This window comes from Neofelis nebulosa, chromosome 5 (assembly GCF_028018385.1).
Source record: "Neofelis nebulosa isolate mNeoNeb1 chromosome 5, mNeoNeb1.pri, whole genome shotgun sequence".
Lineage (NCBI taxonomy): Eukaryota > Metazoa > Chordata > Mammalia > Carnivora > Felidae > Neofelis > Neofelis nebulosa.
In genome coordinates, this window is record NC_080786.1 from 80,635,069 (window position 1) to 80,707,157 (window position 72,089).

At 37.8% G+C, this 72,089-nt stretch overlaps 1 long non-coding RNA gene across 1 annotated transcript; it reads right to left on the reverse strand.

The window, feature by feature from the left end:
• Positions 1 to 18,475: 18,475 nt before the first annotated feature.
• Positions 18,476 to 47,248, reverse strand: LOC131511396 (uncharacterized). Its single transcript, XR_009261503.1, has 4 exons — positions 47,104 to 47,248; positions 28,875 to 29,071; positions 19,717 to 19,944; positions 18,476 to 18,639 (listed from the first exon to the last, which is right to left on the reverse strand). It is a non-coding gene; the product is annotated as an uncharacterized LOC131511396 (long non-coding RNA).
• Positions 47,249 to 72,089: the final 24,841 nt, after the last annotated feature.

A 72,089-nucleotide genomic window follows, 5' to 3' on the forward strand; every position in this document is an offset into this window, starting at 1 on the left:
CAATAGAATAGGGGCTCAGATGGAAATATGAGTCCGAGTCTCATTATTTAATCATAGACTAAAGAGGGACATCCCTGGGTAGTTAGGTCGCATTGGTTTTGCCCAAGCACATTTATCTAATAACCTTGGAATTCATACATATGTGAGTGTGTGTTTTCAGGAAATACCCCATAGTTCATTATTCCCAGATGGCATTTGCTAATAATTTGATTTCCCAGGAGAGCATAAATATATGTAATTCCAAACCCCAATCACAACCAGCACCAAGAGGTATTCAGAAAAGTTATTATAGGTATCAATACACTTTATTTAGTGTGTAAGACCTGCTGGTGATGAGTACATATGGCATCTTGGAAGGAGCAAGATGAGATCTTTTTGCAAAAGAGAAAACTCTGAGACAAGAGAAAATTTCTTTAACAACATTCTGGGATCAGGATGTTGTCAGCTAAAGAAATGCAGATGTCAATTCCTAGTACAATCAGTGGTCCATACAATGCTTTTTTCATCCCAGGTCATGGTTCACAGTGGCTGGGTGAGGGCTGTAACTTTGATAGGAGCCCAAGTTATTTTTTTCTTTTCCAACCAAGAAATATTACCATTACATTCTTATTTCAGCAACCTGTAAAAAAGTAGTTCCTGCCTTTATCCAAATTCCTACGTACTACTCCGTGATTCATCAGACCTTTATTGAATATCTGGGAGAGCTGTCCTCCTGTGCAAGAATTGGGAGTTGGTGTTGTGAGATTCTGTGGTGAATAAGACTTAGTCTCTACGTTCTAATTTCTCCTTGGGCCAGACTCACTCTAGACAGGGAATCTGAATCCTCAGCTGCAGACTACTCAGCTCCAGCGTTGATTTTGTGAACTTGATCTTTTTCCTTTTAATATTAGCTAACTTTATTCAAAAAAATGTTTGTGGTGACCTACTAGGTACGAAAAAGGATGCTAAGTACTGGAGGCAAAATTAAACACAGTCGGGGCTTCTAATGAGCTGACAGTTGTGGCTAAGGAAATCACTAGTAATGTGGCATAGACTCGGTATAATGCCCAGAGGAATGCTAAGTAAGAGTGTAAGGGTATCCAATAAAAGTATTGTTATTGAACTATCTGCAAATTTCTAAGACTATTTTGAAGAGATGAAAATAAATCTACATATTTTTGGGTATGTGATCTCTGGTCTGGTTTGGGGAAAAAAAAGACAAAAACAGAATATGGAACATGGCACAAAAGACCATGGGATCCTGAGAGCTGCCTGCTAGTCCTACTGCTAGCCCTTTCTGTGTGATCTTGGGAACTCTTTTCCCACTCTGGGCCTTAGTTTTCCCTGCTGTAAAATTAAGAATTTTGACAGAGTGGTCTGTAACGTCTGGGCCAGTCCAATGACAAGTGTATAGAAATCACAAACTTGACTTCTTTAATTGCCTATCTGCAAGGTCAATTGTGAAAAGAACCTGGTTGTGTTGATCTAAAATGACAGGGCCAGCTGTATTAAAAGCTTGGTAAAATGAACTGAGAAATGGAACTTAGAAATCAGAGGGACTTCCCAATGAGCTGGTGAAAATCCCTTCTTCTCCAGAGTCCAATTCCTAGCTTCCATTTCAGATATAAGAGTTTTAATGAAAAGAAGTTTCCTGAAATGAACCTGTTTGTGATGGCAAACACTCTCTTTAGGGTCCAGGACGTTCTAATCCCTTGACCTGAAGCTGTACTGAATGGAGGGATTAGGGTATTTGATGTGAAAGGTGAGATGTTCTGAGGTTCAAGTTGCAAAGTGATATCACTGGTTTGGCCCCTTGCTTATGAGACCTCTAGCAAGTTCTATGCCAATGCAGGGGAGATTTTCTGCTTATTTTGTCTGTGATGAGAACTGGACAATCACAACAGTACTTGCCACAAACAGAATAAGGAGAAAATAAAGTAGCTATCTGTTTGCCTAATATTTTCCCTTGAACCCCAATGGAGTATTGCTGAAGGGGTGGTGCAGATGCAAGTGGTATCATTTCTACGAGCTTTCCTGGAGGTCATTATGATCCTAAAAGATGAAGTGCCTTCTCTCTGGCCTGTCTTACTTCTCCAACTATGGAGTTTGAGTTCATCTCGCCAATTATTATTATTAATTTATCTTACAAATATACATGATTGGATTGAAAATTTGTATTCCTGATATTCTTATTCCCTTAGTATAAAAAAGACAAATCCCATGGCTGTGTCAACCAGAACCAGTTTTGTGGTCAATTCTATATACAATGAGTAGAAGAAGGGTTATGTTCTTGTATATTTGTGTTGGAGATTATCCAATCTTATATTTATATGAGACTTTGGTTGATGGTCAGTCTGGTGCATTATATTAATGGGGAAGACTTCTGAGTATTTGATTCTCAGACACACCAAGAAAATGCATCCTGAGCATTAGTTCCCTCGGTACAAGGGGAAAGCATGATGAACTTTGCTCCTCCTGCAGAGAAACAGTGAGAGACTGCTCCTTGAATTATCAAAGGACTACTGTGTTATCTTTTTTATTTATATTTTTTCTAGCCAAATAGTTTTTTTTCGTGTGCCACAGGAGACTTTGCACTATGCCAAGGTTTTAGTCGCTAGAGGGAGATGTAATCACAAACTCCCTTTAGCAAGTTGGAGTCCAGGGGACAGATGGAAAGGCGAACTAGCCAGGAAATGACCTGGTCCTGTGTCCTGCCAGAAATCTCGGTGGTAAGAGAGCTCCAATGGGTATCTTATGTTAAGTTCACTCTCTGGTATTCTGATGGCTACTTACCAGAAAACAGCTCATCCATCCAAACCTGCAAGGACATCTCTACTGAAAAATTGGCAGTCTTAAGGGACCACGATTTCCATCTGTGTTTAAGTAAACACCTGTTAGTGTTAGATGTCATAGGTTGTTGAAAGACTGCGTTACTTAATAGGATCATGAAATATAAATATTTTAAAGAATATTTATGGGCTCCATACACATTTTTCTTTTTAAAGAATGAGAGAGTCTGATTGTCAGAGGAAGAAGGAAACCTATAGGTCATCTACTCCCCTCCTGTCAATTTGCACATGAAGAGACTGAGTCTTCGAAGAAATTTGTCCAAAGGCAGTACTTTGGTAGCTACTTATTGAACTAGAACTTGAATCTCCTTACTCATTAATTCAGTATTCACTTCACAATCTTCCTTTCTACATTTCTTGAGCACCTACTATTTGCTGGGGCAATTAGTGATATAAAGATGAGTGAGATCTGTCCCTGACATCAAGAAGCAAATGGTTTAGTGGAGGAGGAAGAAATATGAATAACAATTACTAGGAAGATTATGTACGTTTCGACAGTGAAGGGCACATAGAAGTTGTATAAAAACAAGAGAGTTAAGGGGCGCCTGGGTGGCGCAGTCGGTTAAGCGTCCGACTTCAGCCAGGTCACGATCTCGCGGTCCGTGAGTTCGAGCCCCGCGTCAGGCTCTGGGCTGATGGCTCCGAGCCTGGAGCCTGTTTCCGATTCTGTGTCTCCCTCTCTCTCTGCCCCTCCCCCGTTCATGCTCTGTCTCTCTCTGTCCAAAAATAAATAAAAAACGTTGAAAAAAAAATTTAAAAAAAAAAAAAAAAAAAAAAAAAAACAAGAGAGTTAATTGATATACTTGGTTTGGGTTGCATGTATCACAAATACATACCATAAGGGAAAATTTTCATGCAAGTTCCCTGTCCAAATCTTGCATGTCTGGATTCTCCAGCCTCAATCTCTCTGTGAATGACTATACATAATACACGTATACATACATATATATATATACACATATATATATACATCTTTGTATATGTATATATAAAATTAAGTGCTACTTAATAAAAAAAGTATAAAACAATATAAAAATAAAAATAATATATCATCTCACTTATATATACAAAAGGGTGCCATGTATATATATATATATATATATATATGCATGTATATATTTTGTATATATATACACACACACATATACATGTGTGTGTGTATATATATGTGTGTGTGTATATATATATATATATATATATATAAAATAAAAAGAAGTAAATTGAATAAATGTTAACAGTACTTGGTTTCTGAGCTCTAAAATCATGAATAATTTTATATTTCTATGTCTTTTTAAAATAATGACATTAAGTTTTAATTATCAATGTAACAAATAAATTTTTATTATACAAATTAAAATATAAAACTCAGAACTATAAAAGTTTAGAAGAAAACATAGAATATGTTAATGATATTGGAATTAGGAAGAATGTCCTGAACAAATCTCCAGAAGCACATACCATAAAAGGAAAATATTAATTTTGACTACATTAAAATTTAGAATTTCTTTATAACAGGATACTATGAATTCAAGAGCAAGTTAAAGACTAGAAGATTCTTACAACTCAAATAAATGATAATGATTGATAAAAATTGTGTCCAGAATTCATAAAGAACTCCCAATACCAATGAGAAAATGGCAAATAACCCAATACAAATAGGAACAGATATTTATAAATTTTTTTTTTCAACATTTTTTATTTATTTTTGGGACAGAGAGAGACAGAGCATGAACGGGGGAGGGGCAGAGAGAGAGGGAGACACAGAATCGGAAACAGGCTCCAGGCTCCGAGCCATCAGCCCAGAGCCTGACGCGGGGCTCGAACTCACGGACCGCGAGATCGTGACCTGGCTGAAGTCGGACGCTTAACCGACTGCGCCACCCAGGCGCCCCAGGAACAGATATTTAATAAAGGAATTTCAAAGAAAGGGAAATCTAAGAGGCCCATAAATATAAGAAACTTCTCTAGCAATCAGAGAAAAGTTCATCAAAATCACAATGAATTGCCATTTACACTCATCAGATTAGCACATTAAAAACTTGAAAAATACCAAGAATGATGAGAATGTGGTGAAAGGAAGCCCATATACTGCTAGTGATAGGGGAAACTGGGAGATCACCTAGGAGCACAACTGGAAAATTCAAGTAAGTTTGAAAATGACATATCTTAGGTTGGGAAATCCATTTCTAGGTATATTCCTTAGAAAACTCTCATATCTACAGAAAGATATAGGTTCAAGAATGATCATTATGATAGGACCACCTGGGTGGCTCAGTCAGTCGAGTGTCTGACTCTTAACTTCAGCACAAGTCATGATCCCAGGGTTGTGGGATCAAGCCCTGCATCATCAGTCTCTGTGCTGAGCTCAGAGACTGCTGAAGAGTCTCTCCTCTCTCTCTCTCTTCCTCTCCACCCCACCCTACTGGAGTGTGTGCACACTCTCTTTGGCTCTCTCTGTCTCTCTCTCTCAAAAAAAAAAAATCATTATGATAGAGTATATAAAACTAACATTGAGATCATTTAAATGTCCATCAATAGGAGAATGCCTATATAAACAGCAAAATTTGAGGCAGTAATTAAAATAAATGCACTTAATCTTCGTGCATCAAAATGGGTAAATATCAGAAACATAATGTTGAGGGTAAAAAAGATACATTTGGATACATACAACATAGTACCATTTAAAACTAAAAAAAAATAATACAAGGTACTATTTGTAATTGCTTATGTATATACTAAGCTCATAAAATATATGATGGGAAGGATACATATTAATGTCAGGACAGATATGATCTTTGGGGAGAAAAAAGGGAAATAAAATTTCAGAGAGATGTAGGACAAATTTGTATCATGAACTTTTTATTTCTTAGTATTTTTATGTTTTTAAAAATGTATTTCTTAAAGAATGATTATGGTTTTTCTCACAAAAATATATTTTTGTTTCTTTTAAATTCTAAGGCCAATAAAATGTTTACAAATGATGTATAAATCTGGTTGATGTTTATATGCATATGTTCATTATTTTCTGTATTTCTGTGTATTTTAAATATTTCATGACACAAATTAAAATATTAGAAAATCAAGATATATCATATAATGACTTAAACTAACAAATTGTAGAAAAAGCACATTCATGAATCTATTGGGATACTGAACACGGAGTGGATATTTGATGGCGTTAAATGAATATTTTCTTTAAGTCTAGATCACGATCTTGTATATACTAAGGTATTTACAGATAATATGACATCAGAGATTTTCTTCAAAATTCTCTGTCAAGGGTGGTAGTGTGTAGGGGGATCGATAGAATAAGGTTGGCTTTTATGTTGATAATTTTTGAAGCTGGGAGATGCATACATAGGGATTTATTGTACTTGTCACTCTGCTTTCCCAAAATAAATATTGAATTAAAAAAAACAAGTCAAGAAAAAATAAACAGTAGAAGACGGCTTAAGTTCCCCTTCACCATTCCAGTTAGCCCGTTACCAGTATTACCTGAAGTCCTCTATGCATTTGTGCCTATAGAAATGGAAACGTGTGCTTTGTATAGACGCTATCACACCGAACCTATTCTGCAGCTTCCCTTCCCTCACCAACAGCGTTTGTTCGAAATCCACCAATGTCAGAACAATTCCCTCCACATCATTATTGAAAGGCTACATTGAAAAGCCATGTGGGTGGCTTAGTTGATTGAGTAGCTGACTTGGGCTCAGAACATGATCTTCTAGTTTGCGAGTTCCAGTCCTGCATTGGGCTCACTGCTGTCAGTGCGGAGCCCTCTTGGGATCTTCCGTACCCCACTATCTCTGCACCCACCCTGCTCACGCTCTCTCTTTCAAAAAAAAAAATAAATAAAATAAACATTAATAAATAAAGGCTACATTAAACTCTACACAGGATCTATAATATTCGCTTCTTGATTGATGGATGTTTTTGAATCCAATTAAAAACTTTATGAAGAAAAGGAAAAGAAAGCTTTATGAACATACTGCAATTAACATCCTGGTGTAAAAGTTATGGGTATATGTCTAATGATTTTTAATTTTTAAAAATTTCTGCCATTAATATTATTTATATATATTTTTAAAGATTATATGCACATCATGAAAAATAAAACACAGAAAGTCCTCCAAGGAAATCATGTCTTCTGGCTTATTCTTTCACACTGTCCAGGACATTTAACCATTTATGGGTTTAGTTCATCTGCTGGGTTAATGTGTTCATATCTCTAGTACTCTTATTTGTAAATGTTACATGATACCTTATTGATTCTATTTTTATAAGATGAGAATTTAACATTATTACACTATTTCCCGTTTTTTCCTAATATTTAAATACTTTTATTATTACTTTTAGTTCTTCAATTGATCATATTGCATTTTAAATGTTAGTTATACTACTTAAGATTATATAACTTTAATGCTTCTATCTCTGTTTCTTGCTTTACCAACTTCAGACAGCACTGCTTGTCTCCTCACTATGTAAAGTGAGGATGTTAGGATCCTTATCCTTATTTTCACACCACTTCTCCCTTCCAACTCCAATTTCTGTCAGCCATTCCCCTTCACCAGCATGTTCACCAGCATGTTCAAGGTTGACATTTGTGTTATCTTCTGAAACTAATGATACTGATGTTTATACTTTGGGTAGAAGTTGACTCTACAAGTTGAATACCAATAAGCAGATGCCATTTATACGATTCTATAAATCTTGTTCAATTCAGGACTAAATATGCTAGTGTTTTAGGAGTAATTTCCTTTTCTAGAAATCTAATAAAATGACCCCTTTGGGTTACTTGGTGGATAATTTTCCCAGAATCTGTGTTAACTGGATTCACTTTTCTTATACTCCATCAAGTGCTCAATATTATGCTCCATTTTAGTTTACTTATATTTATACCATGATTCCGTATAATTTCTTTTTTTATGAACATTCTTTTATTTTTGAAAATCAAATAGCATAGCTTTACCATATCCCCACATTTGGGGGCTCCTGATCACACAGTCAGTTATAAGAAATTCCCATTTCTCTTCCTCCTCCTCCTCCCTCTTCTTCTTTTTTTCCCTTGAAATTCTTTCTCCCAAAGTTTCTGAAACCCAGCTACAATCATGATTTCTTGTTTTCTATGTCTTGCAAAGGCATCATTCTGGGGCTTCCCTGTACTCCTGGATCGAAACGTCTCTTTCTTGCGTTCCATATTTTCCTCTTCATTATTTTTCTGGTTTCTGACTCTTGATGTTGGCTCAGGCCATGATCTCATATTTCATGAGTTCGAGTCCCACATTGGGCTCCGCATGGTGCCCGTGGGTTAATGTGTTAACGGTGGTGCCGTTGTGGAGTCTGACGGTGTGGAGCCTGCTTGGGATTCTCTCTTTCCCTCCCTCTCTCTCTCAAAATAAATAAACTTAAAAAAAAATGTCTGATGTATAGTAGGTCTTTAAAGATGTTGAATGAGTTCATTTATTCAAGAAGTATGTAAAGCATGCTCACTATGTGCCAGGCAGAGCTTTTACATGTGAATAAAATACTTGAGTGTCTAAGAGGGGAGGTGATCTATCCAAGGTAAATGGGTGGCATCTGGACTCAGTAAAGGTACGTTTTGAAACTGGCTCTGTCACTTACTGTCTACACCTCAGACCTGTCTTGTATTGAATGGGATTTGTAATATTGACTTCACGATGTTTAAATAAAACAATGTGTCCTAAAGCATTTTGGAAATCAGAAAATGCTAATCCAAGTAGACATTTTAATACATATAGATTTAAAATACAATAAATCCGATTGCTCCCCATTTATTTATTCTCTTTAAACATTCTTTTTCAGAGACGCATTAGTAAACACCTTTAGAACATATTATAAAATATTTTTAACAAACTGGAAGTCAATTTTCAAGTTTTCTAACACTGTCTAGAATAGTAAGTCTAAAAAATTCCAATTTTATATTTTGAGGAAAGTGTTGACAAATACTGACTTCATTTCATGGTAAAAGCAGGTTCTGTTATATTAGCTGCTATCAGATCTGTCAGGCATCTGCTTCCTAGCAGCTCCTCTTTGTGTCTTAGAGCGCGTACTTTATAATTCTCCATGACCCCAAAGTACACTGGCCTTTGACAACTTCCCTCTCACAAAGGGTTGGGAAGCAAAGTGATCAATAGCCCCTTCTGGCTCAGAATGTGCAACGTTGACAAATTCTCATTCACTTCTTTTAGTGAACCCTTTATTCCTAGGCGGGTCATTCCTGGGTGACTCAGTGCCTTCCTTCACTTAAACAACTCACATCATCCTTCGTAAAGCACATTTCTTTCTCGCATATTTATTACCAGCCTGAAACGTAAGTTACACTGTATCAAAATTATTTAACAACTATTTGTTGAGAAACTACCGTGTACCAGGGCCCGAAAAGACATTCATATAATGCTTTAGTAAATAGTATCTCAATGAGCTCTTAGAAAAATCCTGAATTTATGATTCTGATAGGTGGAAGTTGTTGGCATTCCTTAGTGGAAGCTGATGCCAACATCTCATGAGTTGTAAGTCATAAAATCAAGATTTTAACTTGTCTTGAGGGCAATCCCAATATCTGTTTACTATACCATGATTGATTCCCAAGATAGTTGCTGTAGGTGAAGCAGAGATAGTGACACAGATCCCGAATTCAAGATGTTTGCAGTCTCCAGATGAAAAGATCTTGACTTAAACTATGCTCACATAAAGTAGAAATTAAAAGCTCTAGGAAGACAAGTGTAAGAAAAAATAGGAAAAGCAATCACAAGACAGAGGGAAAATAGCAACTGAGACCAGGAGAGACTCCATGTAGCAGAAAATGTTTGATTTGGGTTTTAAAGGCAAGATTGATTTTTTTTTTTTTTGGTTGTATATTTTGTCCCACTTGTTTTTACATTTTATTTTTTTATAAATTAAAAAAAATATTATTTATTTTTGAGAGAGAGAGAGAGAGCGCTCGAGCGGGGTAGGGGAAGAGAGGGAGAGAGGGAGACACAAAATCCAAAGCAGGCTCCAGGCTCTGAGCTGTCAGGACAGAGTCCGACGTGGGGCCCAAACCCATGAACTGTGAGATCATGACCTCAGCCGAAGTCGAACGCTCAACCGACTGAGCCACTCAGGCACCCCATATTTTATTTTATTTTATTTTTAATTGAAATGTTATACATACAAAGACTGTATACATTACATGTATATGGCGTAAAGAGTAATAATACAATTATTACTCATATATCCATTACATTCTCAATACCTTCGAAATTCTCCCAGTGCTCTTCATCTATTAAATAATCTTGTTCCCCGACTCCCAGAGGTAGCCACTCTCCTGAAAGTTGTTCTTCATTCTTGCAGTTTCCACAGACATCTGTGTCCCTAATTATATATTGTTTGGTATTGACTCTTTTGATCTGTTTATAAATGAAATGATATTACACTTGGTCTTCTGTGACTTGACATTATGTATTTGAAATTCATTAATATAGATCCTTGCATCTATAATTTGTGCACATGTACGTTTGTGTTGTTTCTGGTTTATTCATTTCTATTACACACAAGGCTGCTATGAACATGCTTGTTATTGGACCATAAGTTTACACATGCGATACTCACGTATATTCAAGAACTTTGTCTAGGTGTGGAAATTCTGGGTCCTAAAATAAGGAATTACATCTCTCATTGTAACAACTAATCAGACTGCTTTTCCAAAGTGGATGTGCCAGTTTCTTCTCCTACCAGCAGTGTGTGATAATTCCCATTATTTCACATCCTGGAAAGCAGAAGTAATTTCATTCATTTATGTATCCTGATTCCACAGCACACAATACTTGCCACGTGGAGGGGTACTTGTTGGTCAGATGAATGAATAAGGACATTTGATGCTTAGCATAGCTAGAGAAAGAGGATGCAGTTTCTTTTAGGGACTGTTCCAGAACACACACATTTTTCTTCCAATGGGAGGAGACACATGACCTTGTTGATAAAGAATGCATCTGTAGCAAGATTATATTTTTTGCACCTGACATAATAAATGCAGCAGGGCACCTGGGTGGCTCAGTTGGTTGAACATCTGACCCTTGGTTTCTGTTCAGGTCATGATCACATGGTTTTTTGAGTTCGAGCCCCGCATTGGGCCCTGACTGTCAGCACAGAGCCTGCTGCTTGGGATTCTCTTTGTCTCCCTCTCTGTGCCCTCCCCTGATTATGCTCTCTTTCTCTTTTTCTTTCAAAAAAAAAAAAAAAAAAAAAAAGAGTGCTGAGTCAATTTCCAGCTGACTCTTGCTAACATTAGTCTTTTCTTTCCTACTGGTTTGGACAACTCTCTCTTTTATCATTTTTAGTACTACATACAGAATGCCTCTTTATGAGAGATTAATAATAAATTACAGTCAAGGATAATTTTTAAAAATCATCATCTGAAATTGCACCATTATGAAATAACCACTATTACCATTGTATGGATGCACCATAATCTACTTAATGGTTACTGAGGTCATTTGATGTTAGTTACTTCAAGGCTGGAGGAAGTAGCTATTGAGAGTATGCTGATTCATACAAAATACATTTGGAATGGCACAATTTTTTGGTTTTAAAAGTAATCAGACATTCAGGGCCACCGCATAGATGTTCCCAACATTTGGGCAAGGAGAGAACTTACACTTAAATAACTCCCTCATTTTCCATAAGAGCAAACAAAGCCAGGAATATTAATCCTAGTGCTGAAGATTGTACTCCCTTTCTCTGAAATTTTGGTTCACTCCTAAGGAGTTAAAAGGTCAAAGTCCTCATTGGGCGTGCAAGAACTTCTTAGTACAGTGCTCTTTCCAGTATACCAGATTCAGAGTCAATAAAAAAATGCTTATCACCCGCTATGTGCCAAGCTCTGTCACAGACTTTTTTTATGTAAGTGTAATGACAACACTGATACAGCTGTTTATTGCTACCACCAAACACCACCTGCGTTTGCAAATAAGGAAACTGAGGCTGAACATTCACTGGTTTTTGCTGAGGTCTCAGAACAAATCACCACAATGCCTAGATAAGCCAAGTGCCCTGACCCCTGGGACACTACACTGAGATAATTCTATTCTAGAGAGTATCAATCACATAGCACATTCTACTTTCCTTGAACCAAGGACGAATGACACCTAGATCTTCCACCTGGCATCATTTTTACCCATTAGGCTGTCTCTCCCTTTCTGTTACTTATGGCTAGCTTTGATTTCTCACCTTGCGCTTATCTATTGCCTGACATGTGGCTGTAACACACGAGACAAAGAAGGATGGAGCAGAGGTGGGTAGGCAGTGTGGGGTGGGGTTGGGCGAATGAAAAATATATGACTGGGTGCTGCTTTTCTCTGATATTATTGTCTAATTAAGATCCAAGATGCTGTCCCTCTCTTGTTGCTGTGTACTCTCTGCTTTGTAACTCAGAAATATTTATCATGACAAGCTGTGAGCAGATGGACTGGAGAGAGGAGAGAAATTTGACCCAAGAAGATGTCACTTAAACAGCTGAGGCTAGTATTTCACCAGATGTCCAAGCATTTAACCCATTAAGGGCTTTATGAAGATCGGTAGCAATGCTTTTACTTGCTGAAATATTAATTACCTTTTTTAGTCTATTTATTTAAGGGTAGTAACTATTTGCCTGTTACAAAGCACATGTAGTATTTAAAGATATTTGTATTTAGCATCCTCTTTGATACCTCATCAATCCAGAGAGATAATCGTGATAAATATCATGACTCCCAGTTTACAGATGAGGCAACTGAGACTCAACATTTCCTAAGTTGCATAAAAAGCCAGAGGAAGGGCTCAGATGACGAGAGGAGTTGGAAAGTGGGGACGGACTTCAGCAATGACCTAGTTTGAAATCCATATTCAACAGATGGGAGATGGAGGTCTAAAGGGCAATGGATTGGCTGAGGCTCCACTGGTGGGTTGTGAGTTCATATGGGACTGGAACTCAGTCCCCTTCTTGCAGCCCCAGGGTTTTCTCTACCCATCTTTCAGTGCCTGCCTATGCACTGTCCCAACATGCTTGCCTCACTAGCTGGCAAAGATGCAATCCAATGCGTTGGCTGAAGATGAAGGGGGAAAGGGACTGCCATGTTCTACCCAGTCATCCTGTACGATTGTGTCAAGCTTCAAAAGCCTCCTGACTCTTAATAACTAAATGGGTTACCTGAAAAGATTGAAATCAAACATTCCTAGTAATTTTAAGAATTGCTTAACTTTCTGGGTTAAAGAAAAAAAATAACCTCTTTGATGTAATCACTCTCCTAATATTGAAGGGGATGGAAAGAAAGAAAAAAAATCTTATTTTCAATTCTCCCTAAGGGAAAATAGAGAATTGAGAAAGCCAGCGTGGAGTGAAGAAAAGAATTATGGATCAGTGGTCAAATAACCAGGATCTGAATTTCAGATATGTGTTCCTCTGAACATTACTTTGATTCTCTGAGTTTAAATTTCTTCTTATGGAAAATGAGACTCAGTAACAATCTTATCTGCTTCCTGGGACCATGGTGAGAATCTGTGGCTAATCACTGTGACTGCTTTATGCAAATTGAAAATTATGCTATACTAATATAAAGTAGTATTAAAAATAGCATTAATGGGCATCTTCTTTGGCATGGGGAGAGAAGCAAGAGAGGCGAGATCGGCGAGAGAGCTTAGCAGCTCAGAGAACAGACTGGGGAGTCATACTGTCTGGGCTCGAATTGTGGTTTTATCAATTACTATCTGCATAACCTTGGGCAAACTACTTAAGCTCATCAGTAAGATATGGGTAATAACTGAATATTCCTTGCTGGTTTGTTATGAGGATTAAATGAATTAATGGGTGTAGTTCTTAAATCAATGCTTTTTGCATACTAAGTGCTGTATAAGTGCTTGTTAAGTATATCAAGTTTTGAAGGATAATGGTTACTGCCAGGCAAATATATGCTCAAGGCAATAAAGGTGTTTTCTTGAGGATCTATTTTAGCTGTGTTTCTATCACAATTTCTAGCCACAGGCCTTTACTGATGTAAGTAACATCTCATCTTCATGGACATTAACTGGGTTCATACCCAAATTCTCTGGAAAGCTGCAACCAGATAACCCTTCTTTTGGTTCTCTGGAGGGATCAGGGTGATTGATGTTCCCAGATCTGCGGTGATGAGATGTCCCTGAGAGGGTCTGCTGAATCATAGAACAGGTTCCATGCCATTGTGAACACTGCCTAATGATCACAACACTGCTGTCCTGAATTTTCAGGAAAAAGGAGGGTACGTGCTAAGAAGTCTGAGTCTCCTTCGGTTTAATACCCATAACCGACCCTAGGGACCAAAGCAGACAATATCTGCTCTGGGATGAAACCTTATATTTCCATTCCTGGAGCCTCTGGCCTTGCTTATGCTTTACTGAATTACTGGTCTCCTGACATTGGTCTAAGAATTTATGAAGTGCTAATTCATTTTTAACTCTTAACTCTATGAAGTAGGCACTTCCATAGAGCTCATTGTACAGATGAAGAAACTGAGGCACAAAGTGCTAGATAACTTGTTTGAGGCTGTGCACCATTAACAGAAATTTAAGCTTTGAACCTGGAGAATCTGGCGAGTACTGGGAGTAGCTTAGATTAATTCTTCCACCATTCCATTCACTGGAACTTAGCCATATGGCTCCATCTAACTGCAAAAGGGGCTGGACAGTCACTTCCCAGTAATAACCACACCCTTCGGAAAGGGAACATGAATATTGGGTGCAAGGCTAAGTTTCTCTTCAAAAAATCCACATTTATTACAAAATTATTAAGGATAAATTCCCCCAAATGTTAAGCACTATGAATGAATATTTTTTATACATGATTGAAATTTACCTCCGAAGGAGTTTAAACAGTAATTGATGAGAGTGCCTATTGCCCTGCTCACTGGATGGCATTAGGTATTATCATTGTAATGTTTTTTTAATGTTTATTTATTTTTCAGAGAGAGAGAGAGAGAGAATGAGTGGGGAAGGACAAAGAAGGAGGGAGACAGAGGATCTCGAGTAGGCTCTTTGTTGACAGCAGAGAGCCCACTATGGGGCTCAAGCTCATGAACCATGAGATCATGACCTGGCTGAACTTGGCTTACCCAACTGAGCCACCCAGTTGCCCCCATTCAAATATTTTTTAATTGGGTAGTTGAAAGTTGTATCTCATCATTTTAATTTGTCTTTTCTGATTGCTAATGAGGTGAAAATATTTCCATCTTCGTGACCTTTTATTATAAGTTTATTATCCCCTTTATTTTAGAGCTTTATTATTTTCATATTAATTTTCATAGGTCCTTTCCAGCAAGTATTTGTTTTTATCAAATTTTCAGAATCTGTTTTTGCCAGATTATTTTATTCTTTTTGGCTGCTGTCAGTTTTTTTTTTTTTTAATTTTAACCACATAAAAATGGTCTATCAAGAAAGATCAGTAATGCTTTACCATCTATTATCTATCTCTGTGTATATTCATAAAAGCACATCTGTTATCACTGATAATTTTGGAACATGCTCTCCTGTCCATACACTTGACCATGATTTAATTTCTTGTAACGTTTTTAATGTTAATAGAAGTAAAGAATTTACAGGATGAGATAAGGATCTAAATTATTTTTATCCAAATTGTAACCATTAATTCCTAGTCTATGTATCCATTGACATCTCTACTTTTGATTTTCAGTGCCTCTCTGGCTATAATGGGATCTATATCTTGGCAACTTATTATATTTTGCTGAAATATTTATTATTATGCTAATATCACATGGTAGCTTTATAACCTATTCCAATAATTGACAGGGATTTTTCCTCATTGATCTGACTATTCATAATTTAAAAAAAATTTTTTTTTAACGTTTATTTTTGAGACAGAGAGAGACAGAGCATGAACGGGGGAGGGGCAGAGAGAGAGGGAGACACAAAATCTGAAACAAGCTCCAGGCTCTGAGCCGTCAGCCCAGAGCCCGACGCCGGGCTCGAACTCACGGACCGCGAGATCGTTACCTGAGTTGAAGTCGGACGCCCAACCGACTGAGCCACCCAGGCGCCCCTGACTATTCATAATTTTAAAAATTGTCTGATTTTTTTTTTTTCTTCTAAACAATCTTTAGGAAGAAAAAAATTGCCCAAATAAGATATAGGGTTTGGTTTACAATAGAACAAATATGCCGCTTGCTTCTTTGACAATTACCAGGAGTTTTCTAGGCACAACAGGACACAGTTGTAATGAAAGACTTAAAATAACATATAAGTCTATAGTACAGTAAGATATCAAAAATAATTACACAATGAAATTAATTAGGCAGCGTTATTAGATATATATCCAGCTTTGAATGCAAGAAGCAAAATGCTTTCTGAAGTCTCCAACAATAATTCGTAACAGTAATAATAATCAATTTTAAAGGAGAAACTGTATTATATTAAACAGATATAAAATAACAGCATATAGAAATGTTATAAACTCTCACCTAATTACATTTTGGTAAAAGAGAAAGAAGCGATTTATAAAATTAAAATCCTATATAACAGCATTTGTGAAAGAGCCAGAGGTATAGAGACAACCACGTGTTCTGTGCGTATGTTGTGGGGGGGGGGGTGCATGTAGGTGTGTATGTGTAAGTCTTCCAAGTCCTCAGAACAAGGGTCCTTTTTCTCTTTTGTGACAGAATACTTTCATAACTCCTAATTTATTTTTCTATTTGCACGTCATTAAAATGAAGAAAAATCTCTGTACTTAATACGTGGGCAAAAAGTATGATTTGGGGCGCCTAGATGGCTCAGTTGGTTGAGCGTCCGACTTCGGCTCAGGTGGTTCGTGAATTTGAGCCCCAGCTCAGAGCCTGGAGCCTGATTCAGATTCTGTGTCTCCCTCTCTCTCTGCCCCTCCCCTGCTCATGTTCTCTGTCTCTCTCTGCCTCCCAAAAAAAATGAATAAATATTAGGAAAAAAACACTTATTAAGCTCATGGTTTTGTATATGCTTAATTGTAAGTCCCTAATGTAACTCTGATGGGTGCTAATGTTTGAGAACTGCCTGGCCTGGTGGCCTAGAGGAGTCTGGCAGCTGAGAGATCTCAGTGTGTGGCAGAGGGAGTCTATCCTGCGGTCCTTAAGGGAGGTCATGTTTAACCTCCCAACCCTGTCAGGCCCACTGAGAGCTGGCAGACTGACACCCCTTTACAGACTGACACTGGGGGCCTGAATGCTGTGCATGTGCTTAGTACAATTCCAGACTCCTTGGAAATAATCACAAAATATTAATCCCTATGCTTAATACAAAATGTTTTTCCAGGCCTCCAAGCAAGAGAAAAAGCTTCCTACCAGGGGCTACTGTCTGCAAAAGGTCTGGGGGTGTTTACAAGGCAGCAATTCTGGGCCTTTTGTCTGTTCCACCACAGATGGAATAAAGTGATCAGGCCCCGTCCCTACTCTTTTTCTCATTTTTTTCTTCTCAGTGTAATAAAGTTTTGCTAGCCTGAAATTGATATTCTACCCCCAGCCCCACTGCTGGGACAATCTAAGGACACCAGCATGCAGAGGAAAGGGAGACTTTTTTTTTTTTTTTTAATGTTTACTTGTTTGAGAGAGACAGAGACAGCATGAGTGGGGGAAGGACAGAGAGGGGGGAGAGAAAGAGAGAGAGAGAGAGAGAGAGAGAGAGAGAGAGAGAGAGAATGAGAATGCCAAGCAGGGTGCACACTGTCAGCATGGAGCCTGATGTGGGGCTCGAGCTCACGAACCGTGAGATCATAACGAGCCGAAATCAAGTCAGATGCTTAACTGACTGAGCCACCCGGGCACTCCGGAAAGGGAGCCTCTAACCTACCTCTAATCTGTCCACTAGGTCAGTGTGAAGAGCAGTGCCCTGCAGCTTGATGCTCATCTTATTCTGTCCGTGTTTCCTAGCTGGGATGGCTTGGTTTCCAGTGGTGGTTGTCCACTCTGGCTGTACATTAGAATCATTTGAGGAGCTTTTGAAAAGTACTAATGCCCTAGTCCACTAAATTAGAATCTCCGCGTGTGAGATCCTGTCAAAGGTCTTTTTGAAAGCTTCTTCAAGTGATTGTAATGTCTGGTTGGTCTGAGAACCACTTATTAAAGGAACACAGTAATAACATGTCATGAGAGGTCTTCTGTCTCCAATTCATGGATTGGCAAACCAAGACCCAGAGAGATTCCGTTGCCTCAGCCACCAGCCGATGGCAAGGTTGGAAATCAGATTCCCTCTGACTAAAAATCCATGTCTCTTGCAATTCACCGAAAAGGCCTACCGACTCATGCATTCACAGTCCTGTGAGTTAAGACAGATACAGGGATGGGTTGCCAAAAAGTGCTGCATGAGCACGGAGAAAGGACAGATTAATGATAAATACCAAGAGTCCAAAGGGAAGCTGGCACATCAGAGAATATTCAGTGGAACAAGATTTCTAATGCATCTGGGCTTTAACTCTGAAATGTCAAAGGAAATGAGAAAGTGTTGCCCGTGTGCTAATATTCCTTAACGGCCCCCAAAATGGAGTCCCTTTTCACTGAGAGCCAATTAGCAAGTGTATGTTTGTGATCTTATTTATTTATTTATTTACTGGAAAGAATCTCTGGGCAAAGTTGTTGCCCTTGATTTCACTAATTTGTGATTCTTTGCAGAACTAAAACCCAGTATTCTACTTCAGGAGGATTTTGTAGCTTTCCTTTGTCCTCTTTTCTTAATGGAAATTCTGGTTCCTGAGACAACTCATTATTGAAATAATTATACCCTCTGCCTCTGTAATCAGCGCTTGGGTTTCCAAAAATCTTCCCCCCTCCAAAAAAGTAAAAAAACACTCTCACACTCTCAAAAGTAAATATTCTCTCTGTCTCTCTCTCTCTCTCTCTCTCTCTCTCTCTCTCTCTCCCTCTCAAGAACACTTGGTTCTGAACTCAGGAGTATTACACTGGAATTTCTCCAGAAGTCTATAAATCTTTTGAGGAAGACATGGGTTTGTTGTCAAAAGGAGGGTGTCTCTTTTCTGAATGGGGGGAGGATGAGGTATGCAAGAATGAGCCTTCTCAGTTCAATTTGCTATGTGCACAAGGAATCCCCTCATTCTACTGATTAGCATCCTTTGATGGCTTCCTATTGCCCCCAGGCATTCTTAACATTAAAGGCTTCTGCTTCGCCCTCCTTCTGCCTCTGCAGCCTAACCTTCTGGCACATTCCTTTCCCTCTCAAAGTCCATTTCACTTACTGAAATCTATACACCTTCTTTGTGTAAGTTTCTCTTTTGCCTGAATGCCTTTCACCTTCACATTTGCATGCTTAACTGCTCTCTTTCCTACAAAATCCAATTCAGTCATTATCTCTTCCTGGAAGTCTTTCCTGCCTTTTCTGATTCTCTTTTAATCCCTACCTTCCTTCCTCCTTCCTTCTCCCTCCCACACAAACCAACCGAACAAAATGACCAAAAACTCCAAAAAAAAAAAAAAAACCCAAAAACAAACAAATAAAACACCACATCTATTTGGCTTAGGAGACTCTTCTCTGTGCTTTCATAGTACCCTGTACTACTATTATTATTAATATTTAACTTTCCTGTTTCTCTCAATCATTGTAAAGTGTGAGAGACGATACCTTCTTCGTTTACCATTTCCTTCAAGTAGCATCTTGTCTGACACTAACTCTAGACTTACAAAGACTAACATTGCAGAAGCATGAAGCACATATTCCCTATGTGTATCAGTGGTATTGATGATAAGCCAGAACACTCTTACTTCCATTCCTTGGTTCCTATACTCCTATATTTTACCTACTGGGGACAGTGCCATAGAATGGACGTTCACTGAGGTATATACCATTTCCTCAAGGATGCCATTCCAATCTCACAGTTACCATTTCTAACCTGGTACATTAGCTTTGACTTCAAAAAACACTCCATTACTCTTTTATGCTAGCAGTATTTGGGGCGTGTAATATGTCAGAAGACCACAGATTATGTGCCATTGGTGCTTTTCATTTGCTGCAGATTTGGATCCTTGGTTCTTCAATGGTTCAGTGCTATGTGGGGTCCTGTATCTGTGCATCAAATGTTCTGTTAGTCCATGGTTAGTGATGTTGGTGAGCCCCCTGCCTGCAGAAAAGAAAAACATATACATAGAAAATGTGTCAGATCCAACCTGTACCAATTTTTGCCTTTTCCATGATGGAAGGGGTACAATGGAATCAACTAACCACCTCGTGATGACCTGATCTCAAGGTGATGCAGTTATATTTGGGATTAGCTTTGGTCTTCTTTTCTAGAATGTTAAGTCCTAGATGGTGGCAGTAGTTAGATCAGTCATGGTAAGGGAGAGCCCATGATATTGGGTCCATTCATTATCTCCAAGCCTACTTCACCCACTCAATGATCTATTATGCCATTGGGCAGAACTGGGAGGGTACAAGGAATGACACTGGCTGACATCAACTGGTCAGGTAATTGTATCTAGTTGGTTGTTGGGGACTCTTGTGGCAGGTGCTCTTTGGGGGGGCATTAACATACAATTCAGAGTTCTTAGGGAAAGAGCCCAAATGTCCATCAACTGATGAACGGATATAGAAGAAAGGGTATATATATATATATATATATATATATATAGATAATGTGTATATATATATTATGTATATATGTATATATTATATATATTATGTGTATATATATATATTATATATAGAACAGAATATTAATTGGCAATCAAAAAGAATGAAATCTTGCCATTTGCAACAACGTGGGTAGAACTAGAGTATACTATGCCAAGTGAAATAAGTCAGCCAGAGAAAGATAAATATCATATGATTTCATTCATATGTGGAATTAAAGAAATGAAACAGATGAACATAGGGCAGGGGAAAAATAAATAAAAACAGAGAAGGAAGCAAATCATAAGAGACTCTTAAATACAGAGAACAAACTGAGGGTTGCTGGAGGGGTGTTGGGCGAGGGGATGGGCTAAATGGGTGATGGGCATTGAGGAGGGCACTTGTTGGGATGAGCACTGGGTGTTATATGTAAGTGATGAATCACTAAATTCTAGTCCTGAAACCGTTATTACACTGTATGTTAAGTAACTTGGATTTAAATAAAATTTAAAAAAAAGAAAGAAAGAAAGAAAGAAAGAAAGAAAGAAAGAAAGAAAAGAAAAAGAAAGCCTACAATACAGAGTTCTTTATGCTTCTTCCCCCTTTCCATTAGTCCATCCATAAGCTTCTCTAAACCTCATTGATCTTCCATTCTGTCTCCTAAGCTTCGGAGCAACCAGTCAAACTTTTGCCACTAACCATTAATCTCTATACATTCTTACTTTGGACCACTTTCTTTCCACACGAAGTTGATAATTAGGTATACTAGCCCCAAGCTCTGTCCTTTAGAAAGATTCCTCCTTACAACTATCTTTCCTGGCTACTCTTGTCTGGAGCTTTAGTACAGCTGCTTTCTATTTTCAGCTTGTATCCACAGATGGAGCCAACCTATTCATAATGTAAGCTCAATATTTTCTATTTTCTATCAGATTGCCATAGAGGACTCCTGTGCAACCAGAGGTATGAGTGGAGACAGAAGTATTGGAGTAACAGTGGTGAATGGTATGAGCTTCTGAGATACTTGCTCATGTAGCTTACTCATGTCCTCTAGCACTGCTTGTGTCTAATTACAAGTATAAAATCCCCATGTGATAATTGACTGTTATTGAATCTAAAAGACCATATGATTTCGTGAGCCTTATAGAACCTAGTTCATGATGGGCAGCTCTGGCTACGTGAACACATGATGCCCTATGGTCAGACATCCCATCTTTGCCAAGGTCTAGAAATAGTACGAGAGTGAGGTCTAGGAAAATAAATGAGGAAGTTTTAAAAACACAATAGAACTCATAAAACAGCAGCACATACATCAAGGTTATGGTGAAAGCAAAATGTTAAGGTCCTAGATTATTCAGGAAGAGGGTAAGAGGGAGAGTATTAATGAAATGTAGACTTTGATATGTTAATGAGGTTGTATTTTTTTTTCAATAACCACTACAAGAACAAATAAATAATACATTACTTCCAAACAAGTAAATAGCAAAAGATAATTTTAAAAAATTCCAAGGAGGGTAAAAAAGGAGAGGCAAAGTATATTGAAAAGTATACAGAAAGTATATAGAGGTGTACAAATAGAAAGGATGAAGAAAGATATTAAAACAGATTAGTAAAAATATTAAAATATAAATGTTAAAAACAAAGGGTGCCATATTAATTAGACAACTAACTAATATTATCTCAAGAGTTTACCTGTAGTGTAAAAATACAGATAGATTGAAACAAAAAGAATGGAAAAAGATATACTGTAAAATTACAAACTGAAAGACAATGATATTAATATCAGACAAAGTATAAGGTAAAAACCATTACTAGAGCAAATGAGAGTCACTTTATAATGATAGGCATTTTAATTCACCAGGAAGTTACAATTTTTTATTCATATGCAGTGTAAGAGAAATTAAAAGTTACAGAATCACAGTAGGAGATTTTAACATACTTCTTTGAGTAATTGGTAGATCAAGCAGATTAAGACTTAGTAAGGAGAGAGTATAGTTAATCAATATTATTACAAACTAGACCTAATGGATGTATAGAACATTGCATCCAATAACTGCTCAATAGTCACCCTTTCTGAGTACATATGAATACAGTTATAAAAGTCGACCTGAATTTTGGTAGCAGGTGTTAACAATTGCTCAAGGATTAAATACAAACAAAGCATGTTATCTGAACATGATATACTTAAACTAGGAATAAATACCTTAAAGATAACTAGACAGTATCCATTAACAATACTATAAAATAATATGATAGACCTAGGAATAAAGCTAGCAAAATACGTATAATATCTCTAGGGAGAAAATTCCAAAATACGTATAATATCTCTAGGGAGAAAATCCCATAAGTTCCAAAATTTATGTTGAGGAACATAAATGAAGGTCTCAACAAAGGAAATAATACAGCACATCCTTGGATTAAAACATTCAGTACCACACAGAAGTAATTCTCTAAAATCGATCTGGAATTTTAATAGAATACAGACAAAATTACAAGTTTGTACATATATAGCTTAAAAAGCAATTTCTAAAATTCATACAGAAATAGAATAGACAAGAATACCTAAGACATGGCTTGAAAAACAAAGAGTAAAGTGGGAGAACTTGTTGTACCAGGTATTAAGACTCATCAGAAAGGTATAGTAATTAACACAGTGTGATATTGGTACCTGGTTAGACAAGTAGACCAATGGAACTGATGTGTTAGGGATTCCCACAAAGGAACTAGGAAAAGATTGGTTATTCTACAGCCATGGTAACAAATAGTCGTCTGAGCCAGTTTTAAGCTTGTTCAAATAATCAACAATAACTTGCCTTAGTAAACACAATTTTGCAAACCAACCAATCAGTATCATCCTTCTTTTCTGAGAGTTGACCAATCAGTGATGGACATATTTCAGTAAACCCACTTCTGAGTGCCAATCTGAATAACAGCAGTTTTATATGAATTAACCACATTTCCAGATATCATTTACATTTCTGAAAATTTATGCTTCCTAAAAACCTTAAAGAAAATCAGCTGTTCTTCTCAGAGACTAGTTTGATGAGATGACTTCTCTCTTACTGTAGTAAACGATAAATAACAGCTTTGTCTGTTTATTTTATGTTGAGTGGTGGTGTCATTATCCTTTGAACAAACAACATAAGGAATTTAGAGGCAGATCTCCACATAAATGGACACTTCCTTTGTAACAAGAAATGGTATGGGGGGGGGGGGTAAGCAAGGAATGAATGGTGCTAAGAGAGTTGGCTGACTTGTTACATAACATGAACAACGTGAATTTCATTTGGATTGAAACCTTAAATGTGGAAGTCAAAACCTTAAAGCTTTTCTAAGATAATGTAGAATTTCTTTGTGATCTCAGTTAAAGGAGGGATTTCTTAAACCAGTAAAACAGAAGAAACTGATTGCCCAGTTAAGATGGGATCCGGTTGGGGGATTTAGTAATTACAGGCACTATTAGGTGCGTCCAGAGTCATTGTATTCCCTGTTTCGGACAAATATTCTGAGACCAGTTTTCTCGGGATGTGTTAAGAATCCCAGATACACACCATAAAAGAATTCTGAGCAGTATGTCCAGAAGGTCAGTTTATCCCAGCAGGGACCCTACTCATCTGTATCATGTGTAACCCTGGACTTGATGACAGAAGTAACAAAGGCTTAATGGAGGATGTTAAAAGATGACAGTGAAGTCAGCCAGGTCCCCATGGGAATAAAATCTTTGGGGACTGGTTACAAGCCTCTTTTACCATAGCTTTCTGATTTCTACTAGAATGTGTTAGGGCTTTTAAATTCCCCACATGGAATCCATCCACTTACCCATCCTAACCCACCACACCTCCCCTTTGTTAGGGAGACACGGTAACTCAGAGGCCCCTGGGAGTCAAGAAGTACACAAGAACCCTAAGACCAGGATCCCATTCCAGCTCCACCCATAACCATGACCTTGGCAAGTCAGAGGACCACTCTGCTTTGCTTGTGAAGCAAAGACCTGACAGGTCTCCTGTGGGCCACTCTAAGGCTGGTACCCAGCAACCCCAGCAATGCTTTGTAAACTGAAGTGATGTATACCAAACTGAAGACCATATTGAGCAATAGAATAAATGTTTGCATTCTCTGTGTAACACAAAAATTATTTCTCACTACTTAAAAAAAAAAAATTCTCCAAAATAGGAACCACAAAGAAAAAGGTCATGGATTTGACTGTATTAAAATTTAGACCTTATATCATCCAGATACCATATCAAAAATAAAAGGAAGCCACATATTATGTGAGAGGATATTTGTACCACCATATCTGGAGCCAGTATTCAGAATATAGAAGTTCCTACGAATACATTTTAAAAAGCAGACCACTCAATAAAGAAATGGCAAAACATTTAAACAAGCAAATCACAACAAAACACAACCACATGGCTTACAAACATGTGAAAAGATCTTCCACTTGATTAGTAAGCAGAAAGATGCGAATTAAAAACACAATAAGATTACCTCAATTGTGTATCAACAGTTTAAAAGTTTTACAATATCAAGTGCTGCAGAGAATGCATTACAATGGGTAATCTCATATACTTTAGTGGGAGTATAAATTGATGTGCCACTTTGGAAAACACTTGACATTTGTAGTAATATGGAAAATATGTACATCCTGTGATCCAGAAATTCCACTCCTAGGTATATACCTAAAAAAATATTTGGGGAATAAGTACCCAGATATCTTTACAAGAATGTGGTAGTGGAAATTTTATAGTCTCAAGAGAAAAACAATCTAAATGCCCACCAAAGTAGTATAGTTAAATAAATGGTGGCATATTGATGCAATGGGATAATCTACATGAATGCAAACGCAAACACGAAAGCTTTACACAAAAATTATGATGCATGACACATAGAAATGGGCAAAGTAGCTGGACAAAATGCATAAAACATGACTACATTTAATGCATAAAACATGAATACATTTATATGTTTTCACTCCTATGTGGATCCTGAGAAATTTAACAGAAGACCATGGGGGAGGGGAAGGGAAAAAAAAGGTTAGAGAGGGAGGGAGTCAAACCATAAGAGACTCTTAAAAACTGAGAACAAACTGAGGGTTGATGGGGGATGGGAGGGAGGAGAGGGTGGGTGATGGGTATTGAGGAGGGCACCTGTTGGGATGAGCACTGGGTGTTGTATGGAAACCAATCTGACAATAAATTTCATATTAAAAAAAAAAAAAAGAACAAGAGTAGGCAAAGCTAAACTGTACTGTAGGGAGACATGCTTAGGGGCTAAAGCTATGAAAACTGCAGGAAAGTGTTTATGACAAAATTCTGAAGGCTAGTTATCTCTAGAAGGACAGGGAGGGATTGTGATTTTGGAAAGGTCTCTGTGGTGGGATTCTGTGAATATTTTATTTACTTAATATGAGTGGTGATTTTGGCTTGCTGTGGTTTTAATTTTTAAATTTTACTTACACATTTTATGCTCTCTTCTGTGTGTCTAGCATAACAAGAATTTAAATAAAATAATTGGCGACCTGGGTCAGTGTAGTGGTGGAGAAGTCTCATTTTGGTAGGTCCAAGAAGGAATGCGTGGTGAGTCAGTAAGAGACATTTCTCAGAGGCTACTGTATCAGTAGGGTGCTTTTGGGTAAAAGAACATAGAGGAGCCTGAAGCAAATTGCCATAAACAATAAGGAAATACATTCTCCAACACAGTGACAGTGGCTGCAGCTCCTTGAGTCAGGGATGGTTCTTTTTCTCTCTAGTTTTGTTCCTACGTTTTTCCATGTGGGGTTTTTTGTCACCCCCAGGGTTGAAGCAAGGTGACTAAAATGGTTACAAGCATCACATTTGGCTTTCCCTTCCTGGTTGATTTATAAAGATCTAGGAAACCTTCTCCCAAACTTCCTCTCACCTTGCTTTGGCAGTTTGGCATCACCTTGTGCATATTGTAAACCGATATTTATCAAATAGGCATGGGATTGAACTGATTCTCTTTGATGGAAGGTATTTTGGTAAGTAACCATAACCAGTGTTGAGGAATACAAAGGGTCTGAGATTTACTTGTAAGCTAGAAAATTAGCCTGCCACAGTTTATGGATATTGATAGTTTATGGATGTGGATATGAGATTATTTTTCAGAGAAGAAGGACAGTTTCTTATACTGAGAGAATAGCCTGTGTCAGCATTTTCACACTGGTTCCCAGAGGCCCAGGTCCTAAAAGGCAGTAGAAAGAGGGCCTGGTGACACCTACCCCCACAGTGAGTACATTACAGGAGAGGGACTCTGAATTTAGGGGATCTGATTATTTTGTATTGATCTACAGCATGCCCTCCCTTTGTTGAAATAGAGACACTGTCACCATCTTCCAAGGCTGTTCAAAACATGAACATCCTTGAAAAATATTCTGGAATAAAGGCTAGTTAGTGCCTCTGCTCAGCGGAAGAACAGAAATGTGGGAGACTCATGGATAATTTTTTTTCTAAAAACTTCTTGAATTCTCAAGAATTCTCTCTTGAAATTGTCTATGAATGAATAAAGTGAATGAAGGCAGGTTGGAAATGCCTGATTTGGTTTAGAGGCAGGTAGTTTCCCCAAATAGCACCAGGATATATTCGTCTTCCAAGTGTAAAAGCTTAATGGAAGTTATGGAAATCTACAGTTATTGGAATTCAGAAGACTGCGTATTTCTAAAATAAGTACTTATAGATATAAATTATATATATATAAATATATTTGTATATACATAATATATATAATGTTATGCCTTATTACCTTGAGAGATAGTTTGCCCTGAGACAGAATACTTCTGGAGCATAAAATTAAATCTGTAAAGAAATTGCCCAGTGAATCAGTAGTGTGTGTAAGTACTGTAGCAATAACAAAACATAAAATGAAAGAAAAATTATTGAAACGGTCACTGTCCTAAACATTTCTGAACTCATGAAATATCTGTATGAGTACTTGTTACTTCTAATTCTTACTACTTGGCTAGAATATGTGCAAGTATGATATGGTACAAGTATTAATTAGGCCTTCCTCTAATGGGCTTTGTTCTTCATGGTTAGAGTGAGGATATGGGACTAAATGATCTCAGAGGGCCCTGTAGGTCTGAACTACTGGGGCCATGTTATTTATTGAAACCTCCCATTCCCAACACTTACTGCTCTTTTCTCATTTGACCTTTCCAGACATATACCCCAGTCTAACATGTCTGAAACTCTTTAAAGCCTGCAAGCATTTTGAATTTCCCAATCTTCCCAGGTGGTAGACAAAAGTGATCACCATTTTTCAATTGCAAAAAAACAAAAACAAAAACACAAAAACAACAAACTTCTTGCCCAGAGGGATCAAGTGACTTGCCTAGGGTCAGGTTTTTTTGTTTGTTTGTTTGTTTTTAGATAAGACATATATTCAGTAAGTAACAGACACAGTACTCAGAGCCTCTAAGTCTGAATCCTGGGACTTGAGTCTGGAATGTGATTGTGCTTAGAGAATCCTCAAAATTTCTTCCTGCATACAAGGAACAGAGTCATCAAGGAAAGTCATTCCCTGGGTTGCTGTGATGACAGAAGACATCCCAGAGCAGACCTGAGAATTCAGTTAGCTTCAGAACTGACCGAGTAATTATGAAAATAAGTGGAAACAGTTTTTCACTAAGGTTTACTGAAGTGCATCAAGCCTTTCACAAACCTCTCATGGTATGGACAAAGTAACTAGAAATGAAACCGATGAGTAAATATCATTCTTCTATCTTCTGTGATAACCCTTCTTTAATTAATAGTTAGCTCTGTGGAGTCTGTCTCTGCTTGATTTTTTCTGTAATTATTTTGGTCCTGTATGAGGATGTGTGTGTGTGTGTATGTGTGTGTGTGCTCACACAAACATTATGAAAAAGGGGGGACACATTCATTTGGCACATTCATGTAAGTGGAAGAGCCATTAGAGATACCATGTTGAATTATTATTAGTTTATGTCTGTCACCCTCACCAGATGTTGTGACGCTTGACGCAGGGATTATAGTCTCACCTGTCTCTATGACACCAGCTCTAAGCATAGGCATTTGGTAAGTTCCAACAAATGGTGGTTAAGTCACAAAGTACCTGCATTATCCAGTCTAATCTTCCCATTTTATAGATGAGAAAAATGAGGCCCAGGAAGATGAAAAGCCTAAATACTTACAACTAATCAGTAACAAAGCCATGTATAACATCTAGGTTTTGACTCATAAAGCACACTTTCTAGTAGTCTAAGCACCTTACCATTTTCAAATTATGTAAGAAGTGTTTCCCCTACGCGAAGTGATGTTAACTGTATGTAGTTAAATTAAGGTGTGGTAGACACTGGGTGCCCTTAGTCTGGAGTAATATAACCACCTCATCCAAGATTGGCCACTGTGAATGGGGTGGGGTAGGTTTGTCAGACATACCAAACACTAATTATGCATTGCTGTTTACCTTTACATTGAGCTTGAAACCAAACTGTAGTCCGAATGCTGCTCTGAAAGGTTGGTGGCTACATCAAAGCAAACTAAAGCCCCTACTCAATTATAAGAGAGATAGACTGAGAAAACCTTGTATTTCCATGTGGCTTCATGCTTTTAGCAAAATAGTCTCACTTGCATCCATTAGCTCCTTTGATCTCCTCAAACAGCCTGTGGAATAAGCAGGACAGCTATTAACAGCCCTCATTTAAAGATGAGAAACTTGGAAGTTGGGAAAAATTAAGCAATAAAAAGTAAGTGGTTCTCTCTTATAAATAGTACGTGGTTCTCTAACTTTAGGATCAGACATTGCATCTTTTCTACCACTAACTAGTTGTATGACTTCAGGTGAGTTCCTTCTCAGCTTGGACTCAGTTTCCTTTCCTTGTCTGTGTGTTGATGATACCCAGCTGTGAAGATGAAAAGGGAATTGCCTGAAATGCATCCAGTATGCTCAATAAATGGTAGATATCATGCCCTCCAGTTTATGCCCTAAGTATTGAGTGAAACTGTATTGTTATTAATAATGTTTGCAAGAATCTTTTAGGTTCATCAGAAGAAAGATGCCATTTTATCAATCGATGGTATTATTTGAGATGGAAATCTCACAAGTACCTTCTGTTAGGAGGTTTGTTTTATTGAAAAAAGTACATTGTGGGGGTGGAAATGGTGAGAGTGAGAGAGAAAGACTGCTGGTGTCCTCTGTGATGAGGCTACACATTAGCATAAGAACAGCTGAAATCAGTTGCTGAGTTAAAGCAAATCCATAAGGAAGACAAATTAAGTTAGTTACACTAGCAATGGACTTAAAACTGTTTTTTTTTTTCCCCATAATGTAGCTCCAAAATTGAGCTCTATCAGCAAATAAGTAGAGGACAGTGGGAGGTGCTAACATTTCATTCGTAGCGGTAGGTCGGTCATGGTGACCAACTCAAGCAACACAAGACAATAATGTCGTGGATGCCTCCTCCTTTTCCCACTTCCCACTGCTGGGATAGAAGTAATTCGTTGAGGGGCGCCTGGGTGGCTCAGTCGGTTAAGTGTCCGACTTCAGCTCAGGTCACGATCTTGCAGTCCGCGAGTTCGAGCCCCGCGTCAGGCTCTGGGCTGATGGCTCAGAGCCTGGAGCCTGCTTCCGATTCTGTGTCTCCCTCTCTCTCTGCCCCTCCCCTGTTCATGCTGTGTCTCTCTCTGTCTCAAAAATAAATAAACGTTAAAAAAAAAAAAATTAGAAGTAATTCGTTGAGACACATCCTGGTTCTCCCGCTTGCCAGATGCATGATCTTAGCTGAGCTCAAAAACATCTCTGAGAGCATTTCCTCATTTCTGAAATAGGGATTAGAACTCAGCTGAGTCTTGTTTTGAGAATTAAATGCAGCAAGGTGTGCAGAAGTGTCGACCATACCTGGTATACAATGGTTTCTCCAAAAACATTTTCTAAAACTGTGATCGTCTGTCTTTAAATTTTATACCAGTTGTCAAATCTTTGGATATCAGAGATCTTTCTTGTTCACTTGTTAACATACATACAAAAAGTATATTTATAGTCATTTAATTTCTATCAGACATTTAAAAAATGTATTCTTAAAATTACGCATTAATCTTATAACAAATATACTATATATCAACAAATTATGTATTATTAATACTTATTAATATTTATATACAGTATATAATATAATTATATGATAATATAGTTTATATATTTAATAAACTTACATATTTATAATATTTTAATATAAATTGCATTTTATATATTTTAATAATACACATTTTATTTTTGCTATATACTTATTTTAATACATATTTTAATAATATAAAAATACTAGATTAAAACTTATTTAAAGTTATAAAGTCATGAACAAATAAATTAAAATTAATGTTCCAGTACAAAATTTAATGAAATATATGGAAAATTATGCAGAGCTGACTAATGAGCTAAGCCAACTCCTTGGCTCTTGGTAAATGTCATAGAAAGCAGAAATTTATTCCCAGATGCTGTGATCTCTGTTACTTAATTGTTGGAATAATGAATTTCTAAAATAAGGAAAAGACAAATATCTAAGAAATAAAATATGAAAATGATCAGGGCAATTACTAAGCTGAATAACTAATCATGGCTGATCGAAGACCTAAAGTTTATTTCATTTGTATGAAACATTCTGTGGCAATAATGGGAGTACAGGATAAAGAAAATGGTTTGGAGCCCTGTGTAATTTAGAGCAAGTAAAAAACCCTGACTCAGTTTTGTTTTTATTTTGGTGTGGTTTGTTCTGTTTTCATGGGTAAGCTAGAGAGAGTAGTATCAAACCTACCAACTCTTTGTTGAGCTTGAAGTATTATGTGTCACTAAGGTGATAAGCTCAAGTAAATACAAAAATTATTGTCTTCCCCTACAGTAACTTGACCTTTCATGTCTCATGAATCTATCGCTAGAATTTGACATATTTTCTTTTTTTTAAATTTTTTTTTCAACGTTTTTTATTTATTTTTGGGACAGAGAGAGACAGAGCATGAACGGGGGAGGGGCAGAGAGAGAGGGAGACACAGAATCGGAAACAGGCTCCAGGCTCCGAGCCATCAGCCCAGAGCCTGACGCGGGGCTCGAACCCACGGACCGCGAGATCGTGACCTGGCTGAAGTCGGACGCTTAACCGACTGCGCCACCCAGGCGCCTCTAGAATTTGACATATTTTCTAACTTACTGCAGATACTCACCAAATGCCTGTGAAATAAAAACAAGTAGAGTCCAAGTTCATTTTTTAAGTGGTGTTACCTCAAGATTATTATTACAACTCTAATTCTATATCCCTTAGCAACTTTACTTGAACTATAAGGAAAGAAAACGCCTTCAAATTCCAATTTCCTCCCATTTTCCTTCCCGAAACCCTCAAACATTATCTTTCTATTTTAAAATATGTTGACAGGGGCGCCTGGGTGGCTTGGTCGGTTAGGCGTCCGACTTCTGCTCAGGTCATGATCTCGAGGTCGGTGGGTTCAAGCCCTGCGTCGGGCTCTGTGCTGACAGCTCAGAGCCTGGAGCCTGTTTCGGATTCTGTGTCTCCCTCTCTCTGTTACCCTCCCCCATTCATGCTCTGTCTCTCTCTGTCTCAAAAATAAATAAACGTTAAAAAAAATTAAAAAAAATATGTTGACACTGGTTGCTTATGTAATTCCTTGAATTCCTTATTCACCATTTCATGCATGAGTCTATTATTAATCTAACTATATTTTAGGGGCACCTGGTTGGCTTAGTCGGTTAAGCCTCAGACTTTTGCTCAGGTTATGATCTCAGGGTTCATGAGTTCGAGCACCGTGTGGAACTCTGCGCTGAGCTCACAGCCTGGAGCCTGCTTTGGATTCTCTGTCTCTGTCTCTCTCTCTGCCCCTCCCCGTCTCAGGCTCTGTCTCTCTGTCTCTGTCTTTCTCAAAAATAAACAAACATTAAAAAAAATCTAACTAGGGGCATCTGGGTGGCTCAGCTGAGTATCTGACTTTTGGTTTCAGCTCAGGTCATGATCTCACAGTTCAAGAATTTGAGCCCCACATCGGGCTCTGTACTGACAACGTGGAGCCTGCTTGGGGTTTCTCTCTCACTCCCTCTCTCTCTCTCTGCCCCTCCCTGTCTGGCTGTGTCTCTCAATAAATAAATAAATAAACATAAAAAAAAACTTAAAAAAATCTAATGATCTGGCTTAGGTGTCCAATGTCTTTGCCCATATTTATTAAATAAATTGCTGTTTATGACATTGAAGATCTGGGTGTTGTCCCTTTCCCAATTTGAATCAACAGAGACGAGTGACCAGTAACCAACAATCTTTGTCTTTCTGTAATGGAAGACCAATACTCTTGTCAGATAGTTTATTATTTGTTAGCCTCCTCAACTAGTTAGTTCTACTTTTTTTTTTTTTCCCAAATGTTTGTTTATTTTTGAGAGAGAGGAGGGAAGAGGTGGGGAGGGACAGAGGGAGGGAAACAGAGGATCCAAGCAGGCCCCACCCTGTCAGTGCAGAGCCTGATGCAGGGCCTGAACTCATGAACCATGAGATGATGACCTGAGCTGAAGTCAGACACTTACCCAAATGAGCCACCCAGGTGCCCCTCTACTTCTTGATAATAGAGATTTTATTCTTCAATTCATATTCCCTCTAGGAACTTGTCCAGTTTCAGTAAATATTTGAGGACTGGTTATGTGACAGGACAAACATTACTAACACTCAGTTCTTTACCCTGATCCACCAAATAGAATCCTGCACTTTCTTTCCCGTTTTTCTCTCTTCCAATGAAGCAAGATTCTTCTTGCTAGGAAGGGGATTAAAATGATGTATGTGCTGAAGAGCCTAAGAGAATGGTATTAGAGCAGTAGAGTAGTAGAGTGGTAGCAGGGAGTAGAGTGATTGAAATTTTTTGTTAAGTGTTGCTGTGGATTGGTTATTCGGGTCCCTTTTAAATCCACCTATGGATGAAAGTGAAGAATGAAATTTCTTTAATTACTTTCACCTGTGGAATGATGCTAGTTGAATTTGTCATGGCTGATGTACTGATCCACATGGGTCTCTGTGTGCTTTAGGACTGTAATTAAAGGGATGATTGAAACTATGGATCAATTAACATCTGAGAGAGTCCTGGGGTAGGTTGTTTAATATGCAGGAATTTTGGAAACAGTAACCTGTGGATTATAATGAGCCCAGAAGATGGGTAATTGTATTTCTGTTCTTTGCTTCTTCGTTCTTCCCAAGCTGCCTCGACCTCCCACAGTCCAATCTGTGATCTGCTGGGTAAATTTGGGTATTCAAACTTGGTGTCATATCTCATGAAATGGAAAGAACTCTGTCTAAGAAAATGAATATGAATACACATAACAGAAAAAGATTTTGTACCAGATATTTATCAAGGTGCTGTATACACTAACCAGGAAAAGAGGTCCCAATATCCAACAATGTAGAACACTAAGTACATTTTGTTATAGATCTGTGATGTAGTATTATGCGACCAAGGAATCATGCTGTGAAAGAAAATTTACTAGCATGAACTAAAATTTTTAATACACGTTTAGGTGAAAAGTTATAAATTATTTATATCAAATGATCCATTGACTATAGGCATATTTATATGTATATAAACAGATACACATATATAATAAAATTTCCAAAATTTCTATAGGGAGCATATTACTATTGTGTGCACATACACACACACACACACACACACACACACACACACTTTTTTTTTTTTTTAAAGGAGGGGAAATGCATGGCATACTTCTTTCTAAAGATCTAGTGTTAACAACTTGGTATTGAAGAAAATTCCATGTTAATTGAAATTAAGTCCATAGACTCTGTTCACATTCAATTTATGCTCCAAAAAAGAAAACATCCTTGCCTGGGGCCAGGAGAAAGAGAGGTGAAAAGAGGAAAGGAGGCCACTACTCATGTGTCCTGCTACATGGACTCTGCCTGAGCACGCTGTGTGTAGGCTGCCAAACATCTTTGAGAAATATTGATGCCGGCTGCTGGCTGATGAAATCAGCCTGACCCGTTCTTTTCGTCTGCCTTCCTCCTCCGCCTCCAGTACATTGTGCAAGAGAAAGCTTAAACCATCTTCCTGTCAGGTGGAAGGAGAGGGTAAGGACCAGGTGGCCACGTTTCTGCTCCCCTGGCTCAGGTGCAGATGCTGAGGTAGTGGGCCAGGTTCTGGCCCAGGGCACACACTGTCCCTGCACTAAGGGCTGACTAGGTAGGCACAGTGTACTCCTTTCATGTCCCAAAGCCAGAGTTTTCGGGTTGAGGAGCCAGATTCTTATGCGAGGGGGTTGAAAGACTATTAGGATTGCATGGAACAAATGCAACATTTTGCAAGAGGAATTTTACCTGGCAAGTTCAGGTCAGAGACCCCTTGGTAATTATAATAAAAGCTGAGGCATAGAAAAGAACTGTGGAACAGCAGAAGATTGTATCAATTCAATTGATCACTGCTTGCATATTGAATAAGGCAGAGCATCTTTTAGGTGCTATGAGATAAACAGGGGAGTCTGAGAGGCTCTGTGCACCAGAAGCTTCCAGTTCCTGTCTGGAAGTTACATATAGTTAAATGTCATATGATTTGCCTGTGGTAAGGGGAGAACTTGGGGTGAGCTTTGGAGATCCAATCGATCACCTATTGGTCCAAGATCAATATTACTTAAATATAGACATTCTGGCCTTCCACATTCTTATAGTTAATTGGGTAAAAATTAGTGAGAAGAATAATAGTAGATATAGGTTAGCCTAGGTATCAGGATAAATGGCTCCCATCCTAGTTCAGCTGCTGACTGAAATTTGTGGTTTGGAGTAAATTACTCCCTTGCATTAAACTTCACCTTTTCATGAGTTCCACCCGATTCTAGCATTTTGTGATTGTCGTAAAAACAGCATTTCTATGAAAGTCAGTGCAGGGTATCTGTGTTATAACTGTATCCTCCAAGCTGAAATCATGGTTTAAATCATAGATAAAAGACCATGATGGCTCTCGATTTCTTTCCTCTCTTTCATGTCCCTTATATTTCTGATTTCTCACTGTAACCCCCATTCAGTCTAAGCTGTAGTGAGCTCTTTGCTGTGTCAAATTCCCCAGTGATGCACACTGACACGCAACCTGGGGTAACAAAAAAACATTTTGGAAGTGTGCTCCCACACAAATGGTCAAAGAACAAGGCAAAATAAGATCTGTGCTTTTCTTACAAAGAAAAAGACAAAAAGACAGGTTCAGAAGACAGAGAACATACACATCTGACCTGAGAAATGTGTAATGGGAGAGGGGCCATGCAAGCTGCACCTTGGAAAAGGTAGAAACATGGAATTATGTTTTACTAAGAATGGTGGGGAGAAATAGGGCAGGACATTCTGAACAACTTGACAGTGTTACAGAAATAAAGGCAAGGGAGAGCATGCACGGAGAATAATGCACAATTCACTTAGTGGCAGGATACATATCCGGGAAAGCTGATTGCACCAGACGGTGGAAGGCCTTGAATACCATTGTTAAAAAAAATGGCCTATGTGGTGGGCAGTGAAGGGCCTCTTGGTGTTTCTGACTAGAAGTGCAGCATGATTAGAAAAGAGTGTATGCTAGTTTCATAGCCCAGGAAGAATAGTTGTAAAAGTTAAGAATTTGTCTCAGTAAGCAATGATGAGGCCTAAGTATGGCAGGGGAGGATACTGCCAGGGGAAAACCTGCCGGACTCGGCCGCTGATTAGCAATAGAAGACCAAGAAAAGAAATCAGAGCTGAACCAGAAGTTTTGAGCCAAGTTAACAAGGCAGATGCAGAAGGAGCCAGGGAAGTCAGGAAGAGGTGATGATAGGATGAAAGTCAATGACAATGGAGTGGATCACACGGAGTTTCAAGGACACAATACAGATGTTGATGAGTTAGTTAGAAAAATGGGTTGGTAGCCGAAAGCCCAGTTCAGGTTAGACTTCCTGAGTTGATAATCATCACTAGTAGGCAGTGATTAAAGCCGTAAGTGTACATGAGAAGTAGGTAGTGAGGACTGAGTAAAGGAGAAAGAAGAGAGAAGGGTCTTCTGCCTGAAGCCTTCCTTGAGCTCTGGTTGGTGGGTGTGGCCAGCACACGTAGAAGCACAATGTTGTGGGTCTCTTGGATGCATTCACAGCAATGCCTCATCCATTCCAAAGCCCTACCAATTGGTTTGGATCAGAGTGTGACCACAGAAATCTGATCTAGGCCAGACTAAGCTCTAGAGGTCAAGTCAGCTTCAGAGAGGGCTTGGAACGGAGGGCTTCTCAGCTTACCGTTCTCCCTCTTCATTGGATATTTGAGAATAGTGAATCTGTAAGTGCTTTGTAAATTTTATATTATTGGACCACTATTATTACTGTTGCAAATAGTCTAAAAAGCAATCATAATTAACATGATAGAGCACTCAAAATAAATGAAGTCTTGGCAATAAACCTACTCAGCCCTGCTGTGTGTCAGCTGAGGAGGCTGAAGCTCAGGGAGGGGAAGAGTGAGCCTACGGACAGATGGAGCCAGGGCAGAGCTCAGACCTCTGGGCTTTCACTCAAGTCCTCTTTCCCTTTTTTATCCAAGTTAGTTCCTCTCCTCACCCTTGGTTTTTTTTGCAATCTGTTTAACACAATGCAATATTCGCTAGAGAAAGATCTTTTCTTTCTCTTTTAACTCTGCATTTGAAGCCATTTTGGAAAAGTTGTCAGCAAGTGGGGAAATGGGGAAGAGTTAAAGGAATAGCAGAAGAGTCAGTTCAAGTCAGCTGGACTTGACTGAGTATTTAATGCAATAAAGATTTCCCTGGGTGCCGTGGGAGCTGAGGTGAGTCAGAGGGGCTCTGTCCTCCAGAACCTCACTGTCCCCTTTGGCAAGACAGAACTGCAGACAGCTAAGGCAAAACTGAATGAGATAAGAACTAGCCTAGAAAAATAAACAAATTTAATATTTTTGGTCTTGTTCACTTCCTGAATGGAGAGGAAACTGGAGGCTCTGACATTTGCCACCTCCTGACACGCTAGGAAGAGAGAAGAGAGGTAACCTTGAAGCAGCCATGTTTTTTTTTTTTTTTTTTTCTGTTGTGCCAGGCATTCTAGGATCATTTATTTTTAAAAAGTGGAACAAACCTCTCTTTATACCTGTCTTTACACACTCTCAGATCCAGGGGCCTTCACAGTAGGCTTCAGGAGAGGCAGTGGAACATCCTATGACCCAGCATACCCAGGACAAGAAGCTACAGGGTTTTGGGACCGTTGCCAAGCTGTGAGATGAACCTGATAGCGTTCCTAAATAACAGCATGGCCTCAGCCTCAGGCCTGACTTCATGCTATTCCAGTCGTGTGACCTGTCTCCTCCACTGATCTAAGATAACACTTATCACATTCTGCCTTGGAATCAAGTTACTTGTGTGTGTGCCTGCTTCCGCCACTAGACAAGAGAGCAGTGACCGTGCCTTACTCAGCCCTATCCTCCAGAGCGCTTGGGACAGGCACTGGCACTCAGTGGATCCCCACTCAGTGTGCGGGGTTGGCTGGCATTTTGGCATCTCTTCATTTTTCACTGGTAACACCTATGGCTCTTCTTGCCCGGTTTGAGAAGGAGAAAATGCACATTGTGTTGAAAGGCCTGGATCTGATTTCAGAGACCAGGGCTCTAAAAGAAATACTGATTGCAGTTTACTCCCTGTGGAACTCTGGGCCAGCTCTTTTCCTTCCACACCTATGTTTCATGCGGTAGTTAGATTCGCATGCATTGTTCTTCTAGTTCTTGCTTTTTATGATTCTATTATTTTGTAAGGTAAATTCAAATGTAGAATCCCTTTTGGTGTGATTTTTCTTTCTTTATCTCTGCTAGTCCTTGGCCTTACAAGAGGTATTGCAGTCAGTCATTGTTCTAAATGTAAAAAGATTTATTTCAAAGGAAAAGAAAAGGCAATGGACTATAAGAGAATGAGCAACTGTCCTGTCCCTCAATGAGAATAATCGTTCATTAACAGGCTGCTCCCTTTCAAGTTTGGAACAAAAATCCCTTTATAAGTATTGTGATATTTATCCCTTATTACAGCCCGGAGGTGAACTTTACTAGTTTTGATTGGCAGATGAGGAAACAGCGTGGGATGTTAAGAAATTCTCCGATATAACAGAACCAGTTAATGGTAGAGCCAGAATTCCAATTTAGACTGACCTTCCCTCTCATTCTGCTCTTTCTGTCCACTTTGAGCAAATCGCTGAAGACCTCTCTCTGGCTCTCAGTTCGGCTATGACATGGAATTAATAAAACTTCATAGCTTTCACAGAAATGTAAAATCATTTACTTAAAATGGCAACAACTTTGGAGACCTGAAAGAGCTAAGCAAATCTAAGAAATCATTTCATTGCTAAGTAGTCAGACTAGTCACCCAGGTAATCAAGCCTGTTTTCAAATGACAGTGAAATTCGAAAAAGCTGTTGATCTTAGTAACAAAAGTCTCTTCGTTCTGGTTTTGCTCAGTGCCTTGTCATTTTATATCCCCAGATCAGGTTATTAAATTGCATCTCTCCTGAGCTCAAGTTTGCCTGCAGAATTAGAGGTTAAAATAAAAAATAAAACTAAAGAAATCTAAAGATTATTCCTTGATTATTTTTTGAATTGAAATTAGCAAAAATTTTTCAAAATGGTAATCCTCACAAGGACACAGTGAAACTAGCACTCTCATTGATAGGAAATTCTTTTATAATTCAGCTTGTCAGTATCATCTGATGACATTCATACATACCTACTTTGACCCACTAATTATATATATTTTTTTTTCAGAGAGAGAGAGTGTGAGCTGGGAAGAGGGGTAGGGAAAGAGGGAGAGAATCTCAAGCTGATTCAGGTGGTGCTGATTCAGGGCTCAATCCCTTGACCGTGAGATCATGACCTGAGTGGAAACCAAGAGTCGGGAGCTCAGCTGACTGAGCCACCCAAGTGTCCCGACCCACTAACTATTCCTTCAGTAACATATTGAAAGAGGGGGTGATGATTTGGAAGATGTATGGATACGCTTATCTCTTTTCCATTTTCATATGCCTGACTTTTACCCAAGCATTCATTTACTGTTGATGGGGATGCAGAGTGGAACATAGAGTAATCAGGATGGATACAACAGCCATGCAGAGAGAGTAAAAGTTAGTATTCGGTTTCTGACAACCCACATAGGAATTTTATGTCCAGAGGATAATAAGGAGATGTAAAGCCAGTCTTGCTAAGAGAGAGAAAGGTCTCTGAATTCCCCATCTCCTACTCTAGCATGAAGGCCTGGAAGACTTGGCGACATCTTTGTGTCTAAGGAAGACACTGGTCACCTAGGAAGACGAAGAGGGGAAACCCATCCCTGCCAGCACCAGTGGTTGTGAGAGGAAAAAAGAAACCAAGAGCAAATCCCAGTCTTCCCTTCCCCATCCTGGAGCTGACTATACCATTGTGTGCAGAGATGTGGGGGGTTGCTTTAGAAATGCCCAAATGAGCATGGGGAAATGCAAAGGCAGCTGGAGTCATGGCCTGCTTTCATCTCCATGGAGGGCAGGAGACTAAAACACGAAAGATCTGCAGCCATCAGCTTGATGCCACCCCCACGACAGTTCAAGCAGTGAGGATGAGACGGCCCAGGAAGGCAGATGGGCATGTCCATGACACTATTGTTTGGACAGTGGAAAAATGTCCACGTAGCTTACATGTCTTATGATGAAGAAATGTTTAAGTCAAAGTGCCCCCTTTAGACAGAGAAATTTGTGAGAAAGCTGACGTTGAATATAAAAACAAAGAATACTGCGGCACGGCAATCTGAGGTTTTCTCTTTGCGCTGCTTGTGACCCATTGAGTTTTTGAAATAATTTGAATTTGTAAGAAGCATTTTGCAAATGAACCTAAGTATCCTGTGATGGCATTGAACTTTTCTAAATGAGACGTATATATTTTGCTTGCATCTCATTCAAAATCAGCTTGAAAATTTCGCATGTAAGTATGCAGTGAAAGAAACATTTAAAAACTTCAGCTTTGAAACTTTTGGAGAAATGGAATTACTGAAAGTAAAGTTTACAAAGAGGAAAATGTTGACATTTATCCCTATAAAAGCCAGACAGGAAGAAAACAAACGATGAAGGTACAAATTGTGTAAATCAAAAAAAAATTAATTATAGAATTATTGAATTGTGTTTAAGAAGAGGTAAACTTGTGGAAAGAGATTTTTCATTTTTAATGAAGCTCTTATTTATATTGAATATATTTATATTCTGGTTTAGAATGAAATAAAATTGAGAAGGACCTTTATTTTCTTGTATCTAAGGTTGGTGAGACTTTCAACAAAATAAAAAAAAGAGACAACTTACATAATGAGCTTTGGCTTGTAAAAATATTTATATCTTTGAAGATACATGGCTGAAATATTAACACATTTTTATATGAAGTAGAATAGAATATTCCCCTTTTTCTCAAATTTTGCATTGAGCTTATGAAATATTTCACGTGCTCTGAAGGGAATATTTTCTCAGTCAAAAAAATTGTCTATAGAGAAGATTCAACTGAAAATGTCAACAATTTAAAATGTATTAATAGTAAAATGCAAGTCTGGGGAAATATTTCAGCCAATGGTCTGAAAAAGTTAAAATTATATCATACTGAATAAAATAAATTACTCAAGAAACACCACTATCATGGTATTATAAACAGATACAACTAAGAAAATTAGTAGTTGTGAACTTATACAATAATAATAATTATTCATTATATTATACAAAAATAATAATTATTCATTAGTTTGTTGAGTTCAGGTAATTAAAGAAGTTTTAAAAAATATTTCAATGTAACTTTAAATACTTTAATGTACATAGATACCTGATACTTGAATTTTTTAGGGCAAATTCTATTTTTGAAAATACGTTTTGAATAGTACCATTTTTAGGTACATCAATGTCATGTAAGTAATTTATCCATCAACAAATTGAAATTTCAAAAATCTGTGTAATGAATTTTAGCTCCCTTTCCATCTCAAAATTTTCCTGAATCAAACAGATTATATGATCCCTCTAGATATCATATGGATGTTTTTCCGTATTGCTGTTTTATGTTTAGAACAAAAGCTAGAGACAAACTACAAGTCAATTTGTAAAAACATAGGGAAGAAAACTGTAAGTGATTTTTTTTTCTGTTCTCCAGTTTGCCGTTTAGAAATTGAGATAATACTATTTTTACAGGGAGCAACGAAGCCAGAGGAAAAAAAAAAAACAAACCCAACAGAAAGTATTGGGAACTTCCTGGGAAAAAGGCATCTGCCAGCAGGACTCTGAGGACGGTGAAGGTGAGGATATAGACATACATGCCAGTTTCTTCCCTATCTCTAACACACGTGCCTCTCCTGCATCTGTTGGAGCATCAGCTGCTCAAGATGTTCTGCTTTCCTTGCCCTCCAGACCCAGCCAAGGTAGCATTGACAAATAAGGGCAGAGTTTTGGGGGCCGAGGTGAGTGAAGCATTTTATATTTATATCCATAGACACACACTCTTGTGTATGTTCCAGTGACTTCAGGGGACTTTCCACAGCCATGGGTGTCCTGTGTCTAGTGTGAGGTAACTGCCTGGCCCACTGAGTTCTCTGGACACAAATCACTGGATGAAGGGGGGTGGCATTGCAGGGCTTATGAATTGAGGCGAGAAGGGAATCTTTCTCGATGTCATTTGTCTCTCTTCTGTACTGTCTGTTCACTGTGGTGGTAACATATAGGTAGGATTATTATTATTATTTTTTTTTTTGGTAGGGCATTTGTTTTCTTCTCTCTGTGATTGCAAACTCTGACTCTAAAGATGCCCAGAACACAGTGACTTCATAACTTCCAGACTCAGGCTGTTCTGGGTGATTCCTCCTACTCATTTGACTGTGTGTGTGTGTGGGGGGGGGGGGGGGGGGAGTGGCTATACATATAGTGTAAATAAAATATTTGGAAGAGTGCTTGGCACAAAATCAATACTACATAAGAATGGCTTATCACCTTGATACTTTATGGGGAAATACATCTTTCTATTTAGAAGGGAGAGTTTCAGTGGAGATGAAAAGGAGGTGATGAAAAGTGGTATGAAATTATAAGATTTAACATTTTAGAAGACATGTTGAACACAGATTATGTGCAAGGCACTGGCTGGGTCTCTAGAAATAAAATGGTAAAGAAAAGAGTTTAAACTCCTGTTCTCAAAGAATTCACAATCAGTGGATGAAATTTAACTGATCTAAATGAGTGTAAATGTCTCTCTCTCTCTCTCTCTCTCCCTTTTTTTTTTTTTTTTGGCAAAATTCTAGCCATGTGACTATGTATATAAAACAAACTGGTTGGTGTTTTCAAAGGAACTTAAGAAAGATGAATGAAATTCAAGGAGTTTGGGAGAATGGTGTAGATCCTCTCATTAACATAATTAGAGGGCAGCATTTGCATCCTGGACTTCTTTTTCCTGCCTTACATCACCTAGCACAAAAGAAGAATTTAAATAAAAGCACATTAGGATTGTTGTGGAAGACACTGTTAGGTGTTCCCCCAGTGGCCATTTCTCTTTATTTTTCTTAAGAGAAATTGTTTTGGTTTTGGCTCCAGGTAGCAGTGTGCTCAGGTAGGGTGGCTCCCAACCTTCAACAATCCCAGAAAATGGAACTTGATTAGTTTAGAAGTAACTTTTGTTTTTTTGTTTTTTTTGTTTTTTGGGTTTTTTTTTTTTTGGCTAGTGTCTCTCTCTCCCTTTTGCCAGTGATTGTTGGTTTGGAATGGCAAGCAACCTTGTTTGGGCTGATGGGAAGTGAGGGAAAATGTGTTGGAAAATTTCAGATGAAGGCGTTTGAGAAGGAAGGTTAATATGAAAAATTTATTTGACATCTACATGCAGAAGATAACGTGCTATTTGGCCTTGCGCATTTATCACATTACCCTACAGGTCACAGTTTCCCCATCATATATTAATAATTCTTGTCCTATCTAATGAACAAGGTTATTGTCACTGTTCTAGAAAATAGTGGATTTTAACATGGTTTCCAAATTTAAATGCCTGTAATATGTAAGATTACTATTAATTGTAAATTCCTTTGAAATCTTCAGATTAAAACTGAAGATTAAAACTGAACATTAAATCAGTAATACCACGAAAGTGTATGCTAATATGCCAACCCTAGGAAAATATGCTTCTTATTTAAGAAACTTAAAGTAAATATAATAAAGTGTAAAAGAATTTCAATGCATTCATTTAGGCAAACATTTTATTTTCATTCTCTTAATTTCTCTCAAAATCTATGTGTAATTATAGAATTATATTATTTAATAGGCTCAATGAACTTATGTTTTTAAGGAAATATGTTGAGACCTTCACCTCTCCCCTTTGAGAGCATAATGACACATGCAGTTAAATACAGATTCAAGTGTCTTATGCTGGGATCCCCAAAAAACACTCCTTTTTTTTTTCATAAAAGTGTTCAGATATATGGAAAATAACCTCATAATCACCAAGTGCTCACTATGCATATTTAAAGAAGGTTGATTCTTTGCCATATTCTCTTCAAATACATTTTGAGAATGAAGAAAACATTACAGATAAACGTTCAGTCCCTTTGTACCCTTCCTGAATTATGATTTGTGGTGGGTGTGTATATTTCCAGATCACATCTTCTACTGCGCTTATTCATCTGTCTATTACAAGGGGTATTAACTAAGCTTCTCTAACCAAGAGTCCCCAAAACGCAGTGGCTCAAAGAATATCGAAGTTTATTTCTCTCTCAAAGCAGTTTATAGGATGGTAGAAGGTACAGGGTAGGCAGTCTGCTTTGAACCAAGGGATATGGCTCTTTCACCATCTTTAAAGTAGCAGTTGTGAAAGTGTAATCTGGGTTCCTGGAGTCGCTGGGATTCTCCCGAGGTGTCCGTAATCTGCCTTTTTCCAACTGTGTATCTGCATCAGACGAATTTTTCTTCATGTATCTTAAAAAAACAATATTAGTATAGACTGAATGTAGAAACAAATGAGACTATATTTGTCTTGAATAAAGTCATATGTTAAAAAGATTTTCAAAAATGTTGGGGCTCCTGGATGGCTCAGTCGGTTAAGTGTCTGACTTCAGGTCAGGTCATGATCTCATGGTTTGTGGGTTAGAGGCCGCATTGGGATCTTGTGCTGACAGCTCAGAGCCTGGAACCCACTTCTAATTCTGTGACCTTCTCTCTCTGCCTCTCCCCCTGCTTGTGCTCTGTTTCTCTCTCTCAAAAATAAATAAACATTAAAAAAAAGTAAGTGTGCCACTTTTTCAATGAATTCATTTTTATTTATTTATTTAGTTCAATAGTTTTTTAGTTTAATTTTAAAAAATCTATTTTAGGGGTGCCTGGGTGGCTCAGTCGGTTAAGCGTTTGACTTAGGCTTGGGTCATGATCTCACAGTTCTTGATTTCCAGCCCTGCATCGGGCTCTGTGCTGACAGCTCAGAGCCTGGAGTCTGCTTTGGATTCTGTGTCTCCCTCTCTCTCTGACCCTCCCCTACTCATGCTCTGTCTCTCTCTGTCTCAAAAATAAATAAAAACATTATATTTTTAAAATCTATTTTTAACCTATTTTTCATATAATATATTAATATAAAAATTTATTATGTTTTTTATAATGAAATTATATTTGTAATGCCTTGAGTTTAATTTTTAGTATGATAAATATCAATAAATATTTCAACATAAATAAAAGCTGTCTGAGGTTCTAATAGGAAAAGTAGAAAAATGTAATGTCGGGGTGCCCGGGTGGCTCAGTTGGTTAAGTCTCCGACTTTGGCTCAGGTCATGATCTCACAGTTTGTGAGTTTGAGCCCCACATCGGGCTCTGGGCTGACAGCTTAGAGCCTGAAGCCTGCTTCAGATTCTGTGTCCCCTTCTCTCTCTCTGCCCCTTCCCATGCTCATGCTCTGTCTCTCAATAATAAATAAACATTAAAAAAGTAAAAATAAATAAAAAGAACTATTAAAAAAAGAAAAATGTAATGTCTATTCAGTGGCTATCTTCAGTTAAAATTCTTTCCACTATGAAGAAGGGAAAATGAATTTCAAGGAACAACTAGCAATTCAGTGCAATCTGTGTGTTCATAAACAATATATGATTGTGTAACTTAAGAATTTCCATGAATGATATCTTTCACATGCATCCTTCAACATGTTACTTTTTTTGTAACTCAAAATTATGTTTTCCAGATTTATGTATTTAATACATACACATCTAATTCATTCAACTGTTGAATACTGTCTTACCACAGTACTATAGCACAATTTATTTTAACATGTCTTTAATTGGTGGATATACAGAAGGTTTCCAATTATTTAATCTTTTTAAAACTTTTTTTAATGTTTATTTGTTTTTGAGGGAGAGAGAGAGAGAAAGAGAGAGAGTGAGCTGGGGAAGGGGCAGAGAGAGAGGGAGACTCAGAATATGAAGCAGGCTCCAGGCTCTGAGCTGTCTGCACAGAGCCCGACGTGGGGCTCAAACTCACAAACTGAGATCATGACCTGAGCCAAAGTCGGACACTTAACCGACTGAGCCATCCAGACATGCCTCCAATTATTTACTCTTAAGAGCAATGCATTGCAATAAACATTTCCCACCTATCTCTTCGTATCAATATGAGAGTGTTGCTCTAGAGAATTGAAGATTAACTTCTGTGTGGTAGGATATACCTGACTTTCAACTCCTTTACTAAATTGGTGTTAAATCGTTCTCCAAAATGATGGTGCCAATTTGTAAACCACTTGCACAGAGAATCCCTTTGTCCTGTCTGCCTCATTCTTTGGAATTATCAAACCTGTGAATGTTGTCAAGATGGTGCCAGGGGAATGGAAGGTTACTGTTGTTTAGCTTCCACCTCCCTTTTTAGACAGTAGGATAGTTAGATATAGGTTTGATGGCAATCACAAGAATTCTTGATAACAGTGATTACATAATTGAGGTTTATTTCTTTTTTACATAAGAAGTGTGGAGTTAAGCAGTTGCTGGCATTGGTTTTTCAGATCATTAATGTAATCAGGAAAATTAAGCTCAGACATCTTTCTGCTGCATTATTCTAAGTATGTTGGCTTTTCTTCCTCATCATCTTATGGTTGCCAGATGATGGCCACTCCATCACTTCAATATATTGGCCAAAAAAGGTGCCTAATCCCCACTCAAGCAGACTTCTTCTGGTGTAGATTTTGCTCAGAATTTCCTTAATTAACCAACACTAACACATTGTTCTTGTAGCTTTAAATAAGCTAGAAAAAAGATGGGGCATGTCTCTTAAATTTCTTATTTCAAACTGTCTTAGCTTTTTAAGGATCTTTATAGCTTTATAGTGTTGTAAATAGAAAACAAGGTATCTTACATTTTAAGTTCAATTTGACAATCTCTGCCTTTTACTGGAAGTGTTTATTCCTTTAAAGCTAATGTCATTAGGGGCACCTGGGTGGCTCAGTTGGTTAAGCGTCCAACTTAAGCTTAGGTCATGATCTTGTGGTTTGTGAGTCCAAGCCCCTGTCAGGCTCTGTACTGACAGCTTGGAGCCTGGATCCTGCTTTGGATTCTCTGCTTCCCTCTCTCTCTGCCCCTCCCTTGTTCATACTCTCTCTCTCTCAAAAATAAAATAAAAAACATTAAAACATTTTTAAACCTACTGTAATTATTGAAATAGTTGTATTTAAGTCTATTACCTTGGTCATCTGTTCTTGATTTTTCTCATATGTTCATGCCTTCTTTGGGGAGAATAAAAATGTGCTATACAACCTACAGTAGAGTATCGTTATTCAGGTTTTATAAGAAATGATAAAAGGGGCGCCTGGGTGGCTCAGTCAGTTAAGCGACCAACTTCTGGTCAGGTGATGATCTCACAATTCGTGAGTTCCAGCCCTGCATTGAGCTCTGCATTGACAGCTCAGAACCTGGAACCTGCTTTGGATTCTGTGTGTGTCTCTCTCTCTCTGCTCTTCTCTGGCTTGTGCTCTGTCTTTCTCTCTCAAAGATAAATAAATAAACATTAAAAAAAAGAAATGATAAAAAAAAATAAGTTCTTTAGGAAAAGAATCTCAGAGTAGATGGAAGCCCATTCCCAGAAGGGAATGAAAAACATCAGAAATGTAAATATCTAGGAAAGTATTTTATAAAATCCTTATTATTTTTATTATATAAACATTTGTGTGTAAATTTATTACAGGAATATTAACTGTTTGGGGAAAAAAATGATAATATGTTGTAGTTTCCTTCTACCAGGAATGGAAATAGGAGTAGTGGTCTTTTATCCTAGAAAGGATTTTAACCTTAACTTATTTTGGTATTTTTATACTTTGAGCCTTCTGATAACTTTCAAAAACTATTTTTGTAGCTTATATGTGGCTGGTTTTATTTGTTAGGGAGTTTTCACTTTCTATATCCTAATCAGAAGCAGAAGAATATCATCAGTGATTATGAACTTACTATTTGAACCATTATTTATTTTGAAGTGTATCTTTTAGTTTACTAATAAGTGCAGAACTGAATGTTCTGATATTGATTTCTAATTTTATTGCATTGTATTGCATTGTATATTATATTAATTGTTTGACATTTTAAAGGTATTACTTTATGGCTGATGTTACTGAGAAATGATGTGAAGGCTGGAGCTGTTGCCTATCATTTTTTTCTGTAAGGGTATAGTCCAAAAATGAAGCCAATATAGAAATGAGAAATAAAGAGCAAGGTCTAATTATATCAGCCCATAAATCAAGCTGCACCTATTGCCTTACTTAGACTTTCAGTTACACAGTCTATTATTTTCCTTTTTGTCTCAAGCCAGTTTGGGTTGGATTTTTTGTTGTCATTGTGTTCAACCTAATACAGGAAACATGATGAGTTTATTTTTAGATATATTAAGATTGTGTTGTGATGGAATACAATACAGCTCAATCAGAAGATGTGAATTCAAAGTAGAATAGTAAATCATATCAATTCGTCTTTTCAGTAACCCTCTAGTGTAGATGATATTTCCCCCCATCTTACCAATGATAAAACCAAAGATAAGAGAGAGTAAATTAGTCCCCCTAGATCATAGTGTTAATAGTTTTCAGAGCCCAGACTTCTCATTACAGCACTTATATGCTATGGTTACAGGATATTTTGATTCTGACACTGTTGATTGAATTCAGCTGAATTAGTCATTGTAGGCAAACTACTGTAATAATTCCAAATCTCAAAGGATTAAAAGAAGAGAAGGTTATTTCTCCTTATATAAAAATTCAATTCTAGTGGTCTTCTGTGTAGTCATTCAGAAACCTAAGCTTCTTCCAGCCTCTACCAGTCCTGTCCTTTCAGTGAAATAAGGAAAAGACGGAGCATTATCTGTTGAATGTTTATAATCCATCCTGGAAGTGGTACACGTCACTTTTCCTTGGCCAGAACTCAGTCATAAGGACACATTAGCTGCAAGGGAGGCTGAGAATATGGTTTATCTATGTGACTAGGGAAGAGATATTTCAAATATCTACCTTAGCTATGGCCACTTTGATTTATTTATATTGCAGAAATATTTGACTTAAAAATATTAAACATTTTAAAAATTAGGAAGTATATTTTATAATAGATACCCTGAGCCTATACATGATTTTCAATTAAGAGATGTCTGAATCTTAAGTCAGCCAGACTGAGATTCAACTATCAGTAACAACTATCACAAAATAATACTGGCTTAATTAAGCAAGGTAGAAATTTATTTCACGCTCTGTCTTTCATGTAAAAGAAGTTTGAAATTGAGCTTGGAATTAAATTCAGAGCTGATATGGTGTCTCCACCGTCATTACAAATCCAGACTCTATTGGCATGACCTATATTCATGACCTTCTACCATCAAGGCAATCTCATAGCCAATGGAGCCATGAGCATTCCCACCTTCCAACCATATCATCGGCTAGAAAAAGAAATGGAAAAATAGGGGCTTTTCACAGATATCTGCCCTGCTTCTCTTATGAAAATCTCCAAGAAATCTCTCTCAACAACTTTGACTTGTACCTCATTGATTAAAGCTTATTCACTTTGCCACTCTAGCTGTTATGGGAATTGGAGAATTTTGTGTTTTGGCTGTGCACATTATTTGTCCAAACGATACGGGGATTCTATTAGTAGGGGAAGAAAAAAAATATGTAAGTGTGCAGCTCGCTGTCTCTATAACTTCCTGTTCCCATATTTCAGACTTATTCCCTTTCTGATTATTATATTTAGGACATATCAGAGATAGAATGAGATTCAGGGCAAAAGTAAGGACCTGGGCTGGGGTGAAGTAAGAAATTGTGCACATAATTTAGTGCAAGATTTTGTTGTATTCTGTTTCCTAGGATTGGTCAAAAGAGCAATATCAACATGTCTTACTAAACAACTCATACTTCTACATATTACTTCTACTTTCTCTTCATCTACTTTTTTCCCTTCTTTCCTAACTTCCTTTAATACATATTTGTTGAAAACTGTTACATACCACACATTACACCTAGGAATCAGTGGTGAGCGAAACCTTCATGGTTTCTGTCCTTGTGGAGCTTGTATTCTTTGTCTTCATGTATCCAATACCTGTTAACACCTTTCCAGGATGAATTATCCTAAAGACCAAGTTGCATGATTTTCTCTCACTAAAAAACGACAATATTTAGAAATGCAGTGGTTGAGAAGAGACAAGCCTGGATTTGGCTTCCAACTTTATCCTTTACTAATTGAATAACCTTTAAAACATACCTTAATTTCTTTGTATTTCAAGTTCCTCGGTGTTAAAATAAGGATAATAATATCTAATTTATGGAGGTATTGCTATCAGAGTTATAAGTAGAGCAAAATACCTAGACTTCATCCCAATGTATCATACTATAGAATAGCTAGACAACACATATATATCTTCACTGACATAGAAATAAGTGAAGTTGGCAACAAATTAATTAAATTGTCAAGAATACTAAGTTAAAATACAAAGCTATAATATGTCTTACATGATTTGTAATACCTATGCATGAGACATCATAAATATGTTCATTTTAGATATATTCTCACTTCTTGCTTGTTAGAGCTTGTTGTGAGGATTGATTGAAATAATATGTTTAAGATTCTTAACAGTGTGCTTGAGTGATGAACAGTTTCTAAGACATCTTCCCATGATCCCTGATCTTGGTGTTCATACCCTTAGATAATCCCATTGCCTGAGTGTGGATGGGATCAATGGCTTGCTTTTAACCAGTAGAATATAGCAAAGGTAAAAGGATGCCATTCCCATGACTCCATTACATTATATAAAACTCCATATTGCTAGCAGACTTGCTCAAGACACTGTTGGTTGTTAAACTAAGCAACCATGTTGGAACTGTGAGTGGTCTCTGGGATCTGTGTGTAGACTCTGTCTTCTAGCTGACAAGAAGATAGGATCCTCAACCTAATAACTGCAAGGAAATTAATTCTGCTAACTACCTGAGTGAGCTTGAAAGCATATTCTTTCTGAGGAGAGCCTTCAGTTGAGAATACTTCCCAATCAACATCTTGAATTCAGCTTTGTAAAACCCCATGAAGCCATGACCGGATTCCTGACCTACAGAACCTAGGAGATAATAAATGTATGTTATTTGAAGTCATTAGCTTTTTGGTAGTTTTCTATGCAATAATAGATGACTAATACAGCTTGGCACAAAAAAGTGCTTACAAGAACAATAATTTTTAAGTTAATAATGAGAAAGTTAAAAATTCTTAGTATGTCACTTAATACTATTGACTCAACTTCAATATACTTTAATAGAGTCATTATTCAAGAGGTTTAGCTTTAAACATACTAGATTATTTGCTATTTCTGAAACATCTTCATATTCCCTGACTGTACTTGTGGTTGTTTTATTCACTTGAAATGCCTTACTCTCTTTATCTTTACCTGAAGTCATTCTAAATTTTTTTAAGGCTCATTTTAGGCACTATCCACTTCATGGAGATTTTCCAAGTGTATTGGCTACAATTAATTTATAATTCTCCTATGTTTCCATACCATCTACTCTTCATTGTTATCAAAACTCTTATCATATTATCAGATCATTAATTACATAACATTTGCTTTATTTATTTATATTTGCCTGCTTTTAAAAACAAAATATTTTGGGGAACCTGGGTGGCTTACTTGGTTAAGCGTCTGACTTCTGCTCAGGTCATGATCTCTCGGTTTGTGAGTTTGAGGCTTGTGCTGGACTCTGCTGACAGCTCAGAGCCTGGAGCCTGCTTCGGATTCTTTGTCTCCCTCTCTTTCTGCCCCTCCGCCACTCGTGCTCTATCGCTCTCACAAATGAATGAACACTAATTTTTTTTTTAATAAAGTATTTCAATTCCAATTATTTTATTGTAGACAGACTTAATAATTTAAGCATTCTTTCTGGATAACTCAGTCTTTGTTTGAAGGACTAGGAACATGCTTAGTTCTTTAAATATATATATATTTCTTAATATTTATTTATTTCTGAGACAGAGACAGAGCATGAGTGGGGGAGGGGCAGAGAGAGAGAGGGAGACACAGAATCAGAAGCAGGCTCCAGGCTCTGAGCTGTCAGCACAGAGCCCGACACGGGGCTCAAAATCACGGACCGTGAAATCATGACCTGAGCCAAAGTTGGTTGCTCAACTGACTGAGCCACCCAGGCGCCCCAGAGTTCTTTAGATTTCTAGCCTGCCACTCCCACACTGGCTTCTCCCAAAAATGATATGGATTCATGTGGGGGAAAAAGTAAGTAGTCTTATGGCCTAAGGGTGATGCAACTTGATGTGGCATCTTCTATATTTTTGCTTGAAGTCACATGGTTTCTGCTGCTCCTTGGACTGGTGGTAAGTGAAGTATGACTTGTTCTGTCCTTTTTCTCCAAATGAGAAAACAAGGTAGTGTCTGAGGATGAGGACTCTCCCCATTTAATTTCCCTTTGATACCTTTGGGTCTCTTTCCCAAGGTAGGCAGATTTGCCCACAGAGACTAAAGAAGCAAGGTCATTGCTCAGGACCTCTTTCCTTCATACTACTAAACACCATTTCCATGCCATTGCTCCTGTGCCTGTGTGTACAATTCTGAAAGTGGTGCCTAGCTGAAGGCAAGGTTCTTCTACAGGCCCTTACCCCTCCCTGCTCTTGGAAGGCATATCCCAGGAGTTTCCACAATCTTAGGCTCCTCCATCCTAGTGAAAAGTTTCTAAAACCTCTAATAATTGGGGCGCCTGGGTGGCGCAGTCGGTTAAGCGTCCGACTTCAGCCAGGTCACGATCTCGCGGTCCGTGAGTTCGAGCCCCGCATCAGGCTCTGGGTTGATGGCTCGGAGCCTGGAGCCTGTTTCTGATTCTGTGTCTCCCTCTCTCTCTGCCCCTCCCCCGTTCATGCTCTGTCTCTCTCTGTCCCAAAAATAAATAAAAAACGTTGAAAAAAAAAATTTAAAACCTCTAATAATTATCACTAAGCTTCAGGTTCTGCTAGTAAAGTAAAAAACACAGGAACATTGTCACCTAAACTCATACATAGTCTGCTCTCTACTTTTTTCTTCTCAAAATTTCTCTGATTAAAAGATTTCTCCTTTCTCTACTATCTTTCTGCTAAGTAGGACATTGAGTCTCATGGGATAGATGAAAAGTTACCTTCTTTGTACTCTAGGAAAAAAATTGTCTAAGCCTAGTAGTCCCGACGTTTGTCAGAATTAATGAATTAATCTTGAAAATGTAAATGTTTTCTTTAAATAAGTATGAACTTATGACTACTGTCTTGCCTCAAAATTCTATTTTTGAGACTTCTTTTTCCAGCTCCAAAGAAGTAACTAGTGCATTTGCCCTTCTTCCATAAACAACTGTAAAATCAGACAAAATACATGAAGCAATTTTTCTTAGTCATTAGATCTCAGGCAGTACAAGCATATGGCCCTGACATAAAGGAAAAAAAATATATGTATATATTATATGTATATATATATATATATATATAGTGTATATATATATATATATATATACACACTATATATATATATATATATATATATATATATATATATAAAATAGGCCCTATAATATGTCCCAGATTTCTGCTTAAAAGCAGACTAGACTGTGGTACAGGTAGGGAAAACCCAAGAGAAGAACAGTCTTGCTGAGTTAAGGAGAAAAAATTGCAGTTCTGGTAAATTGTGGCACTTAGAATTTGCATAGATTACTAGGTGGGATAGATCTATATGGGAAAAGCACTTTAGAAATATTCATGAGGATCTCCTTCTGTGTGTTGCTTTACATTTGTAGTGTGAAACTCCATGGGACTTAGAAAATCTAGAATCATCCTAAAAAAGCTTAAAAGCAATTCTTGAAAATATCAACCAGGTTCACAAGTATCTTACTTGCATTTTAAAACAAATTCTCTTGAAATATAATAAAATCCAAACACTCAAAAACATATTTATAGAGCTTGACATTCAAGCCAAAATTAACAGACATACAGTGAGGCAGAAAAAATGAGAATGGTCATCAGAGGAATAATCAGTCTATTAAAAAAAAGGCCCCAAATGACAAAGATGATAGAATTATTAAACAACTACTTTAAAATATCTGTTGTGTGTGTGTGTGTGTGTGTGTGTGTGTGTATATATATATATATATATATATGCTCAAGGATTTATAAAACTAACATGAACACAATAAGGAAAGGGATGAAAGAAAAAAATCAAATGGGAGTTGTACAGCCAAAAACCACAATAGTTGCTTAGACACTGCAGAAGAAAAGATGAATAAACTTGAAGGCATAACAGTAAAAATCATTTGAGCTGAAATACAAAGATAAATAGATTGAAAAAAAAGAGAATTACTTATCTTTGTGACAATATAAAGAAGACTAAAACATGTAATTAGAGTTCCAAGTAAGTGGGTATGTGGTGGAGTGGCAGAATAAATATTTGAAGAAATAATGGCTAAAGTTGTTTGAAATATGATTAAATCTGTAAATCCATAGATTCAATAAAAGCAGGATAAACGAAGAGAAATCCACACTGAGAGACATCAAAATTAAATTGTTAAAAGCCAATGACAAAAGGGAAAAATCAAAAGAAGCCAGAGGAAATTTTATATATAAATGATGTAGAAGTATTTCCATAGGCTGATATTTAGAAATAATGGAAACTACAGAAAAATGAAATGACAGCTAGGTGCTGAGTGAGACAATGGAAAAGAAAAAAAAAAGATCAATCTAGGATTCTCTATATGTTGAAAATACTTTTCAAAATGAAGTTGAGATAAAGACTTTGTTTTTTAGACAAACTAAAGCTAAGAGAATTCATTGATGCAGTCTTGGGGTCAATATACTCATATATTTCCTAGCTCCATCCACTGAGATAACCTAGAGCCAGTGGCACCCCAGTAGCAATGAGCACACCTAGCATTCAGATCTTGGTTTCTAAAAAACTTTCTCAACTTTCTGTTACAGTTCTGATGTGTAAAGAGCTTGGACATTCTCATTCTATCATTACAACAAGAAAAAGCTGTGCAAACTGGACATCAGTGACTTCTCTTGGACCTATTAGAGAACTAAGGACACAGGACAGTCCAACACTCTGATATTTGGAGAGACAGGTACATCCAGAGTGATGCAGCTAAAATTCATTTACCTGAAGGGAAGCCCTGGGAACCATAAACCTATAGGAACACTTAACTGGTAATTTTGATGAACTCCCAGAGGTTTCCTCTGGAGTAGCACGAGACTAAGAAACTGCTGAGCCTTGTAGTCTTAAGGAGACCCCCAAATGTTTGTGAGTTTTACATCCAGAAACCCAACCAGGTCACCATGGTGAAGATTCAAGAAAGGTTTTCTTATGGGTCTACTGGGGAAAGGAAGAGTAATTGTATTAGTTTTCTAGGGCTGCCATAACAAGGTACCACAGATAGGTATGGCTTAAAACATATTCTTTCACAGTTCTGAAGCTAGAAGTCTGAAACTAAGGTGTCAGTAAGGTCATGGTCCCTCTGAAATATGTAGGGGAAAATCCTTCATTGCTTCTTTCTAGCTTCTGATGGTGGTCATTGGTCCTTGGTATTTATTGGCTTGTGACTGTATCACTCAAATCTCTGCCTCTGTCATCACATGGCATTCTCTCTGCATGTCTGCGTCCTGATTTCCTTCTTCTTATAACGATACCAATCATAGAAGATTCAGGTCACCCTAATGATCTTACCTTGACTGAATCTTCAAAGACCCTTTTTCCAAATGAAGTCTATATTTTCAGGTATTGGAAGTTAGGAATTCTACATATTTATTTTGGTGAGGGGGGCGCAGAGCACAATTCAATTCATACTAGTAATCATTGTGGAATATACTCAGAACTTTCATGACAATACTATTCAAGAGAAAGGACTTTTTCAGAGCCATATCACAAATCAGGTAAGGAAATTCCTTCCACCTCTTTTCCTTACAGCCTTATGTCTCAGCTAAGAGAAAAAGTTAACAAAATATACTCAATGGGGGTTGGAAAAAAAGAAAAAAAAACCTCTGCCACTGGAGAAACGTTTGTGAAAGTCACAGTCCTGAGACATAGGTCCACTAAAAGACTGAAATTTTAATCAGAGGATTATGAAACACTTCCTCTACCACCATACCACCACCCCGGCAGGGTTCCAGCATAATAACAGTGAATTATAACAGAAATGGTTGCAAGACACAGACTGTCTCTGAAGAGGACTATTTAAGGAAGCCTAAAGGACACTAAAGGCATTTGAATCTTCTGGCACTTATAGACACAGCAGACATTAAACACAGCCCAACTTCTAGCCAGATTAACACAAATCCTGATACCAAAGGCCTATTTATCATAGTCTCTATTACCCAATAAAGCATACCCAGGCTTCAGAGCATGCCAAAAGGCAAGAAAAAAAACATAGCCTGAAGAGAAAAATCATCCTCCAAATCATCATTAAATACAGGAGGTGTGAAATCATCACATCAGGAATTTAAAATAATTATCATTAATATGTTAAGGGCTTTAAGGAAAAAAGTAGATAACTTGTGAGAACAGTTGGGAAATGTAAGCAGAGAGAGGAAAAACTAAGAATCAAAAGGAATTTCTAGAATTAAACAAAGGAAAAAAAAATCACCGTACCAGAAATGAAGAAAGCTTTTGATAACTCATCAGTAAATTTGACATTGCTCAAGAATCACTGAGCTTCAAGATAGGCAAATATACATTTTTTAAATTCAAAGTCAAAAGGAGAGAGAGGAAGAAAGAAAACAAACACCGAACAACCAAACATTGTGAGACACTATCTGGAATACCAGAAGGAAAATAGAGACTAGGAAAGAAAAAAAGTAAATAAAGAGGTAATAATAACTGAGAACTAAGCAAAATTAATGTCATGCATGCCCAACCACAGATGCAGGAGTGTCAGCAAGCAAACAGATGCACACACACACACACATATACACCTGGAAGCATATTATATTCTAACTCAAAAAAAACAAAGAAAATGAGAAAATCTTGAAAGAAGTACTTTACCTAAGGAAAAGAAAAAAGGCAGTACTTTATCTAAAAAGCAAAAATGTATAAAAATTACAGCACACTTGTCACCAGAAACCATGCAAGCTAGAAGAGAGTGGAATTACATTTTCAGTGGTAAAAAGAAAAACAAAACAAAAGAAAATCACCAATTTATAATTCTGTATCTAGAGAAATAATGCTTTAAATGTGAGGGTGAAATAAAAGGTTTTCCCAGACAATTCACTGCCAGCAGATCTTCCCTGAAAAAAAAAAAAAAAGTTAAATTCTTTAGGCAAAGAGAAAATGATATAGGTAAGAAACTTGGATCTACATTAAAAAAAAAGGAAACAAAATTACTATTACTAGGCATATTTCTAACTCTAGACCTAATTCAGGGGAAACAAAATGAACCCGGAACATTTTGCAGTGCCAGCAAGTAAGGAAATGCTTAAAAAGAGGGGCGGGGCATGTCAAAGTGACAGAAGACAACATGAAAGACCTCCCAATGGTCAAAACTAGAACAATATGAGCAAAAAACCAAATAATGTAATAATGGATCATAACTGAAAGTATAAAATAAATATGCTGAGTGCATACTGCTGTGTACAAATGATTAAACCACTGGGGCTCCTGGATGGCTCAGTCGGTTAGGCGGCCTACTTGGGCTCAGGTCATGATTTTGCGGTCCGTGAGTTCTAGCCCCGCGTCGGGCTCTGTGCTGACAGCTCAGAGCCTGGAGCCTGCTTCATATTCTGTGCCTCCCTCTCTCTGACCCTCCCCTGTTCATGCTCTGTCTCTCCCTGTCTCAAAAATAAATAAACGTTCAAAAAAATTCAAATGATTAAACCACTAAATGAGAGATGGAACAAATCTTACTTATAGAAAAGTTTCAAGTAATATATATAGATGCACTCCTTTTAGAAACTGGAGGGTGATTCCCCTCTTTTTGAGTGTGGACTAGACTTAGGAATTTGCTTCCAAATAATAGAGTATGAAAGGAAAAATATGGTAGATTTAACACGGAGTGCCTGAAACACTCTATCTTAATCAAGTGATCAACATTAACATCACCAGTGATAAGTCATTGCTATCATTAAGCTCCTGCTATATGTGATGAGAGCACACTTTACCTCTGTGGTATTCTTTCCAAAAATCAGAAACTCTTATAATCATGAAAAAAAATATCATAATCATTAAAAAAATACATATGGCAAACATATATTGAGAGACAGTCTGTAAAATACTTGTCTAGTACTTTTCAAAACTGTCATGGTTATGAAAAACAAAGAAAAGTGCGAAATTTTTAAACACCAGAAGAAACAAAAGAGCAAGGATCAATAAATGCCATGTAATGGATCAGATCCTGGAATTCAGTTGATAGTAATGTATCAATGTTAGTTTTCTAAATTTTGATAAAAGTACCATGGTTATGTAAGATATTAATATTGGGGGGGGGGACTAGGTGAAGGGTGTATAGGCATATTTTGTACTACTTTTTGCAACTTTTCTCTGTATCTAAAATACATTCCAAAATTTAAAAAAAGTATTGACAAAAATAAAAGGATGAAAAGGAGATATATTGTGTAAATATATATCTTAAAAACTTCGAGGTGGCTCTATTAATTTCAGAAAGGCTCCAGAAAAAAGAATATTACCTGGGACAAAGTGGTATGTTTTGTAAGGATAAACAGATAAATGCATCTAGAAGACATAACAACCTAAGTGTATATTTACCTAATAACAGAGGTACATGCAAGCAAAAATAATAGAACTAATGCAAGAAAACAAAACTACTAGTAGTAATTAGTATGTAAGTTAATTTTCTTGCATAAGTCTATAACTACAGTAGATGGTTAGCATTCCTGTTCCAGTGACTAGCAAAAACATCAATAAGGATATAGAAAAACTGAAAAAAATATTATAAATCAACTTGACCTAATTGATGTTATTAAACACTATTCCCCAAAACAGCAGAATATTCCACCCCCCCAACCCCAAGTGTACATGGAATATTCATCTTAATTATATTGGGTCATAAACCAAGTCTCAGTAAATTTAAAAGGAACTGAAAGCATACAAAACATTTTCTTTGGCTACAATACAGCAAAATTAAAAATCAATAACAACAACAAAAGGATATATTAAAATTTCCCAACTGTTTAGAAATTAAATGATATATTTCTATATGAACCATTGATTAAATAGAAATCACAAGGAAAATTAGAAAATAGTTTAAACTAAATGAAAGTGAAAATGCAACATGAAATGTGTGAAATTTAACTAAAGCAGTTCTTAGAGGGAAATTTCTAGCACAAAATGTTTTATTATAAAGGAAGGAAGAAAGGTCTAAAGGCAATGTATAAAAAACAAAATAAATAAGAATAAAAATACAAGCAATGTGTAAGTTCCCACAAGAATCTGGAAAATAACAGTAATAAAGTCAAAACTAAGTAGATAGAAGAAAATAGTAAACAGTGGAAAGTAGTGACATACAGAGCAAACAATAGAAAAAAATCAATGAAAACATGTATTTGTCTTCACAAATATCAATAAAATTGTTCAATATCTAGTACCGCTGATAGAAAAGTCACAGCTTGCAAATATCACATAATACTAACTACTAATACTAAATATGATAATAAATATAGGGCAATACTAAATTATGACAATAAGTTTAATGACTTAGATGAAATGGACAAATTCTAGTTAAAAGACTGATAATACAAAGTGTTCGTGAGAACATGTAATAACTGGAATTTTCTTATATTGCTTGTGAGAATAAAAAATAGTACAGCTACACTGAAAAACACTATGGTAGTACCTTCCAAAATAAAATATATATAAATAACATGTTGTAATTTTATATAGTTGATAATTATAATTGGATAATATATTTTACCTATATATGATTTATAGTTTATCATATGACCCAAGAATTCTATTCCTTGGTATTTACCAAAGAGAAGTAAAAATATAGGTTCACACAAATACACATAAGCAAATTTTCTTAGCAGCATTATTTCTAATTGCCTCAAATTGGAAACAACTTAAATGTCCACCCACTAATGAATGAGGGAACAAATTATGGTATGCCTATACCATGGAATACTGCTCACTACTAAAAAAAACACAAAATACTAATCACATAACAGGAATGAGTCTCAAACCATTATGCTACTTGAAAGAAGTAAAATATAACAGCATTTATTTTATGATTCCATTTTTATGATTATCTATACAAGGTAAATTTTTAGTCACAGAAGGCAAGTTAGTTGCTGCTTGAGGCCTGTTTGGGGTAGGGGTGAATGACTCGGGACAAGGGGACTTTCTGTTATGTTGGAAATATTCTGCATCTTGAGGACGATGGCAGTTACATGAGAATATGCACTGGCCAAAACTCCTTGAACTGTGTAGTGAAAATGCATGCATTTTATTGCCATCAGGTTATATACCTCAATAAAGTTGGTTCAAATTATTTTCTTTTAGAGATCAGAATCAGAACAAAAATCTTCCTTTGTTTTACTTTTCTGGTAGCTCTAATAACTTCCTGAGGCAAATGAATGCTGCCAGCAAAATAGGTAAAAGGATCAGTACATTAAACAAAGTAATTAATTAATTAATAATACAGAAAAAGCACCCTGCATATTGGAAAACTATTTTCCCCAGTATAATCTCTTATATTTTCATTGATACAATAAATGTTTTCCTATACCTAATGCTGATTCAGAATAAATTGCTAAATTTACTAAATTTCCATATTATATAGACAATTTAACATGAAAGTATTTAGAGTAGAATACTCTACAGGTTGAGTGAGTTGTCCAAGCTCTGCTCCCAGCTATGTACCTAGAACTGGCAAGCCACTTCATCATGTGGGTCACAATTTCCTCGTTTGCACAATGGGGGATGGTACTTGATAACATCCAGGATTCTCTCTAGATCTGATTTTCCGCAATTTCACAACATGAGTGTCCCTATCGAAAACAGGATAGAGGAAACAACCCTCAACAAAGCAGCCAAATATACTTCTTCTCAGATTTAAGACATGACTAAAAACAACTGAAATGAACAACAGCTGAAATAAACTATCAAACCCTACATGTGATGGGTTTTTTTTTTTTTTAATTTTTTTTCAACGTTTTTTATTTATTTTTGGGACAGAGAGAGACAGAGCATGAACGGGGGAGGGGCAGAGAGAGGGGGAGACACAGAATCGGAAAGAGGCTCCAGGCTCCGAGCCATCAGCCCAGAGCCCGACGCGGGGCTCGAACTCACAGACCGCGAGATCGTGACCTGGCTGAAGTCGGACGCTTAACCGACTGCGCCACCCAGGCGCCCCGTGATCGGTTTTTTAAAAGCAAATTTTTTGTCTCATTTTATTTAAGTTTTTTGCTTTTTTGTTTGAATGAAGGGATTCATACAATTTCTTTATGTTTTAATGTTTATTTATTTTGAGAGAGAGAGAGAGAGAGAGAGAGAGAGAGAGAGAGAGAGAGACTGCACTGTCAACTCAGAGCCCAATACAGGGCTTGAACTCATGAACTGTGAGATCATGACCTGAACCGAAATCAAGAGTTGGATGCTTAACCAACTGACCCAGCCAGGAGCCCGGATTCATTCCATTTCAAAATCAATCCTGGTGTAACTTGCCCTCTAAGGTCTTTTTTGGAAATGTGGACTACAACAAGGGCATCAGGGAGATGGCTGTTTTCACAGGAAGTCAGTATGCATATTATCCTGGGAGTTTGTGATTTTGTTATTCTTTGTACTAAATGTGTCACTATTTCTTTAATGTTAGGGATGACAGTTCCAAGGTACTTCCAGTGACTCTACTGGAGATTTTATTCACATCATCTAAAATTACATCAGCAAATATTCATGGATCTCACAAACAAGTTGTTGAGTGAAAGAAGCCAGATACAAGAAGAAATATGGATTATCCCATCATGTATAGCACAAAAGCAGAGAATATTCACTTTTGCTGTCAGGGAAGTAGTTATCCTTAGGGTAAGGTGCTAGCGACTAGAAGTGAGCTCAATGAGACTTCTGGAATTCTGGCAATATTTTGTTTCTCCTTCTGGACACTAGGTGTGTTGTTATAGTCCTTGAACACAGTTATGACCCATATACTTACCTGTATGGATTCACATCATGTATATAATAGTACAATAATATATTCCATACAATATTATGATTATGTATTTTTTTATTATTATGTATTATTTTATGTTCAAGCCAACACAGGGCTTGAAGTCACGAACCATGAGATCATGACCTGAGCCAAAACCAAGAGTTGGAAGCTTAACTGACTAAGCCACCCAGATGCCCCTCCATTATGTATTTCAAAAACGTGCTTCTAGGGGCACCTGGGTGGCTCAGTCGTTAAGCGTCCAATTTCGGCTCATGTCATGATCTCATGGTCCGTGGGTTCGAGCCCCACGTCAGGCTCTGTGCTGACCGCTCAGAGCCTGGAGCCTTTTCGGATTCTGTGTCTCCCTCTCTCTCTGACCCTCCCCCGTTCATGCTCTGTCTCTCTCTGTCTCAAAAATAAATTAACGTTAAAAAAAATTTAAAAAAAATGTGCTTCTAAACACAGGATTTCATCTGAGTTTCCTAACAACCGAGCTTTGAAAATTCAGTTCAACTAATATTTTTTAAGCACCTAATGTATTACAGGAAGAGAAAATAAACTGGAAGGTAAGATAAAAATAGTCCTTATAGGGGTGCCTGGCTGGCTCAGTCAGTTAAGCATCTGACTTTGGCTCCGGTAGTGATCTCAAGGTTCATGAGTTTGAACCCTGCATTGGGCTTGCTGCTGTCAGCCCGTCAGCACAGAGTCTGCTTTGGATCCTCTGTCCTCCTCTCTTTCTGTCCCTCCCCTGCTCATACTCTCCCTCCCTCCCCACCCCCCCACCCCCACCTCTATCTCTCTCCCAAAAAATAAAACATTAAAAACAAAGTCCTTACAGTTAAAAAAAATGAAGCAATTGCCTCCCAGAGCACATAGCTAAAAGAGTCATGGCATTGGGGATGTAGAAGGGACCCCAGACACCCTCAGTGTTCTCGTCTTTTAGAAAAGGGCAGGGCCAAGGGCATGGACTTATAGTGGCCCTGATTTGGGTTGGATTTCTAGTTTCAACCCTGACTTACTGGGAGACCCTAGGTAGGTTACCTACTGTCTCTGTGCCTCGGTTCTTTGATCTGAAATGCAGTATTAACACTATCCATCATAAAAATAACTCTGAGGTAAATGTTTAAAATCTGGGTGGGTGCAATCCTAGCACACCTCCCAGCAACTAACTAGTATTGGTCAAGTACTACCTGTTCCCTTTAGGTGATTTGAAATAAGTGGCTCAAAGTCAAGTACCCTTTCCAGCATGCTTTTCTGCTTTTCCAAATATGTACAAATGAGATGTAAAGTGTTAGGTACACGGGGATGTGAGGCACATGCTATGCAAACCCTGTCCACTTTCCAGGGAATCTGCGTGTGGAGCTTTGGTGTTTCCTAACCTCACAGTCCCAAGGGCCTCTGGCCCGGGGGGGAGACAGAAGCTCTCCCTGGTGTGGATGGCACGGCTATGGGAGTGCAGATGAATAATTCTTTCTGGGAGGAAAGCGGATACAGCAGAAAGCACACGTTCGGGGAGGCTGAGTAGGAGGATGAGCTTCGATGAGCAAAGACCACCATCCTGGGTGTGTGATGCAAAGCCTCGGGAATGTGTCCGAATCCAATCCAGTGGCCGTCCTCATCATGCTCTGCAGCTCTCTGAGCCCCGGCAGCTGTCACGGCGACTGATGCATGACATCCTGACCTTTGCTGACACTGTCCTTCCTTCTTATCTTTCACCCACGTCTGCCCCTGTTTTCCACATCACGCTGGCTGATGGCATATAGGTCTGTGGAGCTGCTTGGAGGAAAATCCCATTCTCTGTGATCGTGGTCCCAGGACTGCAATCTCCCACTGGTTTAGGTGATGGATGGGAGCTCTCATTCTGATGAAACACTGCCTGCCCCTCTGCGAGGGTGCCTCCACGCGCCAGCCATTCCTCTTGTGCCTTTAAACAGGGCCAGGCTCTTCACAATACATTCCCCACCAATGACAAAGCTCCCGTGTATCTTGTGAAGCCCCTTCATATCCAGTACTTCATTTGGTCCTTTTGACAGCCCTCTAGGAAGGAGGGGGCAAACAAGGGTATTATTTCCGTTTCACTGGTGAAGGAAATGAGGTTCGGAGTGGTCTCCTGCATTGTCCCCGTTACACGGCACAATCCAGAATTAGAACTCCAGTCAACTGAAAACCAGCCCATTGCGTATCACTATGCTGACTCTCGACTCTCCAGACGTATTTCTATGGCTCTTACTGCTTAGCAATATGTTCTTCCCGAATTCGTATTTGTGCCAGAAAGGCTATCAGCAAGAAGAGGTCTCTCCTGTACTCACCATATCTCACGAAATTGAGGAAAGGGAGCACATGATTCAAATGGACAATCTGAGGTTGCTTCAAGAACAGCATGTCACCTCCAGGGAGCTATACTCAACAGCTTCAGTCTGCGATTGTCCCCCCTGCGCACACATTTGCAATGTGTGTAAATCATCTATTTGTACATTTCTCTCTCTCCCTTAGATATAAAAGCCTTGAGTTCAGGGACCATGTCCTATTCATCTTTGTCTTTTCTGGTGCCTGAACATGGCAAACACAAACGCTTGATTGAATGAGTGACTGAATGTAAAATAATGTAGGTGATGGTATTGAGAGTCAAAGGTATCTAAAGGTGATGCACCTTGGCCCTCATTTGACTGAGGAGGACACTGAAGCTTGGAGAGTGGAGAGGACATATTTAAGGTCAGAAAGAGTAAGGTGCAGACACAGGACCACTTCTCCAAAGGCTGGTCTGTGCTGTTCAGTTCTGGGTTTCTCCTGTATTGTGCAAGTTCTCCATCCTCTCAAATCACTCTGTTCAGTTATAGCTAAAGATAATAAAGCATGCCCCAATCTGCATTCCTGGGCGAATCTCCTGCTCCAGAAGTACCTCTGGACCGTCTTCAGAAAAGCTTACATTTTCTGTTATACAGACTGCAGCTGTCACCAGCTCTGGTTCACTCTTTGTAGCCTCATGGCCACTTTGGTGGATTACCTGTCCTTACTGGTTCCCCTAAGCACAGACAGGCCTCTTCTGCCATTCCCTAAGCATTGAGCATGAGGCTTAAAAACATCCATCGAGGACATGAAAACAGTAAAAGAGAATTGCAAAGCTAGAAGGGGAATGACTATGAGACAGGAATACTTCCTGGAGCCTACCTCCTAAATCACATCACAAGGGGACTAGGCCTTCCTTTGTCCCTGTCCTGCAGCTAGCCTCCCAATACGCTGCTTGGGTCTATTCTTCAGCGCTGCTTCTATCAGAACCATTCCCTGAATGTCAATCCTTTCCTCCCAATTCTGGTCTTTAGTCCTGCAAGAAAAAAAATCTAAAAGGAACTTTTAATATAGACAGAAAAATCTTTGAGAAGATATCGCTCACTCCCTAGTTAGATGACTCGTGAAGCAGAATCTGCCAAAGCAGGTCTGAGGAATTTGCACTGGTGTCTCTTCACCAGTACTGGCTACCCAAAGGCCCAAGTGTATGTACTTATGTGCATAACTAGAACATTCCACAGGGGGAACTCTCCCAGAAGAGAAAGCGGTGTGCCTCAAAGGAAATTCTTACTTCTTTATCAAACCACAGGAAGGAAATTCACGGTAAGCTAAGACAACGTATTTTGCTTCAATTTCCGTCAGTCACATGTCCGGGTGTTCAGCCCTAAAGCACTTTTCCCAAAACGTGGGAGCTATCTGATCAGGTACGGATAGCCGATGGCAAATTTTTAGGATCTGTGTGTATTATTAACAATAATTAACATTTATTGACTGGGTACTATATGCCAGGGACTGAGTTTAGCATTTTATATGCATTCTCTTATTTAATCCTTCCAAAATCCTATAAAAAGGCACAATGATGCATTCTGGGTGTGGTTTAGGGTGCGGCTGGTTTGGTGCCCAAATCCTACCATTCATCCCTCCTCTTCAGGGTTCCTAGCCAAAGAGCATATTCACCAAAGGATAAGCAGCCAAATGGAAAAGAAAGTGCTTATGTTATTAATGTCTGAGAAAGCCTACAAAAGAGGGCACAGCTTAGGCCCAAGGCTTAGGAGAAACAGACCCAGTGTCTACTCACCCAGCCTTCAGCTTACATAAGGGCTAGGAAAAAGCACAGAGTGTACTTTAGTTTCCTAAAGGGATATCAAGGTGAAAAAAAAAAAAGGTCATGGAATCTAACTTTAGGACAGTTTTTTAAAAAGTGGGGAGGCACCTGGGTGGCTCAGTCAGTTGAGTGTTCAATTCTTGATTACAGCTCAGGTCATGATCCCAGAGTCCTCAGATCAAGCCTCATGCTTACGAGGAGCCTACTTAAGATTCTCCTCATATCCCTCTCCCCCTGCCCCTCTCTCCACTTGCATGCACTCTCGCTCTCTCTCTAAAAAAGAAAAGAAAGAAAAAAAAAAAAAAGAAAAAGAAAAAGACACTGTTGATTCTCACAATGGCCCTCTTAGGTTCTGACCCATTAGATTACTAATTCCTGCTCCTAGGAGGGGTCCAGTGAGGTCAGAGGAGTGTGATGTAAGGGGGGAAGCTGAACTCATGATGGGTCAAGGCAAATTATTAATTACAGTGAAGACAGAGCCATACATGTGTCCCCTTTTCCTATGTCACAGAGGAGGAAATCACAGCTTGGGATAAATCTCTTGCCTGCTATCATGTGGTCAGAAAATGGTCTTCAAAGGCAGGCTCTTTGGCTCCAACTCCTTAACTTTTAACAGCTGCCTAATGCTATCACCTGTTAATAATTGATTTTGCTCTCTCCTAATAAATAGGATCTCAATCCTTTCTAAGTCATTCCCCATTGTTTCTAGGAAATTCCAAAGAAGCTCTCCTATTTCTGTTTCTGAACTCGGTTTGCCTTTATCACATTGTACCTGTCACTACTTTCTTTCCTGCTTTAGCATCTTTTGAGATGTTACTAATGGTGAAGCTTCTAGCATTCTTTTTCATGGTCTCTGGAGACCTACTGGGTTTCTCTGGCATCCATTTTTACCTCTACCACCACCTAGATATCAGAGGACTCAAGGAGTTCAAGGGGTCTGGAATCTTGTACTGAACTCATATTGGCTTCTGTGCAGGAGTATGGAGAATCGTTCTCTTGCTGTTTCTTTGGGACAGGTTATAAGGAAGTTCCACACTGTCTTCAAGAGTTTTAGAAGTATTTGTTCCTTCAGCTTCTGTTTGCAGAGTCAGACAGTGCCTGAGGGACAGGTGAGGAGGACTATGATCGAGAGACACTGTGCTACTCAGCTGCCACCTTCTATGTTGGTGTCTGATATTGTGAACCAAATGTCTTTGCAATTTATTTCTTGTGCTCATCACCAAGATTTCAAGAGTTTATGGATATTTCTGAATCCCAAGAACAGATCAGACCACTTTTCAACTGGAAAGGCTCATTAAGTATTGAAAACGGTTTCACCAATCTTTAGAGAGAGCTACATGTCTCTGATTATTAATATGCAAGGAAGGGGGAAATAAATGCAAAGGGACCATATTGTTACTGGTCCTACAAGTGCTACTAACACTCCCATACGTTATGCTGTGGGAGCATGTGAATGAAAGGCAAACATAAGCAAAAGCACTTCTCTTGTGTATTTGCTGATGATTGAACTTTTAATATTTAATTTTTTTAACGTTTATTTATTTTTGAGAGAGAGAGAGAGAGCATCAGTTGGAGAGGGGCAGAGAGACAGGGAGGCAGAGAATCTGAAGTAGGCTCCTGTACTGTCAGTGCAAAGCCCGATGTGGGGCTCGGACCCATGAACCGTGAGATCATGACCTAAGCCTAAGTCTGACGCTCAACCAACTGAGACACCCAGGCGCCCCTTGAGGATTAGACTTTTGACTTGCCACTCACGCTTCCTAGTCTCTATCACCTGGCTCTGTTCTCTGTCCTTAAAATGCTGACTGGCTCAGGGTGCCTCACTGGACATCCCAGGGCCTCCTTCCCCAAACATACAATCAGCTCTCACCTATGTGGTCACCCATACTTCTGACTGAGAGACTTTTTCTGTCAGTTTTGACTTCATGAAATGGACTCAATTCCTCACAGCCCTCTAGCAGGAAAAGGAGTATTATACGATTCTGGCGTTTGAAAGTTCAAATTTACAACTGTTTGTTGATCCAAAAACAGAAACAGAAAACCAAATTAACAACCCAGATTTCTAGTATATCAGATCAGCATGATTTATAAAAGAAAATAGTTATTTAATAATTCCTTCCAGGGGTGCCTGGGTGGCTCAGTCAGTTGAGCGTCTGACTTCAGCTCAGGTCACGATCTCGCGGTCCGTGAGTTGGAGCCCCGCATCGGGCTCTGGGCTGATGGCTCAGAGCCTGGAGCCTGCTTCCGATTCTGTGTCTCCCTCTCTCTCTGCCCCTCCCCCGTTCATGCTCTGTCTCTCTCTGTCTCAAAAATAAATAAACGTTAAAAAAAAAAATTTAAAAAAAAATTCCTTCCAATCTTCTCCTGCTAAGCATCTACTATATGCAAGCTGTCACCATATAATGGTGATAGCAACCCCATACAGCTGCATAAGACACAGAACTTCAAAGAGTACTAATAAGTAAATATACATGTACTAAATTCTATTTAAGATAATTTATTTGGACACTTAACATGTACATTAACATGAATGACTATAATTGAAGGCAATATGATGTAAGGGCCATAAAAAAAGTATAAGCAGGTTGCTTATCCCAGCAGAGGCAATCAGGGAGGATCTAGGAAATTTTTGTCACATTTTGTTATGAGTGGGGAATGGTGTTATTAAAAAATGGTATTATTTTTGCAAGGACTCAAGTTCTTGCAAGTAGAGAGTTGAATTTGTTGTTCATTTTGACCTGAATGAAAAATATGTTTAGAGAAAAAGTGACTATACGCATAGACACATACTCAGAGGATAGAAATGGAGAACTTCGTTGCTGATGTCAAAAATTCCAAATCCTATTTCAGAGTCAGTGAAAAATATTTGCAGTGTTCTCATCAGGGGAGCCTGTGATTAGAAAATGATAGAGAGTGATTCTTAAGAACCTATCAACAGTGTGTGGAGAATAGAATGAGAGACAGACAAGAAAAGAAGCAAGAAGAGTAGTAGCTGGAATTTTCTTTGAACAGCCTAGAGTCATGTGGGCATGTGCAAAAAAAAAAAAAAAATCCTTGTGGCATAAACCTTTATAAGGAATAACATCTTTTTCTTGTTTTCCTCTTATAAAATTAATTTTATTTCATTGCAAAAATTTGGAAAAACCCTGAAGAAAATAAAATGAATTCACAACTTCCAATTAGGAACACGATGGTTTATATTGTTGTCTGTTTACTTCTAATTTTTTATCTGTGTAATTCAATTTTGCAGGGTTAAGTTTATAACACACATTTAAGTGTTTCTTTTAATTTAACTTCATAAACACTTTATATATGTTAATTATTCTTATTCATCTTTTAGAAAAATAATCAAAAATTGAATAGAAAAATTTTGAGTGATTATAAATATCAATCATGTTTTATAAAAATGAAAAAAATAAAGCCATAAGGATGAAACAATTCAGCTATAAAACCACCATTTAGAGATAAGGACCAGTGAATATCTTTGAAGTATATTTTAAGCATAAAAGTACATTAAAAATTAGCATAGTATTGTAGAACATGCTTTATAACTTTTTTTGCTTATGATGGAAATCATTTAGAAGTGTTTTAAGTGTTGCATAATATCATATAGATATACCATCATTTATTCATACCTGACAGTTACTATTATAATTTATGTATGATTTGGAGGCAAAACTACCCTTAAAAACAGACTCTCTTAACATTCTCATTACCAATCAAGAAAGAAAGTCACTAAATATAAAAGATGAGATGTAGAAGGACATAATAAAATGAACTTGAAAAAAGTAGTAGGAAGGATTGAATGAAGATACAATCAAATACCATTGGATTGGGAAAAAGAAAAACAATAGACAATAAATAAACAGAGTTGGTAACATTGCTCTTTGAGACAAACAACTTTTGGGCGTTAGTCCTGGACTGTGTGGATCCTTCTTCCAGCTCCACTGACAACTGGCATGGGGAAACATCCTCAGTCAGCCTTAATTCCTGTCTTCCCTTATTTATTCCATATCAGTGATTTGATTTTTTAATAATCCATAAATATGTAATTCATTTTATAGATTGAATAAATATAATGAGCTTTTGCAAAATTAAGATGTTATTTCAACTTGAAAAATATTTTAGACAAAATTAAAATACATCTTAGATGAGTCTGATCTCACATATAGGAAAGATATATTTTAAAATCTGAAGAATACATTCGGAGTTATAGGATCTTGAACAAGCTTTAAGTTTAGGGAAAGTCTTAAGCTTCCTTCTTAGATTTCTTCCATGAGGAGCAAAGAAAATAGATGATAGTCTTGTTTCAAGAAAGAGGCAGTAGAAAGAGTTGCTTAGACAAAACATCATAACATGAGTCTAATGTCAAACTCCAAAGTTAAACCCCTGCTTTCATATTGTTTCTCTACCACTTACTGCCCCGTGGACTTGGGTGAGTTAATCTCTCTGCACCTGTTTCTTCAACTGTAACATGAAACACTGAGGATGCTATGCTTCCAAAAGACTCTAAAGACAGGAAGACAAAGTACCATTTTGAAAAACATTTACCTGCGATCGCATTTAATGATTTTCAACCCAAGAAGTTCATCTTTTCTTCATATCCTTTTGTTTTTATTAAAAAAATTAATGTTTATTTATTTTTGAGAGAGACAGAGCATGAGCGGGGGAAGGGCAGAGAGAGGGTGACAAAGAATCTGAAGCAGGCTCTGAGCTGTCAGCATAGAGCCCGTTGTCGGGCTTAGATCCACAAACCACGAGATCATGATCTGAGCCGAAATCGGATGCTCAACTGACTGAGCCACCCAGGTGCCCTCTTTTTGTTTTTAAACAAAGGGCTAGGAATTTTTGGAATGAAGAATGAATAAATGTATCTCTTTTATCTGTATTATTCTTATGTCTAAGTTTAGATCTGAAAGAGATGTAGCAAAAATCAATCACTGAACACTGCACAGTATTAGGGGTTGGCGCAGAAAGAAAACTTCCAAATTTTGGAAAAATTCATTCCAAAAGGCTAGGCTTTACAAGTTTAACTTGCCTAATTTATAAAATTGGATTTAGACAGGACACCAAGAACCAGCAGTCTTCTAAAAGCACATTTTGGAACCTTGAAGGTGGTCCATTGTTATGATGTGATGTCTTGTCTCTTAATGTTTGTGGCTTCATGATATTTCCCCACAACCTGACTCAAATCTTTATTGAGATTACACTTTGTCTGAGGAAAAGGAAGCCAGGCCTCAATCTTTCTTATGTTTAACTGCAAAAACAAACAAACAAAACACCTCACATGTTCAGTCATTTATTCAGTAAACATAAAAACTTGATCAGCTACTTTATTAATGCTTTGCAAGAAACAAAAAATAAATAAGATGTGTTTTCTGACCTTGGGGCTTTTACAGTCCATAAACAGGGATCTCAATACAAAGTACAGAAACAAACTAACAACAGCAACAACAACAAAATAGATAGGGCTATTCCGAAAGATGTTTCTTCTGACTTGAAGCTAAGATGCTTCTTTGGGAGAGTGATAATTGAGTCTCACTTGAAGAATGTAGTATTGTAGGAATTTTATGGGATGTGGGAGAGTGTTCCAGCTTAAAGTAAGGTAGTAAAGTAAACCTCGTTATTCTAGGCAGTGAGAGTAGATTATTTTAGATTCACAGGAAAACGTAACATGATACACTCCGTGTTTCAGAATATTATTTTGGCCCCAAAGTAAGAGATGAGAGGCAGGAACGTTACGGTGGCTGTTTTTCCCTCCTTGCTGGGACAGAGTGATGGGAAGGAGTGATGTAGTAGAGGGGAACTGACAGGCCTGTAGGCCTCTGTATATTTAACAGATGCTACCAAAAGAAAGCTTTCTTATTCACTAATGCCATCTCAAAGATGTGAAACACAGTTTGCTGGCACTGATTTGCCTTTATCTACCTTCTCTAAAATAGCT